The following is a 67,489-nucleotide window of genomic DNA, read 5'->3' as shown; positions in this document are numbered from 1 at the left end:
AAAAAAAAGATTGGTTATAAGAACATAAGAAAGTTTACAAACGAGAGGAGGCCATTCAGCCCATCTTGCTCGTTTGGTTGTTAGTAGCTTATTGATCCCAGAATCTCATCAGGCAGCTTCTTGAAGGATCCCATGGTGTCAGCTTCAACAACATTACTGGGGAGCTGGTTCCAGACCCTCACAATTCTCTGTGAGGGTCTGGAATTATGAATATCTTAGATTTTTAACTAGTTTATTCATAGCAATATACGTTAGTTATTGTCTGGCAAGTGTCTGTGTATGGCTATATTAACAGTCACAGTGCATTAACTTCTACTTTTACTTGTTCAACTTATAAGTTATAACCCTATATTATATTGCTATACCAATCTACTGTTATCTTTCCTATATTTGTGGACAATTTTGAGTGCAGTTATATTTTTGAACACGTTAAATTGCAGTGAAATATTAAACAAAGTGACTGTTTGAATTTTAAACTGAACAAAGTGTTTACAGTTCTACCAGAAAAGCATTTTAGTTGTTGAGCCATGAGTATTAATAGTGTCCACAAATGTATTGTTTACTTAACAGTAGAATTCCATTGCATCATGTCTGTTCTTGTAAAGAGCATGTTCCGGTGGCTGTCACCATTAGTTAAAATAAAATAATAATAACAACAACAACATTAGTCATGTCAAGATGTCGGAGGCCATTGGATTAAGTCTTTTTTCTGGGAATGACCGTGACTCATTTAATACACCTCAGATCAGGGGCCGTCACTACTGTGATTAACACTCACAAGACATCCAGCAACCTCCTAATACTCCCAATCCCAGAGACACATTACTATTGTTATTCATAATAATACTACTGCTAATAATAATTTGTTTAGAGGTTTATGTTTTCTAGCATCTGTTAATTGAAAAGGTATGTTGACTGAACAAGGGGTTAGACAGTGGAGGTGAGGGGTGGGCTGTGGAATTAAAAGAAGGTCCCAAGTTTTTCAAAAGTAAATTGCAATATTATTATTATTATTATTATTATTATTATTATTATTATTATTATGCATCAAGAAGTGACCCACCGATCTACATACTTAATACCATGCAAGTATTGGAAACCTGTTCTTGTTTCAAATTGACGACAAAACAAGATGCTCAATAGAAGGATTGGGCATAATGTAGTTCTCGTTTTCTCACTTAAACATACTATATATATATATATATATATATATTTATATATATATATATATATATATATATATATATATATATATATATATATATACAGTATATATATATATTTTTTATTATTTTATTTTTTTTCAGATGGATTGTTTCCTAAACCTTTAATGAAAAAACAAAACAAAACACACATTTATAAAATTCACTTACATAATGTTTTCTTTCTTTGAAAATCGGTGGATGGATGACTGGATGTCATGGTAAATTCATAGAATTAGTTTAAGTAGTTTGATCTTTAGGTTGTTAGATCCTATTACTCCACCACATTTACAACCAGTCAGATCACACAGTTGCTTGTTATTTGATCTTCAAAGCTTGGGAAAAGTATTTTCATCTTTTTACTTAGCTCAGCTATAACTCAAACACTGGTATTAATAATGTCTAAAAGGCACCACAGAATAGAACTGATTCTGCAGTGCCTTTTATAAGAAGGTACAGAATCTGCTGATAGAACACAGGTAGACAATAGGGTTGTTGTTGAAATGCTAGTGATGCCTGAGATTTATTTACACAATAAAAGTGGTGGAATTCACCAAAATGTGCTGTAATACAATAAATCACCAGTAATAGTGGCTCTAGCATGGTGTAGTTGACTGCACAAGGGGTTAGTAGTTACACTGGTATAGTTACCAATGGTATGCTGGATTTCAACAGAGTATCACAAAAACAGGCATGATGAAAGCACTTTTAAAAATACTAACAAAGCAAAGGTTTTCCAAACATGGCTGTGCACTATCCACCTAGTGTGGAGTCCCACCCTGTGAAATCTGCCTTTACCTTTTGCCCTACAGGAGAGGAGTTTCAAGGCCACTCATGGTCTTCCTGGTCATGAACTGCTGCCCATTGTCAGAGGCTCTTTTTTTTTTTTTTAAATCAGCCAAGCATCACTGGTGAGCCAAGCATTCCATACTGCATAGTAAGCATTCTCACTAATCTTGTTTACCTCTAAGACAGAGCACCCAGGTCTTTTACACACCTGTCTCAAATGCCTATAAAATATGTGCAGAGTCCTCTCTTCTCACATTCTATCAAAACCCTAACCATAACCCCAAACCTAACCCTAGCCCTAACGAGCAGTCCTAAACCTAACCCTAAAATTAAGCTACACTACACTTTTTTGTAATATATGCATTAGTCTTTAAAACAACATATACACACAATGTATGCTGAAATGTAACAAGATAACTACCAGTGATGTATACTACCCATTTCCCAGGTCACTACTAATCCAATATGCATAGAAGTTTCAGTTTACTGTTTTGCTTGTATGTGATTCACAACCCCAAGGGGGTGCTATAAACCTGCATGTGCTGAAAACATCACATTTTCTCATACTTTGCAAAACCTTCATTCACCACATGAGGTTGTGCTCTGCTAAGCTAACACATCACATCTGATATCCTGTACAGTTTTGTCATTATATTTCATATAAAGGGTTTAGCTTCAAAACATATACAATTATAGTTGTGGCAGAGCTGAAGAATGGTGATTGAAAGTTTTGAATGGAATTTATGTATTTATATAAAATGACAATGTGAAGAAAATGATTCTACAGCAGATGTATTGATTGCACTGTTGGACACTATATACATATGCCAACCTCCTTGTTGAACCTGGTTAATAATGAATTGAATATACAATACATACAGGTTACATATGAAATAGCATTTTACTACAGTTGACAGCTGAACATAATAGCAATAAAGGGTGACACCAAAAACAGATTTAATTTAAAAAAAGTTTCAGTTTTAAGTAAAACAATCAAAAGGAATCTCTTGCAAGCTTGTGTTCAGGATTTCTTTAGTGTAACCCTAATGCAATGATGTTTTTTTTCACAAGATGCTGTCACATATTATACAGTGCATGACATTTTAAGGAGAGTAAGAGTTTTATGCTTAAGTCAAATATTGATTGACGTAATTTTCAATAAGGTCATATTTTGAGTCTTAATTTCAAATACAGATCTTTTACAGTCGTTTTTGGTTTTTTTTAGCTTAAATGAAAACTGAAGTGTCAAGAAGAATTGTCATTTATTATAGCACACTGATATTTACTTTTCCCAAGTGGTATTAATATAAAAGTGATCCCTTGAATCCCTTGAAAATAAATACAAATGCCAATCCAAATAGTGCAGTCATCAAAGTTTCAAAGTCCTGATGGTGGCACATTTAATCTGAATTTCCTGTCATCTCCTTTAGCCATCCATTCGACAAGTTAACAGAGGTTGCACATTAATCTAGTATAAGAAATATGCATTTTTTCCAAATCATGGAATAAAATCCTATTTTTCCAATAATGTACTGTGGGAAACAAAACAAGGAGACATTTCAAAATGTAATCCTCAATTTCTGATATCAGCAATTCTATTACTGATATCAGTACGGTAATGTTTTGTTGATAATATATATACACTACTATACACTAGTAAGGGCTGGAAGAGGACCTAAACCCAAGCTGCCTGAACTAACTAAAAGACAGATGACATTGAACAATTTTTTATTGACCTTTGAGCAACTGGCAAAGGTTTACCAGTGGCCTCAGGACAATTGGGCAATCCAGCTAGTCCCACAGCTAATGGGAAAAGCGAGGCGTGCCTATGTAGCTACAGATGCAGATTATGCCTTAGATTATGATACTGAAGTTTACCGTCATCGCTTCAGAAACACCAACGTGCTGGAAGGAGAGACTCCAAGGGAACTGTATGTCCGCCTTAACCACTTCAGCTCCAGGACGTACATCAAATGAAAGAGCACTTGCAATACCATGCCATACCTGCGTACGTCAAGGTTTGCCATTTGAGGCAGTGTTAGTAATGTGATATGTGTTTTGAAGTCGGGAAGGAGAGATCGAAATCATCAGGTGACATTATTATCCAATCGCATTCTGTTCAAAAAACCCTAACTATCTGTGACATTGAGAAGAATTGGAGATACCGCAGCAAACAATCAATGATAAAAGTATATAATAGTATTTCATTTTAGTTTGCTTGTTTACCTTTAGTGAAGCAACTGTCTTAGGGATACAGATCACTTGCAATGCCTACACCAAGTAATGCTGTACTTTGTTATAATCCCTTCAACACAAGGTAATCAGAGACTACAGGGTGCAGGGTCTGCTATGAAAAACAAGTCTGAAAGGATAGCAATCCCAGGGTTCTGCTGCCTCGATCACTTCAATGATTGGCACAAAATGAATCGCTAACCCTACAAAAAAATATGTAACAATATTTAAAAATTACGTATGTATGTTTTACTGTTAACAAAAATATATTTTTTGTATTCCTTTTATATATTGTGTTCGTAATTTTGTACATCCTTTACATTAAAAAAAAACTAGAATATTTCTATTAAATATATAAAACGTTTATTTTACTGTGTATACATTTTGCTAACTATATATTTAAAACCTGTGTCTGTTTTGCTTTATTGAATATTACTATCTAGTTCACAGGAGCCTAAAGGTTAAAAATGTTATCCACGTATTGACTTTTTTCCAAATATTATTATTTTATACCAATTTCAGGGGTGAAAATACCAATTACAATAATTTAAAAATCTGGTACCTGGAGTGCACATTCATTTTAGCATCTGGAGTTGAAGAGCTTAAGGACCTGTTTAAGAAATCGATCAAGCTTGAATCTAGGAATATGAAGGTCAGTGAGATCCTTATTCTGGAACAGTTCCAGAGGATGTTGATCCCAGAAATCAGGACCTAGGTGAAGGAGAGGGGTCCATCGACTGCAGAGGGTGCAGCCCAATTGGTTGATACTGTTGTAGCAGCCCAAACAGGAGCCAAGGTGTTCCGGTTTGATGGGGGATGCACGTGTCCAGGGCCAGGGTGTTTGCCAGGGTTTCTGGGGGGAGGTGGTCAAATCCCTAAACCTAGGTAGTCTAGTGGTAAAAAATGAGAAAGGAAGAATCATATGCTTTTGTTGCCAGGAAGGGCATATAAAACCAGCTTGTCCTTTAAGGAAAAGTAAGCCAGCCAACCTATGCTATGTGCCTAGACCAAAGTCAGGGGAATCTGTTACTAGCAGTTTAGAGCAAGTTGTAAAAATGACTATGAATGGGAAGGAAGTGTGTGTGCTCTTAGATAGTGGAAGTACCCAAACACTAGTACAGAAACATCTAGTGCCAGCCAATAAATGGAATGAAGCATCTAAAGTTAAGAAGCACTGTATATATGGAGATGAGTGGTTGTATCCAACTGCTGATGTATATGTGGAAGCGTATGTTCCCCATTGATACCATTACCAATAGTAGATGTACTGTTAGTGGTCCCCTAGAAAGAAGCCACACAGGGAACAAATACATCCTATTTATTTGTGATTATGCAACTAGATACCCAGAGGCTTTTCCTCTTAGGCAGATACAAGCTAGGCAAATAGCCACAGTGTTAGTTCATTTTTTTCCAGGGTAGGAATACCTAAAGAAATCAGGGAACTATTTTTTGTCTAGGTCATTAGCTCAAGTTTATAGGATGTTAGGGATTAGAGGGATAAGGATCACCCCTACCACCCTCAGACTGATGGCCTTGTGGAAATATTTAATTGCACTTTGAAGCAAATGCTTCGTAAGTTTGTTGCAGATAAGGGAAAGAACTGGGACAGATGGCTGCCATATCTACTGTTTGCTTATTGAGAGGTGCAACAAGTTAGCATGGGATTCTCACCATTTGAGTATCTTTATGGGAGAACTGTCAGAGACCCCTTGGATATACTGTACAGCATTTTATTGTAATACTTAGATATATTTTGTTTTTTATAGCTGGGTGTAACAGGGAAGATCTGTGATGACTGTCTGGCACATGCATGGTTCTGAAAAGGAAGAGAGCATCAGCCTCTTCCGATCTGCCTGTCAATCACGGTAATGACATGCAGAGGTTGGGAAAGGAGTGTTGGCTTTCCCTCTCTCTGAGTGGTTGAGAGGCGGGCCTTGGGGGATTACTCGGCCCATAAGTACTGAGCTTGGTTATGCATTCGGGTAGCCATGACCGGGGAAACCTAGTGATGCTAGCTGAGGAGGCGAGCATAAACAAACACCAGGCAGGAACGCCAGTGGTTGGAGCGAGAAAACAGAACAGGCAAGCTCGGCTGAGGAAGACAGCCAGCCTTAAATAAAGATAACGATAATTACCTGAGGGGCACGTGTGTAGTTAGAGGGGAACCTTGGCCACCCCAGGGTATAGCGCATACCAAAGCGTAGGACGCAGACCCAAGCTGACTGGCTTAGCGACTGTGGGGGCACTGCATAAGCAGCACTTTTATTTTGTAGTTTTATTACTGTGTTTTATTTTCCCTTTTCATTTCGCCTTTGGTTTTCATTATTATTTTGAGCACCTTTGAGTGCGCCAGCGTCTCCTGCGTGTCAGTGAATTGCCCACCACCCTTCCACACTGGGTTATACAGGATTAATTTGAAATTAGAAAATGGATCGGAGTTTTCCTTTAACCTGATTGGTCAATACTGTCTGTTTATGGACACAGCCCAGGCCAGTTGCATGTTCAACAACAACAATTAACAATTGCCTAGTGCTGCTATTGGTTGGGATGTTTAACCCTTTATTATGACAAATACGAGGGCTTACATCTCTGATAAAGGACCTTGAATGTTATCTTTTAAACTATGTTTAATCACTGTTCCAAATCAATCCACCCGAAAATACGTAAACACGGTAGTCATGTATTTTACCATTTTTCTGCTTGTTGAAAGAAAATATCGGTTCTTGTACACGCCCTCTGAATGCTGCCTGTCAATGTAGATGAATGATGCTTCCTCGCTGTCCTATCTATCTATTTAAATGTAGTATAGAAAAATAAGTTTAAAAAAATATATAATATTGAGAATAGTGTTTGCTGGCCGCAGCAATACAGTAACCACAATAGCAACTAGCCTCCAGTTTGAATGACGAGTTGAAGAAATCCAACAACTGGATGCAGTCTGATTACTTTTCTCAGCAACTTTACTTCAGCATAACACTCAGTAACAACACAGGCATGGTGCTCTCTTCTCTCACAAAGCCAGGAAAGAGGCTTTGAATACACTTTATGAACACACACTGTGCACATGTTACTTAACAAACAGGATGATCAGCATTAACACATCGACTACTAGATATGTTTAATTACTAAAACTTTTTATTTTATTTATTTTGTTAACACATTGTTAATGGTTGGTTTTCTTCATAAAAATAATAAGACTTTTTCAGGAAATGTTCAATCAAAAGAGCTTACTTCTGGAACAAAACAAATCCAAAGACAGTACAGAACGTAATCACATGCAGAAGCTGCAGGTAAACCTACAGGACTCAACAGGTAGCAGTTAAGCCCCAAAATACAAGTTAAAGACATTAATATATCCCATTGGAGGCTCGCCAGCGAGCGCCTCGTGACGGCACCTTTTGGCAAAACCTTTGTTGATTAGAACCAGTTTTATTTGGGTTGATTGTGGTTCGCACATACGCTCAAAATCCACTTTTTAAGTAGAAACAACTCATGCATAAACAAGAGTCATCTGCCCGAGGTCAGAACTGCTCCCTGAGAATAATGAAAAAAAAACTGTTTCTTAGCTTTTTTTAGACATGGAGCCACCTTGGGCTGGGTGCAAATTAACATAGCTACAAGGACCTGGCAGCGCTAAGCAGTAGATAGAAATAATAAAAAAAAAAACCTTACACTAAACACAGGAAAATTACAAAATGTTCAGAGACATAGTTTCTCACTTGTTTATCATTTAAAGGTGCACATACAATTATTACAATTTATATAAAATCTTACAATCCCCACTTTGAACCTTTAACAAACAAACAAACAGGTTTGCGTGACGGGCCTGCAGGTTGTTAGATCTTTAAATTTCCGATCGTACCCGTCGATCATCTGTCACCTACATTCTGCTCAGTCTACCAAAAGTAATCTCCTTCTTAAAATTTGTATTAACGAGAATTGACTGTCCTCATGTAAATATCATAACTTGTCAATGCGGCACCATGATCTATTTTGTGTTAATTGTCTAGGCTACTAAGTAGTTACTTTTGGGATAACTATCACATTGCAAATGCTCTCCTTTGCAAAAGAATATAACAATTAATAAATGTGTGTGACCCGAATGCCTTGTGGTGATGTCAGACCAGGAAGTAAATAACAACAGTACTGGGGTATGGAAGCGCTGATGCACGAATTTAATAATATATAAACAGTTTGTACAAAAACAAAACACTGAACAAAACAAAATGGCATGGTGGCCAAAACAGACAAACACAACAGATACAGAACCAACAAATATCGTGCTGGTGTAAAACCAGCACGGGTAGCAATTGCTTTCTAGATGTTTTATTGTTATCTCACCACTCATGTCTCTTGTTCCACCTTTGAACACACTAACCTTGACCTAAACCGTGCTCCTTTTAAGCATCTGTGCCAGGACTCAATTGCTTGTTAATTATTCAATCGAGTCCAGGCAGTCTGTATGTGAACTACTTTACACCCCCATGCCCAAATACCTACTGTGGCGGATCCTTGCCTGGAAGAAATGTGTTGGGGTTTGGCAGAAATATGGTTAATTTCTGTCCCTACCAGAGAAATGTGTGTGTGTCATTGTTTGCACAGCCACAGTTGTAATTAATTGATACCTGTTTTATAGTTTAATTGGTGCCACCTGCCTGTAATAAGCAGGCAGATATTTAAACCAGGCAAAAAGTTTGTTCTGGCCAGTCTCCAGTCTGTGTGAAAAGAGAGACTGGCACTGTGAAAAGACCTGTGTGATGAAAAAAAAGGTAGTGTGTAAAGCTTTTTGTTTGTGTTGTACCGTTTATGTTTGGTGACTGGTAAACAGCTTAGCTGTCCAGTTTTGTTAGTTTAGGGATTGTGAAAAGTTTTAGTTAGTACTACATGTGTGAGTTTGGTTTTTGTTTTGTTTTGTTTTCAGTTGTCTTTTACTTTCTGTAAATATAAAAACGGCACCCTAAAGTGCCTAAAAACTAGAACGTTTATGTCTGGGTCTGCATTAAAAAGGGCTATGAACCTAAAAACAAGTGATATTTCTCACACTACATTTTAAATACTAATAATCCCACACCTATACATACAGTACATATACACAATAACACACCACATAAAACATCAAAACACACAGGGGTGGGGGTACCCCGCCACAATGTGCATTAAGCTGAACAACTTTCATTCATGGATCAATTCAATATTAACTCCACCAGGAAAAAGGGAAAAGTCAATAAAACCACCCACTGAAAGCCTGTGCTGAAAGGCAATATGCAGATTTGCTGCTAGCTTTTCCTGATTTTGCATGCTGTAGAATTTAGATTGATATGTTGGTGATTCACAAAATACTACATGAGTGTTTATCAATTGTACCCTATAGATGAAATTAATCAAAATGTTTTTTTCATCTTCAAGGAGATCAAATGCATAAATATAATAACTTATATTTTATACAAGTACTATATATATATATATATATATATATATATATATATATATATATATATATATATATCTAAATACGACCACCCTTTAAATGTATATTAATCTTTTGAAATGAAAACATGCAGTACAAGAATGCAGCACTCCTCTTACTCTCCTGTCCCCAACCTCCTGAGGTATGTACTAAAGTGGGGGATGATCTGATCCCAAACTTTGTTCCCCATTTCTAAAGCTTGGGGCCATTTGATTTTTTTTATGTATTATAACAATATACCTGTCTAATTATATTATATATCTAGCAAAAATAATATTTACATTACATGGGCATGTAGCTATACATTTTATGGGATAAATCATCACATGCAGTCAACATTACAACACATGTGATTACATGTTGCCAATGGCTAGCATTGTGCTTTCATATTCCACCAGAAAGCACTATATTCAAGGACCATGTGTAACATGGTATTAAAAATCAGCATACGCCATGAAAAGTAAATGATAAAAAAATAACTCACTGTTTTAACAAATAGTATATAATAATATTCACACAAATGTTATGTTTGTTATCTCATGAAATAACAAACAATGTCCATTGTAATAATGTAATCTTCTCCAACATTGAATGGGGGATGGTGGTCCCATGAGGCTGCTGTACTGGCAGGTGATAAATGACAGAGAAACATCACAATTCTGTCAAACACAAATCAAATCCTCCCAGGTCCTAAAGACAGTTAAACATAGTGCACCCCTACTGTAAGAAACATACAGTATATTTAAAGTATAGCCCCGCTTACTGAAGCTGTGTAGAATGTAAAGGAACTGCATGCCAGTTATTGATATTGTAAATTATTATTTTTCCCCTTTTAGGGAAAACGTCACAAGAAATTACGTAAAGAAAAGTGAGTAATGAAACAGAGTCCTGTAACCAATTACAATAAAACCCTTCCTGTGAGTTATGCTTGGATGCACATGGAATTTACAAGACTTTTATCAGATGCATATACCTTAGATAAGTTTATGTTTTGTGATATATGTGTGTATATATATATATATATATATATATATATATATATATATATATATATATATATATATATATATATATATATATATATGGTTACATACAAAATATGACAATACTATTAAAAAACGTTTTGATTTTTTCATATTACATTTTGTATTTACCTAGCCATTTTACTGCAGGTCTTTAAATGTACTACTTCGACTATTAATAAATAGAGAGAGAGAGAGAGAGAGAGAGAGAGAGAGAGAGAGAGAGAGAGAAAAAACCTACTACTGACTATTTATATCTGATGAAAAGATTGCCTTTGAGAATTCTTAGGACCTGGAAGAAATTTGACACTGTGGGGGAGGACAAGAGCGGTTCAGCACATGACTACTACAGTACTAGAATCACAGCAGAAGGACTTATGCTCACAGCATCCCTGGACAAATCTGACATTAAGAATATATTTAATTGATATACTAACCACGGCATAAAGAAAATGAGTAAACATTAAAAAGACACGCAAGGTAAGAATACCATTCACGGTAGTTGAAATAATGCCTTTGCACCATTGCAGCACTTGAGGCGTTTGCTGTATACGGCTGCAGAGTATTTCAGCACCTCTGTGCATGAACAGCTCTCATCTGCAACTATTCCATTCGCTTCATACTCACATCCTCCATTGCATTTTCAAGGCGTACTTTTTACATACTGCATGTTTGGGTTTTCTAAAACATTTATTCAAGACCGTTTAAAAGAAAGGAACGTCTAAGTGCATCAGACCCTAAAGACACAGCTCTTAGCCAGCTGTTGGAATACAGTGAAAAGTTATTTAACAGACTGCTGTAAACTAGGAAAATAGGACAGACAAGGAAGTAGCCTCATTGCAAACTGAAGTCATTTGTTTTCTTGGCATATTTGTATATTTAGTAGCACAGCACTATGACCATCTCTGTATTGTGCTGCCTGTGTCGTTTTGGTGATTTTATTATGGTTTCTCGACAAAATACGATGGCTCTTATGAAAACGAATCTATTTAGTTCAAACTCTATGTGACACGTTAATGCACTCTATTTAAATCACTCTATAGTGATCTGAAGCAAGCCCATAATGTAAGTACTTCCGTCGGCATTATCTCTTATATGAAAATGTTTAAAACTGTGATGTAATGACGTCTTTGTGTAGTAATGTACTGTATATCGCTCTATCAGCAAACATTACCGCTAGGGCAAACATATCAATTTACCAGCTTAGTAATTAAGCGTTATGAGTGTTGGTGGTAGGGCATGACACATATGTTGTCGTAATAAACGCAAAACATCTGCCTGTTGAACAGGAAAACTGAACGTATTAAACGGTATATTTCCTGGACCTACGTTATAAACTAGTCCGTTTTAACCAGAGTAAATCCACATTAAAACCCATGTTGTTTGGCATGGACATGTCTCCTCTCAATACGTTGTGAACTGGAACTCTGTTCTAACAGGATCCGTTATAAGTGGAGTGCACCTGTACTGTAACATATTACAAATAATACTGGAACAGTTCGATGTTATTAATATTTGCAGATGTTGCTACGAAATTACTGGCACTAAGGCAGCTTCACAAAATAAATTGTAAATATAACTATCCATTTCCTTAAGGCCAATACAATATAAATATATATCTTTATTCGGCTGTGATCTCAAACTACTGGCAGCAGTCTTTTGGGGATTTCTTTCTGGCAGTAGTGTTTCTACTGGCAGTACGAAATATCCAAAAAGACTGCTTCCAGTAAATTCTACTGGCTCGAGTCACTCCGAATAATGCAACTTAAAAAAATAACAGACATAACAAGTACAGAAATATATATATATATATATATATATATATATATATATATATATATATATATATTATATATATATATATATATATATATCAATGTACAGATATATATATATATATATCAATGTACAGATATATATCATACTATGCAGTTATTCATACAATAGGCCTACATGTTATCTTAAATAATAAAACAATTAAAAAATGTCAATTGTACATAATCTTTGGAATTTTCATATAAAGTATCCTGTTCTTCCATCTTTAAGCAGTACGCTTACCAATCTATTCCTTTGAAGGGTCTCATGCATATTACTGTGAAAGTACCCTAAACTCCCAATGCTGACTAATATTTAAACAAACAGAATGCATGGACAACTTGCTAACATATATATTTGGATTTAATAAAATGAGAAAATCAGCTGTCATGTGTAGTTCAAGCTGCTTGTCATCAGCCAAATTGATTAACAGTTACTGTGTATTATGGAAATGCTAGTGGGAGACACAAGAACATGTTAACTTTAAGTAAACTTAAGTTTAAAAATGAATTATGCATCTCTGTATCCAATTGGTTGTTTTACAGTCTGAACAAGCTATACTATACTGTAGAAGCACAATTACTGTGTGCAATGAATGTATTTATCCCAAATCCTTTGTGTCTGAGAAAACATTTGGGTTGACTTGATTGAAGAAATGTAGAGCTCTATAAGCTTTATTTATCACCTTAAGATACCCCTGAATGTTTTGAATGAGTTTCATGTTGGTAACTGATGTGGTATTTATTGGTGCAAGTGAATTTATAGCATAAGCCTGTTTCAGACATGCTGTTATCTCTTTTAGAACCATGTTGTAAGCAGCGGCTGTTGCCATACAAATAATCAACCTACTTTACCTATGCCTCCTGGGAAGATAATAAACAAGAACATCTGATTCTCTGAAGTCATTTTTTGGCAGCTTTGCTTTGGGCCATTTCTACAATGTACAGAACCTTAACACCAGTGTGATTTTAATGCTATAACAAGACGACAATTAAAGAGATTGAAAACCCAAGAGTGGATTTATCTTTTAAAAAATGACCCATTTGCAAGCTGGTCTTTGTCCTGAAACTATAGAGAAAGCTCGTTTGGAACTAAATGAGAACCTGGACACTTTACATCAGGATATACAGCAGGTCAGAGACATGGTCATCACAAGACCCGATATAGGTTTTCTGCGAACAGACGATGCTTTCATTTTAAGGTTCCTTAGAGCAAGGAAATGTAATCAAATGGAGACCTTCAAACTGCTTGCTCAGTATTTTCAATACCGTCAGCAGAATTTGGACATGTTTAAAAGCTTCAAGGCAGACGATCCTGGGATCAAACGAGCGTTGATGGATGGCTTTCCTGGCGTCTTAGAAAACCTTGATCAATACGGCAGGAAGATCCTAATCCTCTTTGCATCTAACTGGGACCAGAGTAGGTAAATGTACCCGTATACATAGTTCTTATTTATGGGTTGTTTGTTTTCAGACTTCTTCAAAGTTTCACCAGCTTTTGCCACAATGCATTAGGTATGTATGTATGTATGTATGTATGTACAGCTATGGCCAAAAGTTTTTCATCACTCTATATAATTAACTAATTTTGCTTCATAAAGTTGAATGAAGCCTGCTGAATAATGTTATGTTAACATATTGAATTACACACCGCTTTCTAGTTCCCATATACTTAATGAAAAATTGACAAAAAATTGAAAAATGTGACATTTCCAAATCTAACATCAAATACTGTACTACTATTATGGCTTCCGGACTTTTGCGATATCATTTTGTAGTTTCTTTGATTACATGACGTTAAATAAAAGAGGTAAATTATGTTCATATAGTTTTTTTTTTTTTTTTAATTGTGTCCAATTTTAAAATTATTTTGTCCACAGCTGTATTTATGTGTGTGTATTTATATTTATTATTCACGCGTTGATTAGTTGAGGGGAAAAAAGACTAAAAAAGAAATATGGTTTGAGCCATTCATCTGATCCCTCTACAACTACCAATATACAGAATTAACTACAGCCACCACATTCATGGCCCTTCCATCATAGTGGAGTAAATTCATTAATTATATGATATATAGCAGTACTAAGAAGAAAATGCAGTAATACAAATGTTTTGACATGAGTTCCTAATCATGTCATGTCTTCATACAGTAAATAAAGACACTAATAAATACAAATTTTAGTACAGTTTCAAAAAAGTGTAACATTATACATTTGGACACAAAAATGCAGTTTAACATGATTTTCCTTTCAAATACTACTGTATTAATAATATTGTAGCGTTGAGAGTAAGAAACAGCTCACACACAGACAGGTGTCTGAGTTCTCGAATGCACGGTTTATTGTAACACAAAACAAGGAGAACCACTGTGGGCCGTGGCTCACGCCAAAATAATAAAATACTAGTTCTGCTAGATGGTTTATTAAAATCACTAATATACATTAAAAACACAAGTAGAAAGGTAAATATTGGAGTGGCTGTACAAGTTTAAAGACATCAAATCAGAGCCCACAGTCTGCCAACCAAAAACACTTCCACTCCATTAAAGCTACACTGACTTTTCATTTTCACATCTAAAAGCAACATTAACGAGTAGGTAGCGGGTTTCTGAAAAATATAGCGTCATAGTGTTTTTACAGCTGTTTAAATAACGCTCCTATAATTTCTCTTTTCATTGTTAACATCCTGAAAACTTTTTACACTAATAACTTTAAAGTCTGTTTCAAAGCTCTTTTCTAAATGGCCACTGTAGTGCACTGGGGTTTGAGATCTGCAAGAAGAGCAAAAAACAAACAAGGAAAAAAAAACAGAACAACAAGTGCTCTGGCTTTTCTGCTCCATATCACATCATTGATCGTTATTGCTGTGTTACCTGTTTGACAATGTGGGCAATAATCCTTACATCAGTGCACTAGAGCGGCCATTTTGAAAATATCTTTGAAACAGACTTTAAAGTTATAAGTGTAACAAGTTGTCACGATGTTAACAATGAAAAGAAAAATGACAGGTATGTTATTTAAATAGTTGTATCAACACGTGGGGGCATGTTACACTTTATTTTTCGGAACCCCACTACTTACTCTTTAAGTATTTTAAACACCAGAACTAACCCAGAAAAAGTGTCCAGCCAATTAGTTTCTCATGTGATTTTACCTTCAATATACCAGGTACAGCAGCACACTTGTAAGTTTTGAATGCAACGTAAAATGTATGTTTTTTCCTTGAACAGCATCAAACCAAAATAAAAACATAATATATGGCCACAGCTGCAAGAATACTCTCTGTACTTAATAATTAAATTAATACATTACAGTGGATAGTTGTTTATGTAGTTATTTAATTGATGTAGTTAATGTATGTAGTTTACTGGGAGAAAAGCCTGAAGATAGTGTCCAATGAAGTTGTTCTTTTTTTATAGTTCTTAAAGCCAGAACTCCTGGTGCTATGTGTACTGTTGCATTATAGTTGTATAATGAACCAGCTCTAAAACAGCTGCTTTAAATAATCAAAATGGGATTTAAAAACAGTCCTCTATAAACTATTCCTTAATCATTCCTTCCGGTTTTGTGAATAGGGACAATTGTTTAATTGTAGTCACCTTCCACTTAAAGGTTAAGTAGCTTTAAATGGCATTTCTTGTTTTCACTTTCCTCTTACATATTATGAGGCTTACAGTGTATCACACTGCATAGTTGTTATTGTACCCATGTACTGTGTTTCTGTCAAAGCAACTTTAACACATACAGGTTATTGTAATATAAACTACTCAGAATATAGCAAACATCAAAAAAATAAATAAAAAATGAACGGTGACAGTAAAAATAAATAAATAAATTATGAAAATGTAATTGTAATAAAAGTGACTCATCAACAGTACCATGTAAGAGACAAATACATACCCTCCAACTGTACCGATTTAGCAGGTACAATACCTAATTTCTAACTTTGGTACCGAATCCCCACAAATTGATTGCGTGTACCTAATTTTTAGGTTCATCTGAAGCCTTTTTCTTTCTTTTTTTTTCTGCATGGCCTCACCAGGACACTAGAGGCATGTGGGTGCTTGCATCACATCCCCATAGTTCCTAAACAAAGAAATTATGCCAGGAAATTATACCGTTAAGACGCATCTCATTCTCCGCCTGGTCTGAGGCACATGTTAATTATGATGCCAGTAAGGGTCAATTAACAGTACAATACAGATTTATGAATCAGATGAATAATATGCTAATGAGAAAATTGGTCTCTAAGGGCACGTTATACTAACATCGTGATGAGTGATGTTTTTTGACGGTAAATGTCGTTCATGCATCACCCGATGAAATACTGGCATGTTAAACACTATTACTGGCATAAAGGAGACGGTACATTTTACGAATATGGGCCTACGAGTCCTGCTTGCAAGTGCAAGATAGATTCCAAAGGAGATCCGGTAAAAAAGTAGTTCTTAACTGTAGCTTTGAATGTGAAAGTTATTCAACGCTAGCTCTATCCAACGCTAGATATATCTATCTGTCTATTTATCTATCTGTCTGTCTTTTTATGGTATAGATATTTCTGATGTCCTTGTATAATTTAATAATAATGTTATCATTTCATAATTTAAAATCCCTAATAATACCTTTCTAGAGTACAGTAATCACTTTTCAGCTTGTCTCCCTTGTAACTTGTATCTAGCATATCGAAAAAATTCTGCTAACAGATTTGAGAATGCCTTTCTTAAGACTGTATTCTCTCTCTCTCTTATCTGCCACATAACAAGTCCTCATTTTGATTCTATTTCATGCTGGGATCTTTAAACTCAGACTGTATCTTTCTATTTGAAAAATCTTGTCGTGTATATCTCCTAAACAATATATTATCCTATATGATAAGTGCAGATGTTGTTTTCCCCATACACTGATTTAAAGAAGGTAACAGTGTTTTTCATGTTTCTGTGACCTCTTCTCTAGGAACTATTTTGTTGACATCCTAAGGGCCATCCTGCTCTCTTTGGAAGTCCTGATTGAAGACCCAGAACTGCAAATCAATGGCTTCACCTTAATAATAGACTGGAGCAACTTCTCCTTTAAACAAGCATCCAAACTCACCCCCACCATACTCAAACTGGCCATTGAAGGGCTACAGGTAAGTCAATTACCGTAGCAGGCCTCTGCAGTGAACATTATGCTTTCTGGTTTATTTTCTGCAGCCTGCAAAGGGGGGTGCAGTATGCTTTCCATTCTTCTGTCTGACCCAAGTCAAGGTCACAGAATACCAAGTGCATTCTACGTTCTCACGGTAGAACCGATGAGCCAATTTGGATAAATGTTGCAGAATTGAACAGTTAGGTACAAACGTGGTTCCTATTGTGTTTAAAGTAAACCAGTGAATCGCAAGTAGGTCAAAATAGCCTCTTTTTACCTTTCCTTTGCTTACGATTGTAAGTCGCCCTGGATAAGGGCGTCTGCTAAGAAATAAATAATAATAATAATAATAATAATAATAATAATAATAATAATAATAATAATAATAATAATAATAATAATAATAATAATAATAAAGTACCATTGATCAATAACTAAAACTATTTATCCAAAAATGTCCGGCTAAGGATTTTCATAGATTGTAAATTAGTTCATTGTGAAAACATGTTTTTGATGGATTTTGGGGGAGGTCTATTTGCCATATTTACCAACATATAATCACTTTCTGTATCTGGTTAATTAATGTAGATAAAAAAATTACAGGATTTTTTTTTTTTTTTTTTTTTTTATCTGACCCTCGGTTTTACTGATTTATATCTGTTTTTTTTGGTCTACTATTCAATATTTTCCTGGTACTATTTTCTAGGAAATACACAATATTTTGATTAAAATTTTGTTTTATTTTGACTCCGACATTGTAATAAGCAGCCTTACATTGCATCCTAGTATACAGCAGGTACGTTTAGACATCAGAGGATCAAATGACGTTCAAACGTCGCACATTGGTTCTCTGTTCACAAACACATTATCACCTGATTCTGTTTGCCAATCATTATTGTGGCAAGTGATGGCCATAGTAACTAAGTTGATCAAAAACTAAATTGAAATACTTACACTAAAATATATTTTGAGTGGATGAGGAATGGGGAGAAAACGTAAATCAGTTTATGAATATTAAAAAAAAATAAAAATGTTTCGAAGTATAAAAAGCCAAAAAGCAGAAGTGGGCCAGATGAGGCAGAAGATGCATAGCGCTGCAAATACTGCTGCATTGAGGTAAATGTTTGCGCTGACAGAATAAAAGAACATATTGAAAGTAAGCAACACATTAAACTAAAACAAGAAAGTGAACTGAGAGACAAGCAATCCATTTATGCGGCTTTTACACACGCTTTAATAAAAGAGAGCGCAGAATGACTGTGTTAATGAGTTTGTCAGAGCGCTGTGCTGTTTATTGCAGAGAGGCATGTATTGGTGACTTCATGTGACAGTGCTGTCCATCAGATAAAACACCGCCTAACGCTGACAATCTTAATCATAAATATTTGACAGAAAATGATAATGTTTTAGTTGGTAAGAACGCATTGATGGAAATGTCCCGATGGCTTGGACCATCTAGTTCTGTCAATTTTCTTTTCTTTTTATGATTTTAAGGCGAATAAACCTGGCTTGTTTTGTGCTGATGTCATGTTCATATCTTCTGCAGATACTATTTCCGTTCGCAAAGTACCAGGTAACATGGGAAAATGTGACCTCGATTACACAATTAGTTCACGTGCAGATTTATCGAGATTCCAGTTGAATGATTGATTAGCAATCGAGTCTCGGTACAGCTGCATAAAAGATGTAGTGTTTCCCTGTTTTCTTCACTCAGGGTTGGGTGTTTGGTCGCTGGAGACCGAGAGCGTAGAAATAATTGCAAATAATAGCAATTGCTACGCATGGTGGAAGACCAGCATGATACTTGTTGTTAGGATTTGTCCACTGTTTCTTTGTCTGTCTATTTGTTTTTGGCCGTTTTGTTTATAAAAGTGTTTGTGTTCCTTACCTGACGTGGCATATCCCTATTTTAATATTTGCAAAATAAACTCTGAAAAATTCCCATCACATTTTTTTAACGAAAATGATGAACTCTATATATAAGGTAATGGCTGTAGAGACTGGAATACATTATTCTAGTGTGATTGTATGCAAGGTGAATGTTGTAGAGCTTCTTGCTTGCCACAATACTTCAAAAAATTAGCCTCATTAGTATTTAATTCTGTAAGTTGTCCAAAACCATAAGTATTACACCTCATACTTCAGTTGAGATTTAACACAATTCATAGCATTGTGTTATATTAATAGTATTGGCTTGTACAGCATATTTGCTTTATAGGAAGGCAAAATTACACATAGTGCAAGGGGCTGAGGGAGAAAAAGATGATTTGAATGCATTTGCCATTGGAACTGTATAATTATGTACAGTTTCAATTATAGATACATGATATACAGACAACTGATAGACAACCCAATAGGTACAATAGGTTTCTGCAGTGCTATATCATCATAAAATATATCAGTTCTCATGTAATCACGTGTAGGCTGCACTGAGCTTGCTGTCCCTGAATATTAATCAAATGCAAATCCAACTGGTAAATATTATTATTTGTTTATTTAGCAGACGTCTTTATCCAAGGCGACTTACAGAGACTAGGGTGAGTGAACTATGCATCAGCTGCAGAGTCACCTGAAAAGACGGAGCACAAGGAGATTAAGTGACTTACTCAAGGTCACACAGTGAGTCAGTGGCTGAGCCGGGATTTGAACCGGGGACCTTCTGGGTGCAAGCCCCCCTCCTCCATATTACTAAGGCATGCTTTCAGGCTTGAAATAAAAAAAGCAATAGATTCAAAGTATGCTGTATTAAAGTGTGTATATTTTAATAGTGTGGTATCTGAAAGGCAGTAGGGAGTTGTTCTCATTAAATAACCCATTGAAATATTAATCATTATGTTACCATACAAAAAAAACAAAAACAAAACAGTCTTCTGCTGCCTAACTTAAGCCCCTTTCATACTGGCGCTCCTACCTGGGTCCTGGCTACCTGGGTCACAATCCTGCATAGTGTGAAACCACCACAGGATGTGGGTTGATGCGCTTTGACCCAGGTTGAATGAGACAAAATGCTTGATGGCCTTTGTAAGCCAACGCAATAACAAACAGCTACACCTGTGTGAAGGTTTCACTTCCGCAAGGAACGTTTATGTTTATTCTGTTTAGTCATATTTTTGTTGCATGAGTCAGATTGCAGCAGGGATGTAGAAATGCTCTAATTAAAAATGTGGCCAACGGTTCAATCCAGAGAAGCTTGGATGGAAACGTCAGTAACAAGCTGCTTCCGGGGCATTGATACGCGCTTTGTGTACTTGCGTCTGTCATCCAGGTCAACCCTGATTTATCAAAAGCAGTGTGAAATCGCATACCCGACCCATATATATATATATATATATATATATATATATATATATATATATATATATAAAACAGTTAAACAAAAAAAAGGTGCTTGTATGGGTACCAGTGAGTATGGCACTTTGAATGCTCTGAGAGTAGTGGCAAGCTTAACATGAACTTATTAAGAATCATTGTAAGGGTTTTGTTTACTGCATAGAATGTCAATGTGGTGTCAACTCCATTATTGTTCCATAATGTTTCATTAGGTTACTGCTTAAGTAAGAAGTTTAGTGATAATGGTTGATGGCTGTTAGCAACAGTGCAAGCTGAAATACCGTAGTATGATTTAAAGGGTAGGTACAAGCACTGTAATAAATGCAGAAATAAAGAAGGTAACACCAAACAGCCATGTTCATTAAGTTGTCTCTATATGTGTTGCATTGTAAAGCTAGTAGAAGTAAGAATTGCAGGATAATTAGAATTGTTATACAGTAATTATAAAAATCAGTTGTATCTTTGATTTAATTTTAAACATGAACATTTTAATCCAATAACAAAATGGACACATAGTGAAAAATGGGTGCAAAATTATATGATTAAAGTATTGTTAATTTTATGTTTTTATCAAGTTATGTGTACTGTACAAATCATACCAGCTTTTCTCACTTGAAGGTGACATCATTATTCCTTAGCATATGACACTAATTTCTGACCAAATCTTGTAACTGGTTATTTTGAATGTTGACACTAATATGGTAAAAAAAAAAAGCTTCAAAATAATCAAGTCATTAACACACAGAACTGATCATTTATCACTCTTTGATACAAAAAGTATGTAAACTAAGTATAGAAGCAACAGCATGAAAAAATAGTGCCTAACACTTACTTGGATTCCCATTTGCACATCTTGTGCAGGAAACAGGACAGCAAGACTTTCTAAATGCTATAATTAAAGCAGAAGCTACTGTGTCTAGTGTGTGATAGCCTGCAGCTCAATCGTTGTCATAATTGGCACAGCAAGGTAGCCACTTAGAGAGCAAGAGAGAGAGAGTGAGAGAGGAGAGAGAGAGTGAGAGAGGAGAGAGAGAGTGGAGAGAGAGGTACAGAGAATTGTCTTGCTATATATATGGAGGCTTCCTTTATGTAAGTGTCGATCATGAAGTTCTTCAATAGATTATTTGACAACCTTTGTGCCACAATGCTGAAATAATATCTTACCCTCCACATTTAACAGGGAAATTGGACAGAATTGGCTGTTGCTGGTAGATTATTTTTCTTTGGGGATATAGACTCATTCTGTTCTGTGCCACGCTACCTTCGTCAACCTCAACAAGATTCATAGAACCCCAGGTGCACTCTTGTAAACATGGAATGTACACCATTAGGCCCAGGCAATGATAAAAACCCTTGCTCTCTTCATGGCTTACCCCACCTCCTTCTTACTGTATCAGAAGCCTCAAGCAGGTGTCTCCACCATCTTGTTCAGTCTGAAACTGCATATCTGGATACTGTTAGCTTGGGTGGCTAACCCTAACCAGCCCAAATGGGATCTATTTCCTCCTGCTAGCTGTTCTCCAAGCTTACTGTTAACAGATTGTTAACTTCATCTATCACTTCTCTTTTGAGGTCCCAAATTGGCCTCTTTCCTCCTCAACCAGAGCCAGTTTCTAGTTCTCTGCCTCCTCGTATATATCGGAATTCTTGTCCACTGAATCCAATATCTTTGAGAATCTGGGTCATGGCGTGCATAATGAATCCCTTGCAACCCACCTCTACTGGATAAACCCAGACTCACCCCTGCTGTTCCACCTCAGCGACTCAGCATACCAGAGTTTCTTCCTCCCATATGCCATCCACTGAATCCTCCCATGGCACTGTTAGCTCCACCAGAAGAACAAGCCATGCTGAGACTGACCTCAATGATAATCCTACGATAATTACCAAAAAGCTGGAACAACCTGTTGCAAACCTCAAAACCATAGCCTTGCTGATATGAAGATTATGTCCTGTGATTGATGAATGCCCTACTATATATATATATAAAAAAAATATGTGAGTAATGTACTGTATTCCTAAAAAAGTTTAAGTAAAAAAGAAGATACAAGAAAATATATGCTAGTTCTGAGGCTCATAAAAGCAAGAAAATGTAATCAGATGTGTTCAATCATGCAGCTAATTAACTAAACCTTTAAATGGTAAAATGTTTGACACATCCTGTCAAATGTTTTCTTGAATCTATCCAGTGACTGGTAAGGAATTCAGCTTAGTCCCATTAACTAGCTGTCATAATCTATTACTCACTGTTCATCCCAATTTCTGTAAAACTCTGCAGAATTAAATTTATTTTAATTAAAAAGTTAATGCAAAGTGCTTTACAAGAACTATTTTGCTGTCCACAGACTGCCAACATATATAATTCTCAGGTTGGTCATAGACTGTAAAGTTTCTGACTAGAACAGCAAGATAACATATTCCAGTGGGAAGGTGGCAATGTATCTGCTTGCCTTTGTGGAGAATGGGGAATTGAAACATTGGGAAGAGGAAGTGTGGGTGGGTGGGTGTTGGGGTTACATATTTTGCTAACGTTAAGCAGCAATTTAGAATGAAGAATACAATTTATTTTATAAAGAACCTATAATATGTAATAGGTAATACATTGTATTATCAAACCTGACTTCTCCTCACAGGGGTTAGGGATGGGGTAAACTAACATAGGTATATCAATAAAATACGATTCTGCCCTTTACAAAAAAATTATAAATGTCACTGCTTGATCCAGACAGCCAGTTCCAAGTAAATAGACTGTTATCTTCCATAAAGCTTCAGAGCTCAGTTAAACAATTAAGCAAATAAAACAAACTTTTTAAAAAATGTATACTTACCGGTGACTTTTATATTTATTTTTTTGCAAGAATTTGACTAAACCCGCTGTACTTATAATTTGTCATGTCCTCACTAACCCAGTTTTTCAATAGTTGCTACTGACTGATGTCCTCGCAGTGGAAGCCACACAGAGTTTTTGCAATGCAGTGGTTCTTCAACACCACTTACTGCTGCATGTCCTTGCCAATGTTTCCTACCAGTTAAATGTCTTTTTTTATTCATTGTATTTGGTTTCAATATTGGCAAGATGACTCAGTTTTTATTTGGTGTTTAAATCTGTAATTTAGCATTCATCCTGTACTGTCCTCCGGTTATTCAGGATGATTCATGCACATCTTTAAAAACTGAACAGAAGCCATGGAGAAAAGCTAAAGTAAAGAGAATGAGTAATGAGAGTGCTTTGGTAGGCTAATCTGTGACAACTCTTTATGCAGTTACACACTCTCTTCCTTACCTCCACTGTTACACTACAGAGGTAAGTAATGTCATGATTTCAGCTGAATTGTACATGGTCTCACAATTGTGCCATGTTCTGGTGATATTATCAACATATTTTTAATATGTTTGAAATTGTCATAATTCTCTTACGTTTGCTTCTTTTTCACACCATACCTGGGATATGTTTGGATTGCCATCCTTATGTTTCTCCTAAATTGTTAGAATATGTAAATACAAATCTATTTGAGAACAGAAGGTTTTACACTATAGTTGTGTAATGGTGAGTTGTGATTAGAAAATGTTATTCAAAAAGGGACTATCAAATACCATTGTTTAACAGTTCTCAGATATTTTAATTACATTTTTCAGTTATATAGTTAAAATCTCTTTTAAAATGTAAAGGAAACAGGATTGTCACAGCCTTGTATCTCAGAAACCATTTGAGGTAACAACTTCATATTTGCAGGATTATATAAAACTATCTTGCTAAATGTGTTGCTGACCATGAAATTGATCTCAGACCTAATATGGCTGCCAAATTGAGGTGAATTGACCTTTTGAAGTTACAGCTGCATGGAGACAGAACATTTTGAGTTATTGTCTTAATATTTGGTGCATAGCTACAGGCATATTCTTAGATTTTCCGACTTAAGTTCCATTACCAGTGATGTCCAGGAAAATGAAATCCCTTTCCTGCTGCATTGCTTTACAGACCACATGCTTTGACATCTGGTCTTTAGAGTTGGTACACACAGTGTTATTCTTTGGTTATATTTATCAAGTCCCATACAGGTGGTGTCTAGTGAAAATGAACTGTTTCAGTGCCAGATTGTTTTTAACCTCCTTACATATCAATGATACAGATCCTATTACTTTATGTTTACAAAACATTCAATCTGATATGACATACCCCTTAGATTATGCTATCAGGAATGCCCATTTTAGTTGCAATAGAAATGTGCTAATTGAGAGAAAAAAAAGAGGGAAGAAAACAGGAACCATTTCTAATATAGCAAAGTATTGTAACATATACTGAGCATCAAAAGAAACGTATCACTATTATACAGTGGCGACTCGCTGCTTGAAAAACTGGTGGAGCACAGTACTGCCCCCCCCCCCCCAAGAAAAAGAGAAGAAAAAACTAACTAACGATGCTGAACCGTGCTCAAACCCGATGCCCGATTTTAACAATTTTTATGTAAACATTAAGCTAGCTTTCTAACATTACCAGATCTTTCATCACAAACAGTTCTAGGCCAGATTGTCACAATCAAGAGAGCTGCACCTGCACTAACCTGAGCGTTTGTAATGGAAGGATCGTCACACTCTCGTGCTGTTAAACTACAGAAGAGTCAGGTTCGGTTTCTGTTGATGTCTCTGGCGTTGGTGGTTTAGCTTTTTTGTTGTAGAAAAAATCCAAATGTAGCTTTCTTTTTGTCGTTTTAACAGGGCTACATAAATTCACTCAGTTTTTAAGCACATATTTTCGATGACTGAACAAGTGAACAAATATAACGGTGAAGGGTCTTAGACACGAGGTTATGTTTTAAGGTTTGAAAGTTTGAAATAAACTGCGCACTTAATATTCCCTACCCACTTATGAAAAACATAAAAATATATATTTTTATTTTTAAATAATAAACCCTGGCAGCAGTGACGTAGCCCGGATTTTTTTTTGGGAGGGGATGGAAATTGTAACTTTAAGGTGAGTAATCACAGTGGTGCAATTGGTAACCTGATTTCTTATTCGTACATTGACGTTTTATTTTCGAAAAATAAAGAACTTTTTTTTTTTTTAACAGAAGATCCAATAACAAATACACTGTTGTGCAAAATAGTAGTAGGCCTAATATTTTGATACATACAAAATAATAGTAGTAGCTAGGCTACATAGCCTCTAAATCACTGCAGAAAAAATAACATAAAAACAAGTGCTCTGGCTTTTCTGTTCCATACCACATCATGGATCATTATTGCTGTGACAATGTGTACTAGAGCAGACATTTTGAAAATAGCTTAGAAACAGACTAAAGTTAAAAGTGTGAAAAGTTGTCAGGATGTTAACAATGACAATAGAAAGTACAGCTACATTATTTAAATAGTTGTAGCAACATGTGGGGATGTGCAAAGCTATATTTTTTGGAACCCCACTACTTACTCTTCAAAGGTGTTGACATCATGAAGGTTGGCTCAACTAAACTGGGAATTTAATTATAATATAATATAATAAAAAAAAACATAATACAGGCTTTGGTGTTGGTTGCTTATACAGTATATTACCATTTATGTAGTATGTTCTTGCCACTATCAAGTAATGCCTACAGCATCAGGTAGTAGTATTAGTTTTTGGTTTTTTTTCTCTCATAGTTTTCTGATTCAGTAAAGTGTCTAGTATGACATTCTGAAATTAGCTAGATCTCAAGGACATAGTATAATATAACAACCAGACATGTATTTCAGACAGATAGCACACAAAACACAGGCTGCCACCCCCTTTCAGGCCACTACCCCTTGTCACATATATGAATTTGCTTGAAACTCCAAGTAGTTGATATAGATCATGCAACACTACAACAGACAAGTACTTATATTTTATTCTACTTCAGAAAAGCATGATATTCACAAGGAACAATTTTTTTAAAAATGTCTTGCTGGTTATTAAGAGTAATTATAGATCTAAAAACTATACTATATGTCACTGATTTAATGCCCTGAATATTAAAAGAAAAATCTCTTAAGTTAATTGTAAAGTGCACCGTAGCCATTGAAGTCAAGCCAGAAGTGATGTATTACCAGGTTTGCATACATTTTGATCAAGGGTTGCAGCATAGGAAACAGGGTGCTATCTGGGCAAATCTAGAATATTCTCATAATAGCACCAACGTCTCTATGTTCATTTCTATGTACAAGATAACTACCTGGTCAACAAGTGTATACATATGCCATTGGTTGAATGGGATTCAAATTGGACAGGGAAAGTAATTGAATGCTTCTCTGAAGCTCCTTCAATGAAAAGGACCCATCTTTGAATGCTTACAATTTCACAATGGCAGTGATTATAGAAAAAAGACACCAAGTCTTTGTCACTAAGATTGCATCCTGTGGATACTGAAAAACATGAAAGAACTGGCAGTGGCAGAAGTCGTTATGGACTGATTATAATATAAAAGACACATCAGTCTTCAGAGTCTGGCTCTTTTAGTACAGCAGATAGCACAAGAGGTCTCTACACCAGCAGACTAGGGTTCACTCCTCTCTCACTACCTCCTATATTGTATTTGGGATGCTCCCGTACCTTCCTTGCAGTTCCTTACAGTTGTACCTCCCAAATGAAGATGACAGCTTTGTCAAGTGTCAGTTCAGTTTCAGAAACCTGAAAGATACTGTGACAGGGTGGCTGGGTGGACAGAGACTCAGAGACAGTAAAACTGCAGTTTAAGCGCTGCCGCGCATTTTTAATAAACACAAAATAAAAAGGTTTAACAAAAACAATCACGAACCACAAAAATGAAAAACAAAAAACCCACACCCAAGCAGTGCTATCACGGTGAGTTTTTTTTTTTTTTTTTTTTTTTTTTAACCAAACATTTCAGGAGCATGTGTCTCTCTAGCAAGCTCCCTCTCATGGAGCTGTGTAGCTCCCTTATCTACCATGTGGCCAGGGTTAATTGAGAACTAATAATTCAATCAACACCTGGCTACATTCTGCACATGTATTTGGCAGGGATAGGAATTAACCCTATTCCTGCCAACCACCACCACAAACACACCCAGACAACCAGGGCTGGAATCTTAATTTCTAGCCCTGCCATATCTAACACACACTTCCATATTTACACATTCAGGGCTTCTGCCCTGCCACATACCATCCCCCTTAGAATGGACCCCCAGGGTCCGTTTGACCACCCTCTTACTCCACACAAATACATGGGTGGGTGGGAGGGAACATTGGGGCTCAGCCGGCCTCTGTCAAACATCAGACGGGCAGGGTTGTGTTTACCTACTTGCCTACCCTGCCGTCTGATGCCAGCTGGCCCCAACATTAACCCCATGCCCTTCTCTGGGCTTCTGTCAGGGGACACCATTTTAACCCCCATGATGACCCCTGGGCTGTTATAATGGGATGCCCGTTTAACCCCTGGCTTACCCCTTAACCCCAGTGTCCCCTCTGTCCATTTGTGGGTCCCTGCTGACAGCAAAGCAAGACCCTCCGGCGAGGTTGGCAATGGAACAGGACCCTCCGGCAACAGCAAGCAGGCGACCCCAGGCGACGGCTGCAGCAGCGGACCCTCGGGAGGCGACGGCGGCAGCAGCGGACCCTCGGGAAGCGACGCCGGCAGCAGCGGACCCTCGGGAAGCGATGCCGGCAGCAGGGGCTCCTCCCCTTCTGGCTGCGAAGGCGGCAGGGGTTCCTCCCCTTCTGGCTGCGAAGGCAGCAGGGGCTCCTCCCCTTCTCTCAGCAGCACTACCGGTGGCTGCTGAAGGTAATCCACTACTTGCCCTCGTCCCCCCCAAAAAATTTCGGGGGGGTGAGGCCTTAGCTCCTCCATCAGGGGATCGTCCCCCCCTGTAAATTGCCGTGGCAACGGTTCTAGGCACGGCCATGGCTCTTCCTCCTGGGACAGCATCTCTTCTGCCTCGCTCTGGACCTCAAGCTCCTCCCACTCTAGGTCAGTGTCTGTGTCCTCTTCTCGGTCATGGCAGTTGGCCTCCGCATGCCCATACTCCATGCAAATAGAGCACATGGGTGCACCGGCCCGGGCCAACTGGGACTGTTCCGCCTCCCACCGCTCTCTATGGATCCGGTCAACCACCCTGCCCATGGCATCCAAAGCCCCTTTAAGTGCTGGATAGTGCCCACGGATCCCCTTGAGCTGGGCTTCTGAGGTCAGGTGGACGAAATCCACCAGCATCTCCACGTGGATGGCCCCCAGAAATGGTCCAAGCCAAGAATGACATTCACCTCAGGGAAATCCAAAGGAACATTGTTGCTGACAACAACATGTTTCGAGGGATTGATTCAATAAGCACAGTCACAATCAGATGTATTTTGAAAAGGCACCAAATCACAATGAAGCAGATCTGTCTGGTCCCTTTTCAAAGAAATGAGGAAAGGGTGAAGGCATTGCGACATCAATATGTTCAAGTAGTGTACAGTTATTTTAGAAGTACCGCAGTAATGGTACGAATAGTAAGTTGCATTATACTACTGTAGGTATGTGAGCCATGTTCTACAGTACATTAGGAGGGTGGTGACCATAGTTCTGTGAATTGTGAAAGTGACAACTGCTCATCTTTTTTTCACAGAGGAGCATGGTTTGATCGGTGACCAGTGTTGACCGACATGAATTCCTTTATATAGATGAAGCTGGCTTCAATCTGGCCAAACGTCGACGCCGTGGGCGGAACCTCATCGGCCAGCATGCCACAGTCGATGTGCCAGGGCAACGTGGTGGGAATATCACTATGTGTGCCGCTATTTCCGAGAATGGTGTTGTGGCACGAAGCCCATTACTAGGGGCATACAATTCAGTACATCTGCTGAATTTCCTGGATGTGTTGCACAACCGCCTCATATAACCAAATGCAGTAATCACATTTATCGTGGTGTGAGACAATGTAAATTTCTATCATGCAGTAGTGTGGTTTGCAGCACATCCACAATTCATAATGATGTTCCTGCCACCCTATTCCCCATTCCTTAACCCTATCGAGGAGTTATTTTCGTCCTGGAGGTGGAAGGTGTATGATCGCCAACCATATGAGCAAGCCACCCTTCTCCAGGCAATGGATGACGCTTGTGACGACATTACAGCAGAACAATGCCAGGGATGGATACGTCATTCAAGAAGGTTTTTTTCACGCTGCCTTGCAAATGAAGACATTAGATGTGATGTTGCTGAAAATCTGTGGCCACAAGCACAAGAGAGGCTTGATGCTTAGGGATGACTGATCTATGCATTTGCATAGTATTGTATTAGACCTTATTTTGTATATTTACTAGAATTTATTTATGTGATTTTGTTAACTATAATTTAGAGCCCTTTACCATTTGTAATTTGAAAAAGATTTATGTATAGTTTATTTTACTTTAATTTAGTGTTGGATAACAATATTTGACAAAGATTAATTTATGTTATTTTGCTTGGATGATTAAACTCAAAATGTCTAATTACTTGGTGTTTTGGTGCAGTATATGCTTTTGCAAGATGTATTTATCAAATCTGACCCCAAAACTTGGATTTTGTACATGTTAGAGGCTTTTGCTGCTGGAGTGAATAGTTTGGGTTTTTGTGTTAAGAGTTTTTAACTTTTTCACAATCTTTCAAAAATGTTGTGTTTTATCAATCAAAACAAACTGTAATAACTTCTGTGTCTTAATTTTTTTTTTTTTTTTTTTTTTTCTCTATGTAGGACAGTTTCCCTGCTCGCTTTGGAGGAATCCATTTCGTTAATCAGCCTTGGTACATTCATGCGCTGTACACCATAATAAAGCCGTTCCTTAAAGACAAGACCAGGAAACGGGTAATCAGAATCATACTTCTGCATATCATGTATTAGAGTGTTTTAATCCATGCTGTTTGATGAAAAAATAGGTGTGTAAAATGTCATAGTTAAGCTCGCTTTGATCCCAAGTGAGCATTACTATGAAGGGGTTCAAAAAGTGACCCACAAAATAACATTATTCATTACTTTTTAAATGCAGTGGTCCCATTTATAACATTCTCTTGAATGATTTATTAAAGGTGTAATAACTAATGCTGTAAAACACTTTATTTTGTCACAATAGCATAACAGTTTTCTTAAATGCCCCTTGTCATTTTTCTGTAGATTGTAGATTCACTCCATGTGCAACTGGTATAAGGCCCCCAAGATACATGAAACTTCCTTTACTGCACATAGTGCTTTTTTTTATGGCATTGAGGTAGGACAAGAAGTGATTCAAAAGGAGTATATCATCTAATACAGTACCTTTTGTGCAAGAAGTTAAGTCTACTCTGGAAACATCAAGAGTTGAAAAATGATTTGCAAGAAAGTAGTTCTGCTAATGAGAATGCATTTTGAATAATATATTAGGTTCAAGTGTAAATTACATATTTTTAATTATACCTTGTGGGAGAATTGGCTTTTACGCAATTCAGTGGTTCTTTGAAACAAGATGGGATGTACAACCCCAATCCTATAGAAGCAAGCTGTTCACAAGCTTTGAATGAAATAAAGAGAATCTGTATTGGTCTAATCTGGTCAGTTTTCCAGATAAACTACCTTGCCATGTATAGGGATGATGAACAACCTTGGTTCAATAGACCCTGCTGAATTATGTCTACTCTGCCTTTTGGTACTCACCTGCAATAGCTTTGCTAAACTTTATACTCTCCTATAAAAAATATTACATGTAATTTAATGTATATATGAAGTAATAAGCTACTAACAACCAAACGAGCAAGATGGGCTGAATGGCCTCCTCTCGTTTGTAAACTTTCTTTTGTTCTAAACTAGACCAGATGCATTTATGCTGCATAAACTTCAAATACCTCAACCTGATAATTGCAGGTACAAAGTAGAAGCTTTAAAAGTGTTCAGAATGACTTTAGTTGTCACCAAGGGAAAATAAATAGCTTTTAGAGGACTTTACATAAATGTTCATTATTAATTTTAAAACTGAGCTGGAGCTGCATTATCCCAATAATACTGTAAGTGAGCAGAGTATTTTAGCCATAAAGTATGAACTTCAAGTTCTTATTGCAAAGTCAATTCAGATGCCTTATTACACAACAACATATAATCCAATGCGATTATCAGCTTTTTATATAATGGATACTCAGCTAGGTAATAGACATTAATTGATTATTGTACTACCATCCTTGTGTCTTTTTTGGTGGTTTCCCACAGCAAACATCTGAGGCATTTTTAGATTTCTGCTTGTAATAACAGCACAGGAAATGTAAGCATTTTTCCAATGGAAACTTTTACATCTGTGACTTATCTGGCAGCCACACTGGGAATACAGCTAATAACTAGTCCATCTGTGTCACAGGTGTTTACAATGCACGAAAGCGAGCATTCGGTCATTCTTGAGATTTACCGGTAAATGTCCTAAATAAAGCGTTCATGTTTATTTCAGACATTTACCATTTTGCTTGGTACATGTCAAAATTTACCAGTAAATCTTTGCCAATATTCAGACTTTTACCTTAACATATACATTTGAGCAAGATAGTTAGTGGAGTTTTTTGTATTGTTGTGTGTAACTGTAGACATTTTATATTCAGTAAAACTCAAAAACCTTTTAGTTTGTCAAATGTGAAATCAAACACAATTTTTGGCTTTATTTTGTTTATGGAGAGACATTCTTTTTTTTTTTTTAACCAAGTATATATCAGTGCCAGGTTATAAAAAAATATTGATTACTTTTTACTACTGTAAATACAGAACTACTAGCTAGTTTAGATATATTATATACATATATCTGCCTAGATAAACTAATGTAGTATTTATTTATTTGCAGATTTTTCTTCATGGAAACAATTTGAACAGTTTGCATCAACTAATCTTTCCGGAGTGCCTGCCTTCAGAATTTGGGGGCACTCTACCCCCTTATGACATGGGAACTTGGGCCCGGACATTATTAGGACCAGACTATAACGACGAAACAGAATACACTCACACATACAACGCATTGCATGTGAAGCAAGTGCTGGGAAACTCTGCAAGAGATTGTTCTCCCAAACACATGAAAAGGTGAGTGGATCCACAGGGAACACCAAAGAAAAGTAAATATTTCTGTACAGTATTTCAAAGATGTTGTGCGTCTGCTTGTTTGCAACAAAACAAACTCAGCTGAAACATACTATAATTAAGCAAAGGTTATGTCAAATCTGTGGCTGAGCGCAAGAACTTGCCTTGTCACCTTCTTCTGCAGTAATTGTGTGTATCCAGTGCCCACATGGGGCTGTTTAGACATGACAATGACAAATATATCTTCCTGCCTGAAGTATTGTGCTTTGTGTTTGTTATTGTTGACTCTGTCCTTTAGTGGACATTGTTAATTAAAAAGCAACAATATTAGTTTTATGTTTTTAATGAATAAAACACCACATCAGCAATAGGTTAAACACCCGAGATTCCAGATATAAAATTACATTACTGGTGTATTCAGTAAAGGTTTGGATACCATTATAATACTAGTGCATTATCGTGAAGAAAAATTACCCTTAGCAAACAAAAGTCTTGCAAGGAAAGATACTTTTATACTGAGAGGACAGTACAGTAGTCTCTGGCTAAGAGAACACCCCTAAGAGCTCTCCGAATGTTAGAAGATAGCAGCAGCTCATCTCAACAGAACACCTCCCTGAACGTTAGAAGATAGCAGCAGCTCATCTCAACAGAACACCTCCCTGAACGTTAGAAGATAGCAGCAGCTCATCTCAACAGAACAGCTCTCTGAACGTTAGAAGACAGCAGCAGCTCATCTCAACAGAACAGCTCTCCGAATGTTAGAAGATAGCAGCAGCTCATCTCAACAGAACAGCTCCCTGAACGTTAGAAGATAGCAGCAGCTCATCTCAACAGAACACCTCCCTGAACGTTAGAAGATAGCAGCAGCTCATCTCAACAGAACAGCTCTCTGAACGTTAGAAGACAGCAGCAGCTCATCTCAACAGAACAGCTCTCTGAACGTTAGAAGACAGCAGCAGCTCATCTCAACAGAACAGCTCTCTGAACGTTAGAAGATAGCAGCAGCTCATCTCAACAGAACAGCTCCCTGAACGTTAGAAGACAGCAGCAGCTCATCTCAACAGAACAGCTCTCTGAACGTTAGAAGACAGCAGCAGCTCATCTCAACAGAACAGCTCTCTGAACGTCAGAAGACAGCAGCAGCTCATCTCAACAGAACAGCTCTCCGAATGTTAGAAGACAGCAGCAGCTCATCTCAACAGAACAGCTCTCTGAACGTTAGAAGACAGCAGCAGCTCATCTCAACAGAACAGCTCTCCGAATGTTAGAAGATAGCAGCAGCTCATCTCAACAGAACAGCTCTCTGAACGTTAGAAGATGGCAGCAGCTCATCTCAACAGAACAGCTCTCTGAACGTTAGAAGATGGCAGCAGCTCATCTCAACAGAACAGCTCTCCGAATGTTAGAAGATAGCAGCAGCTCATCTCAACAGAACAGCTCTCTGAACGTTAGAAGATGGCAGCAGCTCATCTCAACAGAACAGCTCTCTGAACGTTAGAAGACAGCAGCAGCTCATCTCAACAGAACAGCTCTCCGAATGTTAGAAGGCCCGTCAGTTTGGGTGAGAAAGGATTGCGCATCTAGAATCATGTTGCCCTTCATGAGTTGTTTTCAAAGCCTTTTGACATCCCCAAGTAGAAATAATGTTATATGACAACCCATGCCTGTACTATGAAGTCTGACAAATAGATTAGTACACAATGAAATAGGTAGTACACAATGAATGGGCAGCAGTGTGGAGTAGTGGTTAGGGCTCTGGACTCTTGACCGGAGGGTTGTGGGTTCAATCCCCAGTGGGGGACACTGCTGTTGTACCTTTGAGCAAGGTACTTTACCTAGATTGCTCCAGTAAAAACCCAACTGTATAAATGGGTAATTGTATGTAAAAATAATGTGATATCTGTATAATGTGAAATCTTGTAACAATTGTAAGTTGCCCTGGATAAGGGCGTCTGCTAAGAAATAAATAATAATAATAATAATAACAAAGCCTCCTGCAGACATGGCTTACATACTGTAGCGCTTTGCTGTTACGTGCCTAGAAACAGCTTTTTATATCCAGCTCTCTGATTTGTTGTGTCAGTCTCTGAAAGGGTTGTTATAGATTGTTGTTCTAGTTATTTTTGATTCATACATATTGTGAAAGCTTTCCTAGTCTTTTAGCATTTGATTAACAATGTTTGAAAGACATGGGGCTTATCAAAACTGAGAGTTGTCCTACTTGACAATTGGAATCTATTCATAAAAAATATCATACCAGTACATGCAGTGTTTTAGATACAGAATTAAAGCTGTGCAGTATTTCTAGAAGCATTAAGTCACAGACAATTTTACCTATGAGTGTCTCTCATTTGTGACAGTAAATACATAACAGTTCTGTCAAACAGGCTTTTCTTATCAGCTTGTCATCACTGTTCAAAATAGCTAAATACTGTAGATCCTCAATAGGAATAAAGTGACACTACAATGGTAATGCAAGCTTCCTTTTCTAGGGGGTAGCACAAGGGCAGCTGCAGTGGTGAAAGCCAATGGTAGAATGGTGCCACAGTGGCAGCATCTTTATATTTGACATACCAATGATATGGCAATGGCATGAATCAATACACATACTGCACACACTTGTAATCTTTTGCAGTGTCATTAAACTATAACACCACTAATGTGGACAGTAGGGGACAAATGTGGAGTATGTATTTCAAATCGACTGTGTTGCTAGTGCTGGCTATGCTGTTATCTGCTACTGGTTTTGCTAGGGTAGCTCCAGGGTAATACACTGGCATTATGATGTTACTCCAGTGCTATGAGAAGAAGTATTACAATAACAAATCACACTGACAGTTCATTTGACTTTTAGCAGACTTTTTTGTTATGTCACAAAATACATGTATTTGATGTACTGATAGACTTCATAGAAATGACCACTACCTAAAACTAATCAAGACATTTTAATCTTAAAAATTTGCAAAAGTTGTAGTCATCTGTATGGAGTCCTTTCTTAGGTCTTGCTCCACAATAGCTATGTTTGCTGTATCAAACACATACTGCCCTACTGGAAATTAACATGTTTTAATTTATATTATACTAAATCCTTAGACTATATAATGATCATGTTATTATTATATTTCAAAATATATTATAAATCAAATGGAAACAAAATGGCATCACACATGCATTGCAATTTTATTATCAGGTCAATGCATTTTGATTTCATTTTGATCGCATTATTAATATATTTCAAAATATATTATAAATCACAAGGCAATTCCATATAAAGACAATGGTATACACTTATATTGCAATTTTATTAGCACGTCAACACATTTCAGTAATCACATTATTCATAGAATTCTAATTACATTTTAAATCAAATGGCAACATACAGTATTTCTATGTGATTAAAAACAAAGTATTATCACCATTTATAAAGTAACTCACCCATTGTGTTTATATTTTAACCACAAAATAACACCCATTTTATATAAATGGCATTTGTATTGCTTTAGTTATTACAATATCATATTGCAAATTTGTTTTCATATTATCACGTATTTATGATGTGTGTATACATTTATTTCAAATCATACCTATCCTGATCACTATTGCAGGGTTATCTGCATTTTAACCCATAACTCACTATAAACCATTTACCACTAATCCAACCAAGAAGTGGTGATCAGCACCCAAAAGAACATATCAGCTTACAGAGCAACAGGAATCATCATTATAGACATTATTGACATATTTTTTGAGTTATCACAAATACTTCCAGACCAAGACGAAACTGCTGGTACAGGCCATTATCTCCCCCTCCCCATAATCCACATAAAAAGAATCATCATTATGGCAGTTCCCTGCCATAATTGTAATGTAACAATAACCTACTAATTATAATTACCCAAGCACCGTTTCTTGGTGCTGAAACAGCTCCTTGTAACTGTAAAATCTAAAATAGACAAGTCTGCAGATACAAAATAGGAAACAACTTGAGTACGGTAATGTAAGATAAGGAAGCTCTATTGTCTCTGTGCTCCTCATATGCAATTTAAGTAATTGTTGTAGTAGTAGTAATAATAGTAAATAATAATAATAATAATAATAATAATAATAATAATAATAATAATAATAAAGCAGACACAATGGCAGTTGAGTATCAGCTACCTCTGGGCTGGTCTGGACAGGGCAGTTAATTCAACTTAAAAAACACACTTCATATGATACCTGTTATTTAAACTGCATCCATATGTGTATGGAACAGGTGTTCCAGTTTTTATATTTAATCGCTTAGTTACTAAATAACGGGAAGAAAAGGTAATTGTGACAAATTAAGCTTAATTATGAATGCACTTTTTAAATTTTCACACAAGTATGGGGGTGGCTCTATTTACCTTTTGCGCACATGAGAGTGTCTACTGAGCTAAGTAAACAAATTGGTCTTGTGGTACAATAAAGTGGCCTTAAGGCAGGGCGAAAGAACGGGAGAGAGTGAGGAGATAAATTATATAATCAATTGCTACGTCGTGCTGGAGGACCAGCACGGTACTTGTTTGTTTAGTGTTCGTCCCTGTGTGTCAGTGTCTGTTCATTTTGTTTGTCTGTTTACTTTGGCTAAAGTGCCGTGTCCTGTGTTTTTGTTAAAACCTTTTTATTTATAATAAACCGGTGCAAGCAAGCGCCTTCATCATTTCATCTCATCTGTCCTGTCTGTTATTCATCTTCTGGTTCTGACGTCACCACTCCAGCCAGTCGTGTGACAGTCACATAAAGCATACACTGTGGCACTGGAACCCAGGTTCTTCATCTGCTTTGAAGTGTGTATCATGCTAATTCCACCACGCATAGATGTGACTGAAAAATTGTGGATCATATGAGTATACACTGTACATACTGGACTCCAACCTGGGTCCATTGGTCGTCTGTGCCACCAGATCCATTTAGCTGAGCAGATGTTGCTTATCAATAAGATTTTCGTTTTTGCATGCACATGACTGAATCTTTTTTTTCCTTAAAGGTCTCAGTCGGTCGTGGAACCTGGAACTCTGAAGCACAAGGAAAGGGATGACGAGAACACTCAACCTTTGCTTGCTCTGGACTGAACGCAGTGTGAGCTGTGTGCACATACAGCATACAGCCCAGTCTCAGTGGTACAGTGAATAATGAAGCACATCCTTCATTAATTCAGTGCCAGCTTCTTCAAGTAGCATTTTAGATTTTAGGGGGCAAGAATGTCACCAGCCATCAACACCGGTAGCTAACTCCAGCTGAGCAAAACTATAGCTTGTTTAGCCATAATGAACGTTGAGTTATAGCTATATCGTATTTGCAGCAAATAACCTTTTAATAGATGCATACAGTGCCTTGCGAAAGTATTCGTCCCCCTTGAACTTTGCGACCTTTTGCCAGATTTCAGGCTAATTTTTTGTGAAGAATCAACAAGAAGTGGGACACAATCATGAAGTGGAACGAAATTTATTGGATATTTCAAACTTTTTTAACAAATAAAAAACTGAAAAATTGGGCGTGCAAAATTATTCAGCCCCCTTAAGTTAATACTTTGTAGCGCCACCTTTTGCTGCGATTACAGCTGTAAGTCGCTTGGGGTATGTCTCTATCAGTTTTGCACATCGAGAGACTGAAATTTTTGCCCATTCCTCCTTGCAAAACAGCTCGAGCTCAGTGAGGTTGGATGGAGAGCATTTGTGAACAGCAGTTTTCAGTTCTTTCCACAGATTCTCGATTGGATTCAGGTCTGGACTTTGACTTGGCCATTCTAACACCTGGATATGTTTATTTGTGAACCATTCCATTGTAGATTTTGCTTTATGTTTTGGATCATTGTCTTGTTGGAAGACAAATCTCCGTCCCAGTCTCAGGTCTTTTGCAGACTCCATCAGGTTTTCTTCCAGAATGGTCCTGTATTTGGCTCCATCCATCTTCCCATCAATTTTAACCATCTTCCCTGTCCCTGCTGAAGAAAAGCAGGCCCAAACCATGATGCTGCCACCACCATGTTTGACAGTGGGGATGGTGTGTTCAGGGTGATGAGCTGTGTTGCTTTTACGCCAAACATAATGTTTTGCATTGTTGCCAAAAAGTTCGATTTTGGTTTCATCTGACCAGAGCACCTTCTTCCACATGTTTGGTGTGTCTCCCAGGTGGCTTGTGGCAAACTGTAAACGACACTTTTTATGGATATCTTTAAGAAATGGCTTTCTTCTTGCCACTCTTCCATAAAGGCCAGATTTGTGCAGTATACGACTGATTGTTGTCCTATGGACAGAGTCTCCCACCTCAGCTGTAGATCTCTGCAGTTCATCCAGAGTGATCATGGGCCTCTTGGCTGCATCTCTGATCAGTCTTCTCCTTGTATGAGCTGAAAGTTTAGAGGGACGGCCAGGTCTTGGTAGATTTGCAGTGGTCTGATACTCCTTCCATTTCAATATTATCGCTTGCACAGTGCTCCTTGGGATGTTTAAAGCTTGGGAAATCTTTTTGTATCCAAATCCGGCTTTAAACTTCTCCACAACAGTATCTCGGACCTGCCTGGTGTGTTCCTTGTTCTTCATGATGCTCTCTGCGCTTTAAACGGACCTCTGAGACTATCACAGTGCAGGTGCATTTATACGGAGACTTGATTACACACAGGTGGATTCTATTTATCATCATTAGTCATTTAGGTCAACATTGGATCATTCAGAGATCCTCACTGAACTTCTGGAGAGAGTTTGCTGCACTGAAAGTAAAGGGGCTGAATAATTTTGCACGCCCAATTTTTCAGTTTTTTATTTGTTAAAAAAGTTTGAAATATCCAATAAATTTCGTTCCACTTCATGATTGTGTCCCACTTCTTGTTGATTCTTCACAAAAAATTACAGTTTCATATCTTTATGTTTGAAGCCTGAAATGTGGCAAAAGGTCGCAAAGTTCAAGGGGGCCGAATACTTTCGCAAGGCACTGTATTTTTACTGCAGATTTGAAATTGACTAACATCAGTGGTTTCAAAGATTGGCTATTCCATGAAGTCTCCCAAATGTCCTCATCTGAATTCAAGCCTTAAATGGAGTATTTAAGAAAAAAAAAAATATGGCCTGTGTTCATGCTGTAAGAAATTTTGTTTTAAGAGTATGGATTTTCACTAGTGGAAATCTAGTTTCCACTAGCAAATCAAATCACACCCGAGAGGGGCTTCCCGGGTATATCATTTAATGTGCATGACTCTCTTCATCGCAAACATTTGCCAAATCTTGAAAGCTTGTGCCTGGATGAAGTAGTTGTGGGTCAATAATATAAAAATAACATACTTAAATACAGTAATTCATTCATTTATTTACTAAAGCATTACCAGCATCCTTTCTTCCCTGTAACTTGCTATGATTTGTTGATGCTGGTTTATCTCCTTTTGCTTGAAATGGTAGCATAATCTATTTTTTTTTCAATATAGGTCTCTCTCTCTAAAAACCTCCCCCCAATGGAGTTTCTAGTTCCCTTTTTTAGATCATTGCTCTTGAAGGCTTCCTTTCTCAAGTGAGATATGGGAATATATCAGTATTGCACAAGCCTCAATGCACAATTCTTCACCTATGGCAGGGATGGTTTTCTCTTTCTATCTGTATCTATACGTTATCTGTCGGCGGGCCAAATAAAAGTGTCTGACCGGCGGTTGACCTTTCCTGATCTATGGGCTTCAGGGCACAGCCATGTCAGAAGCAGTATTTGAAGGATTATGCAGAACACACTTTATAGGATATTGAACAGGTTAGAAATGACATATTAGGAAATTGTAGATAAAAAGCATCATTTTAAGCCCATGTTTAAAACCAACATACAACAAAACCAACAACATGGCTTAAACACTTAAAACAGTTTCTGAGAAGGAAAGATGTGCTGGTTGTTTAACAATAAATAATACAGAGTAGCCTGTTGCTTCCTCAGACATAAAATGGCTCAGTCTATTAACTAATGTTTATGCTGCTGCAGGAGAACAAATGAGAACATTTAGATAAAAGAAGAGATGTGATTAATTCTCCTCTTATAGCTATTTAAAAGGGTGGATGTGAGGGGACAGATAAACATGCATTGTAATAATTTTAACCAATAGCTTTGTCTAACAACAGAAAGATAAATGTCTTAGAATCACAATTACCCATTGTGGTTACTATTTTCCTCGTTCGAAAAAGACATACCATGCAGTTTAAACACTATGCCTCAATGCACAATTCTTCACCTTTCACAATTCTTCACTATAAAAGTTTAAACATAAGTATTTCAAATAAATACAATACATACTTTAATGCTAATGTATGGGGTATGCATTAACTTACATTTTAACTGTAATGTTGCTTTGAACTCCTGTACAAAAACTTACAATAAAATAAAACTTCCCTTTCCTTATTTTCCAACTGAAAAAAAAAAATCCTTTTTTTCACAGCCATTTAGTCATGCCTTAATAATATTATAGTCCAACAAGTTGCTACTCAATGTAGTTAGCTGCTGCGTTCACAGAGTCTCCTCCCAAGTAATTGACTTATTTTTTTTTGTTTTCTGTAAATCTTCCTCTTTCTCTTATGCTTGCCCTTTCCAAGTCGACACACACTCTCTAAACATTTAAAAACAAAACAAAAAAAAAATGTCCAAACATATTTTTTAAAAAACTGTACCAATACTCCACTAATGCAAATAAATCATAATAATGTATTGCTTATTGATCGCCTTATAAAGCATCCGACATCCTCTACACATAGAATAATGTATTTACTATATAGATTTACCTTATTGCCTGGATTAATAGGTGTTTTTTGTATTTTCTTTGCTTTTATATTGTACACTAGGGATGCAAATGGACAACACAGCACTGAACAAGTTGGAAGGAATCTTAACTGGGTACAAGCTTTTGACATTGTCAAAACATACATACATATTCATGGTAGGCTAACTGAAAAATGAATTTAAAACGACCAGATACACTTTTATTAACTCTCTCAGGACTCTAAACCAAACTTTGGTCATAGTTGGGAGGGGGCTTTGACAACGATCTGCATACTATTGTTATAAATATGTTTGAAATGACTCCAAGTTTTGAAAAGAGTGTGTCTGGTATAAATATGTTTTTCACATGGAAAAACTGAAATATGTTTCTTCTTATGTATCCCTTGTTCAAAATCTGAAAAACATTGTCAAATACTGTATGGTTATATTTTGTTTCCGTATTACCTTATGTTAAAAGAAAATAATATGTGCATAATATATATTCATGATAGCTTGAAATGTTTACCAGGCCTAAAAACCTTTTACCTTTTCTTTGCCAAAAGCTTACAAGGATGAAGAAATATCTATATATATTTTTTGCATGTAAGCAGATTTTTTTTTTCTTTTTAATGATATACTGTACAATTTGAAAAAAAAAAAGTAACAAGTGCCAAAGATTATACGATTTATTAATAATCTTGCTACTACAGTTTTTGATTTTACACCATTATGCTATCTAAAAAAAAAATGAACTGTTTGTGCAGTTGTAAGACACATGCGATGTATTCAATGTTTTGCAGTTTGATGTCTTGGATGTAAACATGTATGATTTTTTGGTTACACAAAATTAAAAAGTCTGATTAACTTACTGAACAGTTTTTCAAGTTCATGTACACATAGAAAAAACAAGTTGCTCGGTTATTTACAATATATAGTTGATAATTCATATAGCAGATAATAATTCATATAGCAATGATTCTGCCTTTTACGAAGATAGTTGGTACCTTCAGTTTCTTATTTTAGTGTATTGGCCTAAATTATTTGAATTATGTTCCTTTTATACAGTATTCTTAGGGCAAATACAGACGGGTGTGCCATCTGGTATTTTTTGTTAATATCAGAATAAATAACAATAAACGCAATAAACAGCAATCAAAGAAAAAAATATCATAAACATTGCAGAAAATATTTTAAAGTTTGCTGTTTATTTGAGTCTTTTCACATCAGTTGTTCGTACCACACAATGATTTTTCAATCAACTTGCAATTACAACTTCCTCTACCAAACATTACCAAACCAGAAAAGAAAAAAATACAGCAAGTGGGAAAGGATTAAAACTGACCCTTTGATGGAATACATTCTAGTGGTCTACACCTGGAATTGAGTATGTTACTTTACAATAATAATAATAATAATAATAATAATATTACATTTTTTATCCTCGGTCAAGAAGGCCATTCTTACCACTTGATTAATCTAAAAAATCAAAGGGCGTACACTTTACCTGGGTTTTTTTTACATATTTTTTTCTTGATCCCACTTTAAATTCTTCCCTATTTATAGAACACTAGCTCAGGATTCCAGGCTCCTGAATGTACTTATTTATAGAGTGCCACACACGCTCATACTTTCAGCTGCACTTTTAATTATTGCAAGTCACATGTATGACATGATTAGTGATGTATTGAGTACTCTAGCCTCGCAATTAATTTCATTATGTGTGCACAGAGGCAGGCTGCATCAGACCACGTCATGCAGCTTGTAAAATTAATTGCATTGTGCAACACAGCTGATGTGGCATCCCATTTTCAGTCTCTTGTATCAATGTCCTCTGGGACTTCAATTCCCACAGGTCATTTATAAAATGTATTTTTAAATGACATTGAGATACAAAGGTGGTTAGACACAGATGACAGACTACCTACAGTCCATTTTAAGGCTGACAAAGATTAGCATATACAGATATTTACAAAAACAAAATGTGCATACAGCATATGAAGATTACTGTTAAAATTAACTAGAGATACTAGTTAATTAGAACTTGTGGTAAATTCAGCAATGGTTAACTAGAGTGTGAAACAAACCTTTAAATGAAAATCAACAACAAATGTAATGCAAATTGTAACATACCAAATCTTGAATTTTGAGCCCCTCAACATATTAGTACAGCAACACCATACTAACAGAAACCAGAACAAAAAAAGCCATAGCTCAAAATAATTGTGTGTGTATGATGTATTCAGGATGTGCAGCAAATATTGAAATACTAAACAGTGATAAACATGGTACCTCTGGCCACTAGCCTCTAACCTTGACACTGAACAGCAGGCAGGTATCCTCAAACTAGATGGAAGTGTAAAAGAATGTAACACAAAGTATAAAGTAAAAATATAATGGTTTACAACATGGTTCTGTTTAGGCCCGCAAAAAGTGTATTTATTCCACACAAAAAACAAGCTGCATTATGACCCCACCTATTGTATTTATCTATGGTGACACTGAATGAAATGACATAGGGAGTGGTACTCTTGCTAGCCCACCAGGGTGTGTGTCTTTTGTATGTCTAGAATTTTAGTTGAACGGTGCTATAAAACATGGATAGAAAATATTGCTCATAAAATAGAACTACATTTTGTAATCAACCAGAATACAAACATGCTTAATTTAAAGCTAATGCTTCTTCCAGTCTTTTGAGTTAATTGACTTTATCTGTGGTGTGAGAACATTCACACAGCCCTGGGTCAACTGAAGCTCTGAAAGTTAAGCCTGGGATATTTTCTTCTTTTGATAGAATATTAAAAAAAAAAAAAAAAAAGGTTGATATAATACATTTCACAAAATTAAGCAGTCATAAAAAGAAAGGAACACATACCTGCCTTCACAGTTTTACAAAAAGTAGTGATTAAACAAAGAATTAAACATACTTTCCTACAGCACCCTTGTGTAAAACAACTATAATGCGATCACTAAAAAGTTGTTTAGAAGGATGCTTTACTCAGTGCAAATCGAGAATATATTTTTACAGTAGTCACAGTGTCAAACAAAAGAGAAAAAAAGAAATGTCAAAGACAGACCTTACACAGTATTATGCTAAAGCAAAAGGTCCATAAACAGCAGATGTAGCTGCAAAATTACAATCATTTTTAGTATTAATATTATAGTTTGTAGTACATAAATGTAAATAGGCATAATAATATCCATTATCAACCAAAACATGGAAGATTATGCACATATTGAAATAAATTGTTGAAAATGTTGAAAAAACAAAAAGGCTTTCCTAAACATCAGCTGGTTTGTCTGGTGAGTCACTACGATTAATTATTTACCTGTGCAACAGCTATGTGAAGCACATCATTAGCTGGTGTAAATGACGTTCAAGGTTCCATCTGAACAACTTCAGGATTCTAAACAAAAGCTGTAATGACAACATTATTATTCATCAGACTAAGCTGCAGTCACATTGTCTTTCATGAAAATAAAATTGCCTTTGTTGTCAAAACATGCCCCACAAAGGAGCCTATGATTTATAGTGCTTTAGTGTTATTACAGTAAGAGAACAGTCTGATTTCAGAATACTACTAATTCAGTCTTACTAATTCCCTTACCCTTTCTACTGAAGGCATGAACAACTATAAATGCACTTGGATATTTTCTATAAATAGGTATCATGCTTAATTTATACTTGTAAACAAAATATATACCCTTTACATCTCCATGTTGAATGGCAAAAGGGGAAAAGGTGTGAACAATGAGTGGAAAGATTAATTCCCTCACATTTGGTACCTTTTGAAAACTAGCATCTACACCAGTGGAAACATTTCTGTTAATAGTGCCGTATTTTTTTTTTTTTTTTTAGAAGACAACCTACAGTACCACCACATTTTAAAGCATTTACAAATAATAATAAGGCAGCAAGATGACCCATACACAGCAGTCTGTACAAAGTGTCTCATCATCTTTGTTTTATTCTTTGATTGTGCTTCTGTAGCCTGATATCACTCACTTTAGTTTCAGATACTTTGTGAGCTAGCCTGGCTGTTATATTTAAAAATGTGCCAATGTGTTCCTATATTATGTGCCAACTATGAAAAACAGCTGTGTTTGTACATGGAAGGGTGTTGAAGAGAGAGATGTGATAATAATCTCACTTTTTATATTGGAGAGAGGGTCCGTCTCTGGTGTGGAGTCAGTTCTGGGTGCCAAACGTCCACAATGAAAATCAGTCTGTAACTGTCAGCATCTTGCCAAACTTCATGTTCAAAGGAATCGTCGAAGATGAGAACTTTCCCTTCTTCCCAGGATCTGTGGAGTGGTCAACAAACACAGCTTATAAAAACATCATACAACATAAAAGAAAAATATGCTGAACAGCATCATAAGACATTAAATAAACAAACAAATATATCTGAGATCTATTAATTAAATATTGAAGACCTTACAGCACTGATGAAGGCATTAGCCACAACGTTTGACTCCTTGACTATTCTAGTCTTAATTCAGATTTTGATTGAGCGTTTGAAGTTATGGTCGAATAACCAAGCACATAAACCTGTCAAAGGCAATGCTGTAATTAAGGGTGTTCAAAGGGCCAGCATGTTGTCAATACTGTTTTGCAACACATATCCTTTATAACAGGGGTGTCAAACTCAATTCCTGGAGGGTCGCAGTGTCTTCTGGCTTTCGTTCCACCCGAGCTCGCAATTACTTCATTGGTCTAATTATTTGATTAACTGGACACATTTAACACTTCTCTTCAGGCCTCAACATGTTTCATAGGTAGTGTACCTTGAATCAAGTGCATTTTTAAAACCATCAACTGTAAAAGACCTTGAAAAATATTAGATTTGTCAAATTCAACAAATAATTAGATCAATTATGTTAATTGAGAGCTTAAGTTGGAATGAAAACCAGAAGATCCTGCAGCCCTCGAGGACTGGAGTTTGACACCCCTGCTTTATAAAATGGGGAGACAACAAAAAACAGCAGAGTAGACTAGATATGTCAAATGCTCCACCTGCTGTTTGCTTGACTACATGGTCAGTCGCATTTTAGTTTGGAAAATGTATAATTTATAGGTATTGACCGCTACAACACTATGTTTATTCTTCAAATTCCGATTAGTAGCTGCCCACAAACAGCCTCTCACCTGGTGTCATTGGCACATCTTATCCAACAGCCTTTACTGGGAATGACCAGGCCCAAGTGCATTCTCAGACGGCAGTTAGTAGGCCCTGTATGAGGCCAAATGTGAGTTCCAGGCTGCATGACGGAGTACTTGATCTACATGGAAAAGCAGAGATATTTTTTAGATTAGGGAATGCAGCGTTTGGTTTATTGGAAGTGCTATTATAACAATCATAAATGTAATGTAATAACCTGTTTATTGTAAATTACAAATAGACAGAAAATGAAACACCAACAAATCACATCAGTACTTTATTTTAAAGCTGCATGATGTAGAGCTGATGATGTACTATAGGGCCTTAAAGGGTTATAGCAAATTAAAGGTATCAATATCATAAATCAAACATGTAGGCTATGAAAACATGTGCGTCTTTAAATTCTGCACACCTTTCATTAGCTGCATCCTCTTTAAAAGATTTCTGCCAAGAAAAAAAATAAAGAATAAAAAAACAGCAAATGTCCCACGTCATTAATGACTTAGAAGACCAGAACTGACTGGACAAACACATTAGGATACAGAGAACGAATTGTGGTGCCTTACAAAAGATAAGAAAGTACAAACTGGTATCTTTTAGTATTTTATTTTATTTTATAATATACTCTCTTTTCCCTGCAATCCCTCTCCCAGGCAGCATAAGCGGTGCAATTTACAAAACAGTGTATCTTTATTAATTGATGTTCAGGAGAAGTCTGCTCCCTCTTCATCAAGGTGTTATTTTCCCTGACTGCTGGCTGTAGGCTGCACACCAGATATAACAGATCTGAATGATCACAACTCATTTTGGTTTCACAGGAGTGAAGTATTACTGAGGATAAGGCAATGCATCAAGCACCTGTCCTCTCTTGCAGCCGGTAGCCTCTGAAAATCTCTCCAGCAAAGCGCAAGTCTTCGGAACTCCTCGGCAGGAATTCTCATTCTTTTTGCCTGACGGACAAACAGAATAGCCGAAGTGAGCAGTTTCAGGAAAGAGGAAAAAAATGCATGGATTCATTATATTGGTACATTACATACCATAGGTGTATATATATTTCAGAAGAAAAAAATCAGTGAAAAATATCTGATGCTGAACAAAGTAGGTGCATGGATTAGTGTGCCTGCAAGCTCCCTATCCTGTTCCTGATGATTTTGGATCTGCTAGAGTATGGTTTTGAGAGTCTTAAACCAATCTTCTTGGCTCCACTTCCCATGAATCAATCAAATTGACACCCAGGCAACAAGCTCAGCAACAGAGACTGTTACTGTGAATTTGCAAAGACATCAAAAGCACTCATTTTGGTGTTAATTTTAAATAAGAACTGCACACAGGCAATCCAAATCTCAATATGATTTTTTTTTTTTTAAATATGGTTAAAAAGAAGAGACTTTGACTTTGTTGTTAAAGAGAAAAGTTATATGTTAATTATAAAATGTAAAATGGTGTATCTTATTTGGAACGATTAACATTTTTTAAGTGTATTCTCTTACACTTTAGTCCTAATCGGTCAATTGCAACAAACCCGAGAATGCAGTGCTTAGTTCTGTACCAAGCTGAGTACTAGCTAGTATGGTACTATCTGCAGATCATCCCCAGCTCCGCACTATCTTAGTACCAATTGCGACGAAAACAAACAGGGAACAAAGTTAAGGATCAGCTGATCCCCCACTTTAGTTCTGACCATTTCTACTTCGTGCATGGAAAATGGAAACGAGTGGGGCGGGAACAAGAGTACGAGGAGAGCTGCATTCTTGTACTGCATATTTCAACTAGAATTTTAAAGCTGTATTTTAGGAATTCTCTTACATGTTTCTTCATTCTATATTTGTGTATCATTATAATACTGTTGTGCACTTCATGTGGAAATGAATAGGTGCATTTTACAGTACGTTTTCAAATAAAACATTTAAAAAGATCATGTTACCCTTTCAGCATTGAAGCAAGTGAGATATAGGTGTCAATTAATTTCAATAACATTCAATGTGAAGATTCAGTTTAAATGAATACCGTGTAGTTATCAGAATTTAAAGAAACGGTCCTTATTATCAGTTGTCTAATTTTATAAATATGTTACATTTCAGTACAAGTAAATTAAATCCAACAGATAGATGTTTTGCAAAATCATGTAATTAAGTGTAACCTTTTAAATCATGTAAGATGTTTTTTTGTTTTTTTTAGCAGCAGCAGCAATTACAATAGACTGATCTAAATACATGTCAATGCACTTTTTTTTTATTTACACGTACAGAATTGTTAACTCTATACTTAATATATAAAAAATAACCTTTTTTTAATATGCTGAAAACACATCAAATGGTTCTATTAATATGAATAACAAGTCAGTACAGCTAACGTGTTAAGGTCTCAAGAATCACTGGACTAACTTAATACCTTGTTTTACAATCCACTAGGGGCAGAAGACTGATACATTATGTTAATTGCAACTGAGAACATCTTAAAACTTAACCTGCAGTTTATCTGTTATCTGGAAGCGCTCGATTCGTACTGTCCTCCGTACTAACAACAGCATCATCACCAGTTAGTATGCTACTTTTAGTTTGTTGCAATTCACCCAATAGGTAACCCATCTTAGGTATTTGTCTCTGTTAAAAACGGTTGGGGGAAAAAAAAAAGAAATGGATTACAGCACAGATGCCAAATATGAAGAGAATACTAAAGAAAAGGGGTGTACCTGTCAAAATCAACAAAACGTACAGACCATTGCTCTGAAACCAAATAAAAAGTTTAGGGGCCTTCTGCACTGATCACTGGTCCATCTGTCTGGATGTCTGTCTGGATTTCCACTGAAGCTTCTTTTATCAGACTGCTAACCTCTTACACAGAAAATCAAAGTAAATAATTAAAGTGTTGCTTGCTTGCTTGCTAAAAAAAGTCCTAGAAGAAGCTATACCTTGTTGCCACAGCGTGAATTGACCCCACTCCCCTTTCTCTCTCAAGTTTTCATCCTCTGGTATAAAGAGTCCTCTTTCAGTGTCCATCACACCCAGGGCTTCATCTCGAATCGTCTTCCAGTTTCTCTCCAGAGCCTGGAAAAGGAGGGAATGATGTTCAGGCTGGCTCCAATAGATAACACCATACTCTAAATACACAGACAAATCTGTTTACAGTATAACGACCACACATATGACCTTCGAAAACTAACTATATGCATGGATAATTGATATGTACATACTGTAACTATTACATATCTATTTATGTATATTAAAATGGATATGTTTATACCTATACATGCAAAAAATAATAATCAACTAATTTATGTTACTCAATCTGTTAATTTACATTTGTACATTAATTGAATATTTTACTGGAAAATTTGAATTAAACATTTTTTGAAACTAAATAAAACTATCGCTATAGACAGGTGGTTTTTAATACAGGATGACATGTATTAAGTTGGTAAAAAAAAAAAGTAATATCTTGCCCCATTGAAGTGCTCTCTGAATTTTCATGACTTCCATTTTTTAATCTGCTTCTTTTAAAAGAAGAAATTTAAAAACACAGAAAAGCTTTAGAAAGAAAAGTTTATTTTTTAATTATAAACGTATTCATTTTGGCATAATGATTGTGCAGTGCTCCATGAAGCCTGAGCACAAAATGCCTTTTTGAATTCCAGATTTCTAGAAACACATGCTTCAAATCACAAAATATATAACACATTTTTTTTTACCTGTATTTGTTAAAACTTTAAATCATTATTGACAATAAAACATTATACACCACTATTGAATGATACGGCTACTGTTAAAAAGTGAATTTCTGTGAGACTATGAATGTCATGCTCTCTAGAGAAAAGTATGTAATAAAGTAGCTTAAACCAACCAAAAAACATTCCTTCAATTAAATGCTAGCTCAAATTCTAAGGGCTTTGAAACATAGCACGCTACTGGAGTCACCATCTTCTGACACTTAACTAACCAACTATCACCTTACTAGATCTGACATTTCACCTTTCTTTGACCCAAGGAACAAGTCGCTTTGAATTTATAATTACAGTTTGATGGTTAATACTATTTGTATATTCTTGTATGGATATATCCCAGAGTTGTCAAATAACCACAAAATCGAGTATTACATTTCTTTAGTAGAGGTCATAAATATTGCATCAACTTTCCAGCTTTAACATCTGTATTTTTTCATAAAATATTATGTTTCACCCACAGAGAAAATGAGAACTAAAAAACTGGAGCACCAGAACCACTCCCAATGATAGCTAACACTGTGAAAAAAGAGAAATTTAAAAATAAAAATAAAAAATAAAACATTTAAAAATGAAGCTACTCTTTAATGTTAGCTTACATCCTATCTCTGTTTCATCATGGAATGTTAGGGTTAGGGTTTATAATACATATTTCTAAGTATATAAGAGCTGCAATGTAGAGGTCTGGTCGGGCCTCAATTTAAAACCCGATCCGAACCCGACCAAACAAATCCAAACCCGACCTGAACCCCACACCTTTTAAATATTTGCATACCTGACCCGACCATCTCCAAACAAAACAGGCTTCTTCAAAACTTTGTTGCACAAATTGCCACACATTAAGATGCTCTTGCAAATTTGCATACTCATTCTGAACAAGCCTATATCATATCAAACCACTAAATGAATGTTCAACAACAAATATTAGACCACGACTATGGCTTTTAAAACAGCTACAGGATGAATACATCACTTTTCCGTGTGCCGCTGCAGAGATGAATTTCCCATCTTTTTGCTGTCATATTTCAGTAATATGTTGCAAGATTTGCATTGTACAAATCCACATGAGCTTTTATTATCGCTGAATAGAACAATGTCGTAATTTTTCCAAACAGTGGATTTAGACCAGGGGTAGGCAATTCCGGTCCTGGAGGGCCAGTGTCCCTCCTGGCTTTTGTCCCAACTTTGCCCTAAATGACTTAATTGGACCAATTATTAGTCTAAGTAATTTAGAGCACAGTTGGAACTAAAGCCAGGAGGGACAGGGGCCCTCCAGGACCGGAATTGCCACCCCAGATTTAGACGTACCCTTTCCAGCAACAGAACGTTCCACTGCTACACATTCTCCTGTTGATATGTATTTATTTATGTATTTTTTTTTAATTTTTTTTACTCCATCAGCCTATATATTTTTAATGTAGAAAATCTCTCCTTTGTACAAATTGTTGGTTAACTGACATGCACACAGACGTCCTCGCCACTCGCACAGCGCTTCACTCACGCAAGATATTTTTAGATAGGCAAAAAAGGAAGCAGGACGTGATTTTTCGGAAGCACTTGCACAGAGGAAGAAAAAAAAAACTCACTTAAAAACGCCACAATCCATTCACTGACTCGACCTGACCCGAGCCTGACAAGAATATACAAACTACACGTTGGGCTCAGGTCGGGTAGCAAGGCTCTACTGCAATGCATCCTATAATGTGTGTAAAGTGCTACTGTTAAAACACCAACTGTAACTACTTTTATCTGGGCAGAAAGCATTTTACGTACAAAAACAAATAAAATAAAATAATTGATTATACCAGCTAAGTAATTCAGAGAATACAGGCAACGTTCAGAAATGTGCACTGCAGACGGAAAGCAAAGCATTGGAAAAAAAGGTAAGAGACTTAAAATATTTAACAAAAGCACTACTGACCAATTTCTAATCACAATAAAACCCTGACTTTCAGGAATTAGCTTGGTAGTTAACCTTGTCTGTAGGGTAGCCTTCCTGACATGGTCAACTACCAGATGTTAATGCCCTCTAATCAGAGTTCTATTGCTTGATTCACTCATCAGTTATTGCTTACCTCACAAGCTAGTCTTGTACAATCATCCAGCCCTGGCATTTTCTGCCTACCCAAAGTTGGTGGTCCCCGGAGCCTGCTTGTCAGCACAACTCCATAAACAGTGTTGCCATTTTTCTTGATTCAATGTCTTATCAGTATGTAGGTCTCTCACTTTTTAGGACATCTCAAACACCAGTGCCTAACAGTGACTCATATTGGAAGTGCTATGGCTGGCGCAGTTATGAGTTCACCCAAGCCTCTGTCTGATCATTTCTACTGCTCTCTCTGCAGCTTTATGATGTGAGGACAAGCTTTGTTAGTTCAGAGGGAGTTCAAGTTTATCAGATTACCGGTAATATAATGATAACCCATAATCAAATATAACCATAGCACAGTCTGCATATCAGTTTGAGACATTCCATGTACAAATTATTCATAGTGGGGCTAATTAAATAAACTGGTAATATATAAATGAAAGACTATTAAAATGTATGTACCAAATTTAAGTCTGTATCCCTATCATCCGGCATAATGTCACAAGGGTAATATTACAGTCGTGTGAGGTTAGAGGAGTTGTATTTATGCCCAGGAATTATGAAGACTTTATATCAACTGGTTTTTGAGATATTGTGGGCAAGCTTTACCTAAAGTATGATGGAACACAGTATTTGTAGATGAAGGACATCTGTGGGAATTGAACCTTGAACCTCTCAACTATATAGAAATGAGACACTGTGGAACTAGATGCACTTTTTTTCTTTCAATTTCACATCTTCCAGCTGATGTCTGGCAGCATACCTTTACAAGATCTGTATACCCAGTTTCCTTTGCTGTCCACCACGCCTGGGCTTTGAGCTTGTCCACGTTGTAAAGAGATCGCTGCCACACTGATGCAAAATGTCCCCTTTGGTGTCCAATCTCATACCATTTGTAGGCCTACAAAATAAGTCAATATTTATTAGCCATGTCTTGGTAGATTATTCTTACTCAATAACTTAAAACTTATTTTATTTTAACAGCAACCATGATTTTCTGGATCAAGCAGTAAGCAAGTTTAACGTTGCCTCTTTGCACTGAAGGGCTATCACAAGTCTACTTTCTCAGATATTCAGAACAGATATCGCGAGCAGGAAAATACACAAAACATAACTAGAATATTTTAGCCTGCCAAATAGCGATATTTTATGAGTCGATGTGAACACATACAAAGCCTACACAATAATCCCTTCAAATGATGGGTTTGTGCAGTGTAATCAGTTTTATTTAAATTCATTGTGACTGATGTGGAGCTTGAGTCAGTCAACCACAAGAGCACAGTTGTGTATTTAAACTGCTGATATCAGCCAGTCTAATACTACTGACCTGAAACATCCGTGACTCTTCGTAGCTACTGTCTGCTAAATGTGTCCGTTAACCACAGGATTGATCACTACAGCAACCTGACTGCCTCAGTGACTTGCTAATCCAACTGTGATAAAACTTGTTATTTATACACTTACATTATTATTATTATTATTATTATTATTATTTTATCTGGATAAGTCATTTTTAAAATGCGATTACAACTTGGTTATGACTCTCTTTTGTTATTCAGGGTATGAGGTTCTGGAGGCATATGTTACTAAGGCATGATTACATGCTTAATGGGCACTGACATACTTTGAGCTTTGAGTTTGTTGCAATTGTAGATAATTCAGTTTCCTAAAAATAAAAAAATAAAAAATAAACACTCCTGTACTTAGTTATATTGTGTTATACTGTTTTTATATACATGTAGTACTGTATGTTGCCTGATATGGAAAAACAAAAACCTAAAAAATGTATACGAAATCTTAATTGTTAACCATTTTCTCTTGTGCAGAACGTTGCCAATTCACACTGAAATTAAAAAGCACCACTGGTGTCAGTGTACCACTTAAAAACCTGACTTGTGCAATTTTTGTTCTGGCCAGTCAATGTATTAGAGCACACAGTTAAGAGAATTGAAAATCCTTGGTTTACAGGAAAGGTCTACAAATCGTCCTTTTTGTGTTCAATTTTAAGATGTTCATTGTGCTGCTTACATCTTTATCTCCAACTCTTTGCAGAGCGTCTCCCAAGTGAAAATAAAAGCGTCCATCATCAGTGCCAGGATCTCCAGATTCTAGTCCCTCCTGTAAAACATAAAATCACACTTGGGTATATCCAAACCCCACTAAATTGATTTGGGATTTTATAACATTGAACTACAAGCAACTTTGCAGTTGCTTGTAGTTCAATAACCTCTGTATCAAGAAAATTACAATTGTTGTACCATGTTCAGTTAGTTTTGTATGAAAATTGGTCCATTTTTTAAATTAAGAACGAGTAGGTCTAGGACTTTGGTGCCACCTGTCTCCCAATCAGATTCAATGTAAAATTAGTTCAAAACTATCATGTAATGGCATGGTAGAAAAAAATGGAAGCATCAAATTAAATAAAATCAAATATTACATAGGCTTACTCCCACCTAGTTCGGGTGGCAGGGTAGGTACATGTAATTCTAGAAAACATGACTACAGTCATGCTTTATTTCCTTTGTAAACAAGCCAACCTAACATTTTTGCCTGCAGCCTTTTAGTTTAAATTATCACCTGTTCAACATTCACATTCAAGAGACTTATGGCTGGTTCATACTTCTGTCGCAGATGAATGCGATACATCAGGTGCAGCTATAAAAGCTGTGCAGCTTCACTCCGACCATGCAGCATTTTTCAACATTATCCAACCCTATGCGATTTCAGGTTGCAGACGCATGAGAAAAGACTGTACGGCTTTCCAAAAAAGACGCACGTCACAAGAGTGTGGGTGAATGATGTCGAAAGTATGAACCAACCTTTGCAGCACTACTTCTTTCTAAAAATCAACACAATTTATACTGTGAAACCAAACAGAATACTGTACTTGCTTCCTCAAATGTCTCATTGTACAAATGAGAACAAAATCTGTACTAAATCTGACGATTAAAAAAAGAAAAAAAAACTACTTTCAAGTTGCAAAATGAAAAATAAACAGCATACTTGTACTTAGAAGGGTCTTAACTTAAACATCCGATGCATTTGTTTTTAGTTTTGAAACTTTAACAGGTGTATTACTCATTTGGAGTAAAAACTGTATTTTAGAGTTTGCTAAATCTGACATCACCAAACATACCACTTTCCAAATACCCTCCCCCAAGCCTTCCACTTTCTTAAATTGCTTGCAAGAATTAAGTGAGACTGTGCAATACTCAAGAACAGAGTTCACTAATTTACCAGACACCACATGCCATTTCTGTTGAGATTCCATCAAACGTAAAAGGGGAAATGAGGTGCTATGTATTGTAAAGTCACAAGACCACCATTAGGTGCTCACCTTTAGGTAAGGAATGCTCTCCGCCATCATATTTTCTGATTTAAGGATGAAACCGTAGTGGACTTTGGCAAATCCATCATCAGGTGCAACAGATAGGACCTGGAAAACAAGTGTAAATAAATATATGAATAGGAAATAAAAATAGACAACAGTATATGTATGGTCTTTATGTTTACCATTTTGTGGGACATATTCCCTGAATATGATATTAATACCTGAACGTGTATTAATGATATAACTGGACTAATTAATGAAACTGCTGTCTTAGGAAAAGAGCAAACTACTGTGTCTTAGGAAAAGGGCCCCTTGGTTCCTGGCAGGAATACTGAACTGGGCAAGGAGGGGGGCATCTGGACTGGGTGAGGCTGAAAAGGACAGTGAAAAGTAAAACTGCAAACACAAGCGGTTTGGTGCAAGGAAAACATGAAGTATAGATATCAACAAGTCCCAACTGCAACAACAAGCTGCTGGATGAAAGGAAGCAGACATGGACACATCTCAAAGATTAGTGAGTTAAAAAGGCAAGATACACAAATTATTTCATGAAAGTGGCTACTCAGCAGAGGAAAAAGACTATAAATATCCAAGCAAAACAAAACATTTTGTGCTCCATGTCAAATGCTAAACAAGGTGATGTCACTCTGCTAAGTGAAGTTGCAACTCCGGGACTCTGCCTAAAAATGGACCCAAAACGAGACTCTGCCTGAAACAGACCCAAGAAGAGAAAGCAAGCTGCAAGTGAGTCAACGACCACAAGCAACGAGACTGAGGCCAGGCTGGAGGATTGCTGTAAAACTTACAGCGACTGTTATCAGACAAACCAGTCTGGGTCTGCTGTACACCTAAAACCACAGTTTCCAAAATAAACTGTGCCCTGCTACCTGTGTAGCTAAAAGATTCAGGGAAGAGGACAGAGCGGACGGGCGCTGTTGTGGATCCTATATCCAGGACTGAAGACTTTGTTGCAGCTGTTTGTTGATTCTATCGAGAATTGAAAGCTTTGTTGCCGAGTTTGATCCAATGTAGGATTGAAGACTTAGTTGCTGAGAGGAGAGTTTTTGTACTGGACACTTCAACAGACTGAGTTTCCAAGCCACCAGACCAAAAGTCTAAGCTTCAAGGAACCGTTAAGTATAATTCCAGTTGCATTTTCCTTTCATGGAACTAAATTAATTAATTGTAACACTTTCACATTGAACTGTTAATTATTTAGTTTGCACTTTGCGTGTGAAATAACTTTTAGTCAAACTTGATGAAGTAACTATAAGTAAACTTGCTATATACTCAATCTATATACCATTAATAAGCTTAATGTGACCTATTCTTATAAGATATAAGATTGTCTGCATCATTTCAGTTAGGCTGGGTGCGTGCATGTGTGTGTGTATATATGTGAGCAAGCTACTAGCTACGTCACAGCTTGCTCGAGCTGCTGCTTGTGTGTGAGGAGATAGGATGTGTCATATTTCAATTGCCTGCTAGCCAGCATGAGTGCAGTGAGATTTTTTAATTGTGTTTTGTGCTTAGAGACTAAGATATTTACTTTCTGACTTTTCTGATTTCTGTTTAGTATGTGTACTTAATAAAATACTACTACTGATTAAACATTCCTTGTGTCTGCACGTGAATGTGTGTTAATAGTAAATCCTCAACCTTTGTAACATGTCAATTAAATATTATTAATAAGAGAACTAATAAACCCAGATAAACATTAAATTATCAATTGAATTGTTCCCACAATTTGTTCTACAAGCACCCCCATCTCCCCAGAGCTACACTATCTTTCACACATGTTCGCAGCTGTCTCACAACATAATTTCCAAAAGGCTGATTATTAAAACTACCAATCTTCAAGTCAATATGACAAATAGTCTCCATTATGTTAGTAATTCCTTCTGGGGTGTATAGCAACTGAAAATGGCTCCTAGCTTTACAGCATCTGCTGTACTGCACTAAAACTCGGAAATACAGACTCAGCCTCAACCTGTGCAGACTTATAATAGCATTGGGCTAGCTTCTATTATTTCCAGCTCAGCTCATTAGGCTCGAAATATGTTAGTTTACAATGCGGTCCAGCTGTATTTCCACTGCTATCAAACTCGCACATTAGCCCTCGGTCTCAGTCTGAATCAACCCTACAGATGCCTCCATATTTAGGAAATTCTAATTTCCAGAATTGCATATTAAAATCAATCTTCACTAAATTGTGAATTATTTTTTCAACGTGGGATCCCCTTTGAGGGGTTAGTGCTTGATTGGTAATTGCAAAGTTGACTGGTTTGTGTGTGTTGCTCTCCTTTACAAAAACAGCTGTGCGAAAGGGTAAATAAATAATAATAAATAATACCGCAAGGGAGAAACAAAGCCAGGAGGGATGTTATTACATGAACCATTTGCTCCACTATACGAGTTCAATGGAAGACAAATGGCCCAAAAGCAATATTACAGTACATTGTAATGGCAAAAAAAACAAAAAACAAACTTTGTTCTTAGATACCGTAAAGATAAAACACTTAAATTGTAAAATGTGTAAAAATACAGTTCTTAGTTGACGTCAAAATATGTTTGTACTATTTGATTTACACGTGGTTTGCTGTGTAGCAGTGATTGTATGTTTTAAAATAAAATTCTGTGACGTTAGAATAATGTTGTTTTGTGACAGTAGTATGGCCTTGGGTGTAATATGCTCATGTAAAGGATGCTGCAATGTTATTGATGCATAATATATTTCATTGCAGAAATGCATAGAACCTTTGCTAAAATTAGTTTTCCTAAAGGATTGAAGAGTCATAGGAACTTGTAAATCAATTCTAAAACACACACACAAACCTCCTCATAAACTCTCTTGGCATGCTCGTTGTCTCCAAGGAGCAAGTATCCCACACCAAGGTCATTCTTGAGTGATACGTCATCTGGGAAAAGCTGCACTAGTTTCTCGAGGGTTACCAGGGCACCTCGCAGACGACCTATTTAAAAAAGAAAAAAGAAAAAAAAGGAGAACTTAAAATAAACTAAGACATGAAAAGTCAGTCCACACAGAACAGAATTGAGAAAGTTTTGTTTTGACTAACACAAAATATTATTATCTATACAAGATGAATCAGAATTTTACTTTATAGGAAATGGTGATTCAGAAATCTTATTTTTCTTATCAAGGATCTGAGAAATCTATATCCAGATAACGGTATAAAAATACACGGTTTTGGAAATATAAAATTACTGCTTGGAGCAGTTTACTGTTAATGTATTAGAGCACTCATCTTAAACATTTTTTTGTAATAACATGCTATGTAATCCAGGAGATTCTTATTTTTTATTTTGTAACGCACAAATTCCCAAATCACCATTTTCCTTCGCTGCCCTATTACTGTACCACAACACCAACACTGTTCTATACAGTTAGATAGCTTTAACTAAAAAATAAATGCATCTGATTAAATTGGTACTTAAATATTACTACCTGGTGGCACACTTGTAATATATTTATTTTAACTACTTCAGGAGGCAGACTGCATAGCATAGCATGTGCCATCTACACTGGATTGCACTGTTCTTCACAGACATTACCTAGAAACTGTTGTCTCTCCGCTCGTCTCCTGAGTGTCAGCTTCACTAGATCAGTCGGTGCATTGGGGACCTCTGCCACCTCTCCATAGGTTTTGATGGCTCTTTGAAGCGCCTCATTGCTCCGCTGCTTCTCAGCCAAGTCATCCTCAGTCTAGAGAAGAACAGGTAAAGAGGATTCTCATCAAGGCAGTTTCTGAATAGGCACAGCATGGATCACAATTGGCGCCTTTGTTCAGCGAAAAAGGGACTAAAAACAAAGTACACAGAAAGAGTACTTAGAACTGCAAACACAAGTCAAAAAGGAAGTCAGAAAGGCCAAGAGAGATAGAAATGAACACAGCAAGTGAACATTCAAAGAGGAGGTTAAATGTCTAAGAAATACAAATGGCAAAATCATAGATGAAGAAAAAAAATAGCAAATACATTAAATGATTACTTTTCACAAGTTTTTACTAAGGAGGATACGGACAACATGCCCCACATGTTGACCTGTTCCTATCCAGTTTTAAATAACTTTAGCACAACAGAGGCAGAAGTGTTAAAGGGAGTAGGAGCTCTTAAAATAAACAAATCCCCTGGGCCGGATGAGATCCTCCCAATAGTACTCAAAGAAATGAAAAGTTATTTACAAACCGCTAACCAAGATTATGCAACAGTCTCTTGACACAGGGGTTGTACCGACAGACTGGAGAATTGCAAACATAATATCGATTCACAAAAAGTGAGACAAAACCTAATCAGGTAACTACAGACCAATAATCCTATCTTTACTTCTATCATATGTAAACTTATGGAAACTATAATAAGATCCAAAATGGAAAAAATTACCTATATGGCAACAGTATCCTGGGAGACAGTCAGCATGCTTTTTGTAAAGGGAGATCATATCTAACTAACCTGCTTGATTTTTTTGAGGATGCAAAATCGACAATGGATAATTGCAAAGCATATGGCATAGTTCATTTAGATTTCCAGAAAGCTTTTGACAAAGTCCCACATAAAAGATTAATTCTCAAACTGAACGCAGTAGGGATTCAAGGAAATGCATGCACATGGATTAGGGAGTGGTTAACATGTAGAAAACAGAAAGTACTGATTAGAGGATAAACCTCAAAATGGAGTGAGGTAACCAGCAGTGTACAACAGCGATCAGTATTAGGTCCTCTGCTATTCTTACTCTACATTAATGATTTACAATGGCATTAATGATGTTATGGCAAATGACATTTAATAGAGAAATGTGTCAGGTACTGCACGCAGGCAATAAAAATTTGCATTATAAATATCATATGGGAGATACTGAAATTGAAGAAGGAATCTATGAAAAAGTCCAAGGAGTTTACGTTGACTCAGAAATGTCTTCATCTAGACAGACAATGTGGGGAAGCTATAAAAAAGGCCAACAAGATGCTCGGATATATAGTGAAAAGTGTTAAATTTAAATCAAGGGAAGTAATGTTAAAACTTTACAATGCATTAGTAAGACCTCATCTAGAATATTGTGTTCAGTTCTGGTCACCTCGTTACAAAAAGGATATTGCTGATCTAGAAAGAGTGCAAAGAAGAGCAACCAGAATTATCCCGGGTTTAAAAGGCATGTCGTATGCAGACAGGCTAAAATAATTGAATCTATTCAGTCTTGAACAAAGAAGACTACGCGGTGATCTGAGTCAAGCATTCAAAATTCTAAAAAGGTATTGACAATGTCGACCCAGGGGACTTTTTCAACCTGAAAAAAGAAACAAGGACAGGGGTCACAAATGGAGATTAGATAAAGGGGCATTCAGAACAGAAAATAGGAGGCACTTTTTTAAACAGAGAATTGTGAGGGTATGGAACCAACTCCCCCGTAAATGTTGTTGAAGCTGACACCCTGGGATCCTTCAAGAAGCTGCTTGATGAGATTCTGGGATCAATAAGCTACTAACAACCAAACAAGCAAGATAGGCCAAACGGCCTCCTCTCGTTTGTAAACTCTCTTATGTTCTAACAGTGGAAAACAGCTTTGTGTTCACACTGCCATACAGCCACCAAAGGCTGGTGGAAAAAGACTGCAACTTCTTAGTTTTATCCAAATCATAAAACATCGCTCATTGTATTTCCCATAAAAATGATGGTATATCATAACATTAATCTAAGCCTATTTTAGAATACAATTGATGCTTCATTTAAATTATTCCAATTTATGCAGAAAAAACAAAAAGTTTTAGTATAGATTGCAATAATGCATGCCATATCAGTGAGTGAAGTATTTACCTGCGCTTTCCCATATCTGGCTCTGGGACTCTCTGGATATTTGCTGACAAGATCTTCGAAGGCCCTCATTGCGTCTTCCACCTTTCCCTAACAAAAACAAGCCAGAATCATCAGACTTGTGTAAATAACAGATTCTCACCTTTCCAGAATCTCTTACAAATGAAAATAACCAATAAACACTGTATATAATGATGGGGAACACCTTTTGTAAGTGACATTTGAAAGTTTACTAAAAAACAAAGATAACCTTGCATGAAAGTATTGCCTGTTAACACAGAACCTTGTGAGGCTTGTAACTAAATAATTCCTATTGTATTAGACTGAGGCCTGTTTGACACCTTTCATTCTAGCAATCATTTCTCAGGTGCATCCATGTGTAATACAAAAAAAATATCATACATTTCCTGGATTACTCAAACTCCAGACACATGTACTGCAACACTGGAAGAAAGCAAAGCCTAACTCGAAGAGAATGCAGATCCTACCTTCTTGCGCAACTTTTCTGCTGCGTCTATTTCTGCTTTGATGGTTTTATCAAACTTATTCAGCAGTTTGGGTTTCATCTTCTTGGCTGTGTACAAAAAACACCAGCTTTAGCAGAATGTTACACACAGGGTTCAAACAATTTGGTTTGTACCACCTATCCAGTTCTTCTCATTAAAACATGTTAGAACTGCATCTGGGTTTTCAAGGGTTTAGGCAAGCGGGTCAAGAGGGAACGTTAGCACCAATAGTCATTGTTGCTGGGCTCAAGGAAAATATCTATTATATAGTTTGGATTTGTTACATATAAATGTACATTTATAAGGCTAATCCTGCATAGTGTACATTATTTTGGACATACTGTATACTGCACTACCTCACAAAAAACATGTTTATATATTGGTTTATCCAATGATGATGTTACAGTGAAACAGAAGTCAGCCTGTGTACTAACTGTGAAGCAGCTCCTCCTGTGGTTTGCTGTTAGAACACACTGCATTGTGCATCCAAAAGCAACATGAGAGGAGTTCACAGAATTCTATGGGGGAATGCCAGACTCAAAATGTACTTTACTTAAGGATTTCAATGGGCTTCAATCCAGTGTCAAAGAGCAAATTAATGTGCTGTAATAAATGTATACTCCTTGACAGCAGATCATGAAATAACATGATTCTTAATGTCTGCCTAGACAACTATTTTGATTTGAATTTGGTCCCTAAATATTAGAATAATCAACAAATGTCCAAAACCTGGAATGTTATCTCCCTCCAAAATATGAAGGCTGCAAAACTGCCTTCATATTTTAATTTACATAGTAAAAAGTACATATTGCTGCCAAACAAAGAGAAGACACACCTGGCAGCTTCACAGTTAGTTATGGGATGCCACTTCTGCACACTAACCAGTCCCTATATGGAAATAAGCGTATGCTGAGAGGGCCAGCTTAGGTGCAGACCGCTATTGCAGTATAGAGAAGCGTGCAGACCAGTAACCTGCGCTTGTGTATCTCAGGGTTTTCCTTTTGTAAAGTTTGACAACACATCAGAGCCAAGTTCTGTGAAATGGAACTTCCTGAAATGCAGCAAGGGTCAGGAACAGTGCAGTCTATAATACAATGTAACTAAGGGCCAGACATTTACACATATAAGATTGCATAATTGGCTATGGTATTGCCACTATACAGAACAGCAGTAAAAACACAAAACTAGATATGGTTATCAGACATGTAAATATTTGCCAGTAGTTATTATTTATTGAATGATTGACTTGATGAAGATATTTATAAATCCTATAGTTCTCTAAGTTTGCATGTCTGCTTCCAAAGGTCCGGGAGTGAATTTATTTATTTGTTTACATTCAAATCTTATCTGGGGAAATCGATCAGGGCTGTATGCTGTATGAGCATATTAGAACTAGCATTAGTGCCAATAGTCCCATGCCTTTTTTTAGACTATTAAAAGAATTTGAATGCAATTCTAATATATCTTATTGCAGTATCACTCAATAAAAAGCACATTTAAAAATATGGTATCTTAATTCAACTAATTCTCAGATATGGAATCTATCTATCTAATGCAAAGCAGATGGAACTTAATGTTTTTAAATCCCATTTATTAATAAGAGACCAGTGCTTCACAAAAACTACGCTGGGGTTTTGGTAAACAGAGAATGGCCACCTTACATCCAGCAGGATTTGAACCCATGGTCCTCAGTCCCACCCTCTGCCCACAGAAAAAAAACAATTCCTTTCTTTCTGAACCAACAGAAAACAAATTCAATAAAAACCTAAAATCAGTCAAGATGATAGATAACTGACAATCCTTCCTCACAGGCTCACAAGGCTGACAGGTTTACCAGCATGGTGTCCCTGGGCCTCCTCTTTCCACACATTAACAGCAGCTGTTCTCTCCCTGTAAGATCATTTGAATAAATTATAAATCCCTCTCCCTGCTGTGCAGCCCTGCCCTGGCAGACCCTGTATGCTAAATCAGGAATCACAGTGAGCTATAGCCAGTAGCCATTAAGTGAATACAGTGCTTTTATCTTTTTATTTGATTATTTTAATTTTGAATAGTTTATAGTTTGGAAATCAATGTTCTGGTGTGTTTATATATACATATAGCAGTGTGGAGTGGTGGTTAGGGCTCTGGACTCTTGACCGGAGGGTCGTGGGTTCAATCCCATGTGGGGGACACTGCTGCTGTACCCTTGAGCAAGGTACTTTACCTAGATTGCTCCAGTAAAAACCCAACTGTATAAATGGGTAATTGTATGTAAAAATAATGTGTGGGGAAAAAAAAAAAAAAAAGTAATTGTATGTAAAAATAATGTGATATCTGCTCCCGAGTGGCGCATCCAGTAAAGGCGCTCCACGTGGAGTGCAGGATGTGCCCTATAGTCTGGACGTCGCGAGTCCGAGTCCAGGCTATTCCTTTGCCGTCCAAGACCGGGAGCTTCCAGGGGACGGCGCTCAAATGGCCGCGCGTCGCCCGGGGGGAGGGAGGGTTAAGTCAGCCAGGGTGTCCTCGGCTCACCGCGCACCAGCGACCCCTGTAGTCTGGCTGGGCGCCTGCGGGCTTGCCTGTAAGCTGCCCAAGAGCTGCGCTGTCCTCCGACGCTGTAGCTCTTGGGTGGCTGCATGGTGAGTCCGCAGTGTGAAAAAAAGCGGTCGGCTGACGGCACACGCTTCGGAGGACAGCGTGTGTTCGTCTTCGCCCTCCCGAGTCAGCGCAGGGGTGGTAGTGGTGAGCTGAGCCTAAAAATAATTGGCCATTTCAAATTGGGGAGAAAATAATAGGCAACGACTAAATTATTTAAAAAAAAAAAAGTGATATCGCCCTGGATAAGGGCATCTGCTAAGAAATAAATAAATAAATAAATAAATAAATAAATTATATATATATATGTTGTAATTCCAGACTCAGAGCTGTTGAGAGCACCTTTTTCACCTTTTTAGAGATTTATTTAAAAATAAAAAAATGTTCCTCATTGATATTAGTAACAATAAAATAATAATACAACTACAAAAGTAATTCCCAGTAATGTGTAGTAATCTGTATGTTTTATTTATATTATTAAATACAAGTTAAATAAACACTTTGAATGATTGCCGTAATTCTATGCTAGAACGCAAAAGCAGATGCAAAGCTCATAATAAATGCACCTTAACACATACCAATAAAAACATAAAAAAAATAAAAATAAACACACACACACACAATACATGAGTAATTACATTAAAAACCACTCTGAATGACTGCAGACATCATACATTATCTACTAAACCAATCAAAAACATCTGGAGAAATTCTCATTTAAAATAACATTTGTTTATTTGAGCAGAGCAAAACCCAATTGGAATGGAATTGGTAATTTAATTACTATGGTTCTGACCATACTTAAGTTCTATATATAGAACTTGGAAAGCAGAAGGAAGTGGCGGCTCAAAAATGTTAAAATAAAATACGCTTTTTTAAATGCATTTATTTATACGTAATATGCAACAATACATATTATAGCCTTCATGCGGAGGAAGCCATCCGATTCTCTACTCAGTCACCACTGTACCTATATTCGGAGGCACTCCTGTCTCACTTATGATTAGCATGTCTATTAGCTAATCATATTCTTCCATTGCCAAGAGTGTCATGCCTCCCCTCCCCGTGTGCCTGTTTTAGCCCATCACCGGATGTAGCGAATGTCTATAGATTGATTTGTCTAAAATGATAATTAAGAGTACTGTTTCTGTTTGCTTCTTCGAATTGTAACGTACCTTGCTCTGGAATTAAAGTTTGGCCGAATTGCTTCTTTTTAGAAACGTTGCATATGTACAGAACGGTATAATTATTTTGTTGGTCATTTATATAATTTTAACAAATTCGGTCGACCGGATGCATTTGATTTTTGTCTCCCGTTCTCCCGCCTTAACTTAGTTTAGAAAATCATGTATGCAAAGTATGTTAAATTGATGTGGTCTTAAAAACAAAATGCTATGCTAATGTTGTATACAGTGCATTTTAAAACATGCTGGTAGTGTTTAACAGTTTATTAGAATAAACTATGATGAACTAGTGTTTTCTTTTCTTTGCTGTCTAGTGGAGAACATGCATTTAAAACAGCCGAATTGGGGTAAAATGTTAAGATATGAAAAGTGTTGTCTCTCAGAATAGAATACCACTATTCTACTGCCGCTGTGGGCTTAAGGGGACCCCCAAGTGTGTGGATTTGAACTTCCACTCACTGCCTGTCCAGTATGTCTAAAGTTGGCCCTCCAAGGATGATGAAGCAGACCAGTCTCAATCTCCATCCAATCATTAGCCTCTTTCTGACTGCACAATTGTGAAGTCATGTCTTATTATCATTATTTGTGCAAGGGCTGAGATCATCCAACTCATTTCACTTAATCTGGATTTAAAAGCAAGGCCACCAGTTAAAAGCCTTGTGCACCCACCACCTAGCCCCCCACTTCTTCCTATTTAGCCCTGATCAGTAAACCCACAGAATAAAAAATAAATAAAAATCCAGTTTCAGCTCTGATGAGAGGTTTCATTCAACCATCACAAATCTTAAATGGTCCCCCAGAAGATCTTTATTTGATGAGATGTCCTCATTTCTGAAAAGGGTTCATTTAGAAATGAGATATTGTAATTAAAAAGGGAGCTGATGTTATGCAGGAATAAATTTAGTTAATTGTTAAAGCCTGGGGCATTCTGTAATTACTAAAAAACATAATAACTAATTACAACGCAATTAGTGAATAGAACTTCTTAATTAAACTGCTGAACAATAACTCTTAAATCAAATGTGTAATAAGAAATAGAAACCAATATATTTCCAAAACATATAATTTTACATTATTATATTACTGCAGTGTAATGAACCTCAGTTTCTAAAACTGCATCAATGTAATAAAAAGTGTTTAGAATAGCACTTGTACAGTAAATATAAATACCGTATTATGACTTTAGCAGAGACAAGTACACATCTTTTTACACTGGGTCAATGTTACAGAAATACAATGATTCTTGGTTGTAAATCTCCCTCCCGACCTGAGAGGGCACTAAGCAGCGAGAACAGAGTTCCCTGTCGGACTGGCCTGACAGTTCTTTCCCAGGGTTCAAGGCAAGTCGGCCAGCTAGAAAGGGGTTGGG

The 67,489-nt window shown here is 36.7% G+C and overlaps 2 protein-coding genes across 14 annotated transcripts in view; one reads left to right on the top strand and one right to left on the bottom strand.

The window, feature by feature from the left end:
* The first annotated feature begins 8,936 nt into the window (after window positions 1–8,936).
* Window positions 8,937–38,373, top strand: LOC117400762 (clavesin-1-like). The gene is made up of 7 exons (XM_034001088.3): window positions 8,937–8,992; window positions 11,002–11,192; window positions 13,330–13,950; window positions 17,479–17,653; window positions 30,664–30,774; window positions 32,759–32,991; window positions 37,997–38,373. Exons 3-7 carry the CDS (start codon window positions 13,562–13,564, stop codon window positions 38,079–38,081), a joined length of 993 nt encoding a protein of 330 aa, XP_033856979.1. The 5' UTR covers window positions 8,937–8,992; window positions 11,002–11,192; window positions 13,330–13,561; the 3' UTR covers window positions 38,082–38,373.
* A 4,543-nt stretch (window positions 38,374–42,916) lies between these two features.
* Window positions 42,917–67,489, bottom strand: part of unm_hu7910 (un-named hu7910) — a 97,700-nt gene continuing 73,127 nt past the window's right edge. For all 13 annotated transcript variants that reach the window (XM_034920542.2, XM_059022269.1, XM_034920531.2 and 10 more), the window contains 12 exons: window positions 62,342–62,427; window positions 61,857–61,943; window positions 59,601–59,751; window positions 58,863–58,999; window positions 56,034–56,132; window positions 54,725–54,814; window positions 53,460–53,597; window positions 49,801–49,936; window positions 47,748–47,839; window positions 46,877–47,010; window positions 45,879–46,032; window positions 42,917–45,145 (listed from right to left, as the gene is read on the bottom strand). In XM_034920542.2, the coding sequence (XP_034776433.2) occupies window positions 45,882–46,032; window positions 46,877–47,010; window positions 47,748–47,839; window positions 49,801–49,936; window positions 53,460–53,597; window positions 54,725–54,814; window positions 56,034–56,132; window positions 58,863–58,999; window positions 59,601–59,751; window positions 61,857–61,943; window positions 62,342–62,427 (1,301 nt within the window). In that variant the 3' untranslated portion in view covers window positions 42,917–45,145; window positions 45,879–45,881. The remainder of the gene's footprint in view (window positions 45,146–45,878; window positions 46,033–46,876; window positions 47,011–47,747; window positions 47,840–49,800; window positions 49,937–53,459; window positions 53,598–54,724; window positions 54,815–56,033; window positions 56,133–58,862; window positions 59,000–59,600; window positions 59,752–61,856; window positions 61,944–62,341; window positions 62,428–67,489) is intronic.

Source organism: Acipenser ruthenus, chromosome 4 (assembly GCF_902713425.1).
Source record: "Acipenser ruthenus chromosome 4, fAciRut3.2 maternal haplotype, whole genome shotgun sequence".
Lineage (NCBI taxonomy): Eukaryota > Metazoa > Chordata > Actinopteri > Acipenseriformes > Acipenseridae > Acipenser > Acipenser ruthenus.
Note: the sequence above shows the minus strand (reverse complement) of the source record. Positions and strands in the feature narration are given on the sequence as shown.

Coding starts and splice junctions, on each gene's coding strand:
- LOC117400762 (XM_034001088.3), top strand. CDS start 13,562: ATGACCCATTTGCAAGCTGGTCTTTGTCCTGAAACTATAGAGAAAGCT. Junction 13,951..17,478: donor TCTAACTGGGACCAGAGTAG/GTAAATGTACCC, acceptor CCTCTTCTCTAG/GAACTATTTTGTTGACATCC. Junction 32,992..37,996: donor TCTCCCAAACACATGAAAAG/GTGAGTGGATCC, acceptor TTTTCCTTAAAG/GTCTCAGTCGGTCGTGGAAC.